The 72,089-nt window shown below is 39.9% G+C and overlaps 1 protein-coding gene across 2 annotated transcripts; it reads right to left on the bottom strand.

Annotated features, from left to right (window-relative positions):
* Positions 1-33,655: 33,655 nt before the first annotated feature.
* GNAT3 (G protein subunit alpha transducin 3) lies at positions 33,656-69,266 on the bottom strand. 2 transcript variants are annotated; one of them, XM_084206182.1, is made up of 9 exons: positions 67,992-69,266; positions 60,741-62,529; positions 53,298-53,340; positions 49,032-49,173; positions 44,801-44,958; positions 40,959-41,087; positions 36,296-36,425; positions 35,947-36,100; positions 33,656-35,283 (listed from the first exon to the last, which is right to left on the bottom strand). In XM_084206182.1, the coding sequence occupies exons 2-9, from the start codon at positions 60,856-60,858 to the stop codon at positions 35,093-35,095; spliced, it is 1,065 nt and encodes a 354-aa protein (XP_084062308.1). In that variant the 5' UTR covers positions 60,859-62,529; positions 67,992-69,266; the 3' UTR covers positions 33,656-35,092. The 2 variants fall into 2 exon arrangements, with proteins under 2 accessions (XP_084062308.1, XP_084062307.1); XM_084206181.1 differs by lacking the exon at positions 60,741-62,529.
* Between the last annotated feature and the right edge of the window lie 2,823 nt (positions 69,267-72,089).

Genomic DNA, 72,089 nt, shown 5'->3' with positions numbered 1-72,089 from the left:
ACACTGAACCACACAGTGCCAGTTCAGCAGAGCTGCCAAGCCCATCCTTCTCCGCCCTGCTGAACCACAAGTGAGCTCAGCTGTCTGTTCATTCGTACACAGAGGCCAGTGAGACTGTCACACTGCCTGCTGTGCCGGGTTAGAAAGAGAAGATCAAAAATGACACTCTTTCTTCTTGTGTCCCACAGATAAGGGGTTTTCCAGTTCCTTTATTCCCAGGAGTTTAGGAGCTGTTTGAGACTGGCTGTTATGAACAAATCCAGTTAGCTGATTATCTGCTGAAACCCCACTCTAATAAATACCAAAGATTTGGGGAAAAAAACCTCAGCTCCAAGCCCTTGTGTTGCTTTCTTTGTATTTGAATTTAGCCATCACTCCTCTGGCTGACAATTATATAACATCAAGTAGCAGAAATGAGTGAATTATTGGACAGGGTGTTAATTTATTCTTGCCTGACTCTGGGCCCTGCATGAGGGCAGCAATTGCTCTGCACATGGCAGATATTTGATATGGTGTGTGTCCTGCTATTGTGGCTCTGTAAAGCTTCTGAGGATTAACAAAGAAAGGGTGTAGAAATATACTGCCTGAAATGTCAAACACAAATGTGAAATAAAAATAAATATATAGGAAAAATGGGCACATTAGTACCTAAGCCTTTTGGGGAACCAGATAATGTAGGTTCAATTTCTGATTCCACTATCAGTTTTTTATGCGTCCTTGGGCAAATAATTTAACTTCCCTCTCACTATTTCTCTTCTGTAAAACTGAAACCAGGCTTTGTCAAAGGAAGGGGAAAGGGATAAGCCTTATTTCAGCACAGAGATCATCTCATGCGGACAATGGGAATAAGAATAAATTTCTTTGAAGGAAATAATTTATATGTTCCTCCTGATCTAGTCATACAATATGCAGCGCTTAAATTTTCTCTCTTTTCTGTTGTAGACCTCATATCTGAATAAAATAGATTGCACTGAAAACTAGCTGTCCACACCTCCCCAAAGACATTCACTCAAATGAAAGCAGAGATTTGACCTCTTGAAGCATAAAAAATAAGCATTCTTCTCAATTTCTTCCCCCATTAAACTGATAGAGATTTTCTTCGAATAATTACCTTTGGCAAAACATTCATTTGTTGTAAATCTTCAGAAACTGTGGCAGAAATTGGATCAGAACAGTGTCTTACACATTTCAACAGCAGCTATAAAAATATGGAGGAGATTAAGGTATATCTCTTACCACCAGCAGACTTTTTCTAGATCTCCCTTGGGCTGACAGCACTTTTAAACATTTGCATGGCCTAGGATGTATATCCTAACCGTGTGCAAGTAAAAAATTACCCTAATTGGTATCAAAAAGTCTTAGCCAATATATTATTTTAGAAATAATTTATTTTGTTTCATGCTGAACTGAAATAATACATTCAGCCTTGAAGAGCTGCTTCTGTTCCACAGTTTACGTCCCGTGAATAAATATTTAAATCACTCTTTCCTGTGAGCAAAGCTCAAAGGGGAAAGCTTGGCCGCTCTTTCCCAAAGCCAGGCGAGATGTGGTGCTGCATCCCAGCTCCTGGGGGCTCCCAAAGAGCTGAGCTTCATCCTGGTCCCACCAGGCTGTGGTCAGGGGAGGGCTTTGTGCTTGGACTGCTCTGTAACCTCCTTGCTGTGTATTTCAGATTCACCAGCGATCTGACCTGCAAAACGAAATGCCTCGAGGCAGAATCAGATTTATGATCAAGAAAACAGGTGGTTTTGCCCTCTTATAATGTGGCTATCTGGAATATCTGTGGGGAAAAAAAAATCATAGGTTTATATAATTAAAATTACCTAATATGGCACATGCATAAAGACATTGAACAGGGTTACTTACCTATTTCTGTCACTTCCTAACTTTCCTGTGTCTAACTTGGCATCTTTGGTTGTCTCCTTTACTGGTTGTGAGTAATCTGGGCAGCACATGCTCTCTGAACGAACAGATTTTAAAAACGTCATTATTCACATTTTTATGAGCAAAACCTCCTCCTCAAAATCAGTATGTACAAAAATCCCAGTCATCTGAGTACTCATGAGGAAGGGGCTGGAATGGTATGAAATGCAGAAGTTGTGCTTTATCTCACCTTTCATAAACTCACTTGATCTACAGCTTTTTGTCTGCGACTCTCAGGTCTGTCTAAACACCTGCTAATTCAGAGACAGTACAGCTCCACTGTTTTCCCAACACTAATAAAAAAGATATTTTTTGCATGTTCATCAGAATAAAAATATACACAATATTTTTTTTTAACAATGATTTGACATCCCCTTTCTTTACAAGAGTTCTTTCTCTTAGAAGTTGTCTGTCAATGTGTCCCTGAATTTTTTAGCATTATGCACTGAGGTGGTACAGGAATAAGGCTGAATTGAAGGACTTTATGGTAGGAAAATACAGAAGGTATTGTCTCCTTTCTGTCCTGGAACCGTTTTTTTAAATTCTTTTCACTTTTAAGGGTCAAGCCCTGAGGAATACTTAAAGTAATATGCATTATGAATTGCACATGGCATGCTGACCTATTTTTCAATACAGTCTTTATTAGTAGACAAATCCCTTTTTTTCATGTGAAGTTTGCATCCAGGCAAAGGACACAGCAGCACTCGGTGATCCAGGCCAATGAGTTATTCTGCCAGGTCCTGCCCTGTTAAATTTGCACACACCACATCATCTTCTTGACCTCATTTACCTCTCAAGAAGCAAGTGCCTGAAGCAAAGGATATTTAGTTTTTAAAGGAGTTGTTTTTGCTTCATATGTTTAAACCCATTGAATAAATGTCTCTCTGTGAAGAGGCTTGTGTCCCTGCAGTGATTTGGTACATAGAAAGCACCAGAAATTATTATTCTCTACTGGAACAGCAAGTGGGCAACCTTTGACAAAAACATGAGGAGACAACAGATATGTTAGTTACAAACATTCCTGTTCTTTACCTTTTGTTTCATTCCTCATAAAGGGAAAAAAAAAAAACCCAACTTTTTTAAAGGAGTTAATGTGCATGAATGGCATAAACACAATGGTTTCCTGAAGGCTGTCAGTCTAAATATAGAGGTGGGTGCTGGCAAAAGTCTGTTCCCCCTGGAATGCAGATGATCCACTAAATTCCTTAGAGAAATGAAATGAACCCCTTTGGTCAGAGAGGGTTTGGTTACATGGACAAGGTGCTCAGCAGTGTTTCTGCTTGAAAAGGGACAGGTACAAATAAAGATATAAGTGTGAAATGCCGGTGAACTGCAAAAGAAATGGCATACTTCCAAATAGTTCAGCTGACACACAGCTTATTTCCCTCTCTCAAAACATTAGTTCAGTCTCTGCAGCAGCTGGAGGGCTAAAGGCTTCTAGCTCCATCAGAAGGATTCAATCAGTTCAGGACAGGTGGGCATGTATTAAAAAATAGGTACAGAAAAGGTGGAGTCTATGGATTTCTGTGAAAACACATGATGCTGATTCTGTGTGATACCAGTGCTGCTCCTCAGCTCAAGGCAGAGACTGACACAGGCTGAGGTGAGATCCTCCCTCTGGAACTGCTCATGAGATGCGTGCAAAGTCATGTAGATTCTTTCTTTCTTTCTTTCTTTCTTTCTTTCTTTCTTTCTTTCTTTCTTTCTTTCTTTCTTTCTTTCTTTCTTTCTTTTCTTTCTTTCTTTCTTTCTTTCTTTCTTTCTTTCTTTCTTTCTTTCTTTCTTTCTTTCTTTCTTTCTTTCTTTCTTTCCTTCCTTCCTTCCTTCCTTCCTTCCTTCCTTCCTTCCTTCCTTCCTTCCTTCCTTCCTTCCTTCCTTCCTTCCTTCCTTCCTTCCTTCCTTCCTTCCTTCCTTCCTTCCTTCCTTCCTTCCTTCCTTCCTTCCTTCCTTCCTTCCTTCCTTCCTTCCTTCCTTCCTTCCTTCCTTCCTTCCTTCCTTCCTTCCTTCCTTCCTTCCTTCCTTCCTTCCTTCCTTCCTTCCTTCCTTCCTTCCTTCCTTCCTTCCTTCCTTCCTTCCTTCCTTCCTTCCTTCCTTCCTTCCTTCCTTCCTTCCTTCCTTCCTTCCTTCCTTCCTTCCTTCCTTCCTTCCTTCCTTCCTTCCTTCCTTCCTTCCTTCCTTCCTTCCTTCCTTCCTTCCTTCCTTCCCTCCTTCCTTCCCTCCTTCCTTCCCTCCTTCCCTCCTTCCCTCCTTCCTTCTTTCCCTCCTTCCCTCCTTCCTTCTCTTTCTTTCTCTTTCTTTTCTCTTATTTCCCCTCTGTGCCTCTCTCTACCCCTTTCTTTTCCCTGATCAGACATTTTGGTCTGTATTCTGAGTGTCTAAGCCTTTCTCCACATTACTGGAAGCCAGCACATTTCATCATTAAGAAAGGAAAAATTAAATTACATAGAAAAATGAAGTTGCACACCCTCCAATGTGAGTCACAGGAACTGGGGCTAAAAAAAAAACCAGTCTAACAGTTTGTCCAGTTTAAGGGACAAATCTGGAACTGAAAGTGTGTGTGACTTTCTCCAGTGATTCCAATTTATACACACGGTTGACATTAGTTGTGGAATCACAATTAAATTGTGTCAAGGTCTTTGAGGGCACAAGAAAATTCCAGAATTTCCTCATATTATTTTTTACTTAACTTTTTTATTCCTTAAGTGTTAATACATCTCTACTATTACTCCACATTAATTATTCTAGTTTATTGCTGTTGCTGTTTCTGGTTCTTGGTGTCTGATGCTTAGACATATTTTTTGTGGTTGAAATCTCATGGGTATGCACTGCTTGCCTGAAATCAATAATAGTGAGAACCACTGACTCAAGGCTTTTCTATTCCTACTCAGTCTGTGCATCATGTGATTTTGCTATGAAGGAGTTTCACTCAACAGTTGAGCTGGGGACACATTTCTGTAACCAAATACACCTTGACCACCTCCACATCCATCAGACAGCTATGGGAATGATCTGGAAGGAAGGTTTCTGTGACTAAGAAGAATTTTTGGGAAACATCAGGTTCTGTCACTGAGAGATGAGTGTGCATGTTCAATGTGCTGCCAAAACCTCAGGGGTGGATTTCACCAAAGGGCACTTTAAAGGAATTCTGGGCTCTCTGATCATTACTAGAAGCAGGTCTCTCCTGCAAACAGCCTGGCTCTGGCCTCAGCCAGCACTCACAGAGCGTTTGCCATCAGAAGCTGTGTGCCTTTGGCAGTGCTCCTGCTCCATGCACACAAACACTTTGCCAAGCCCTGGCAGCCCCTGCTTTGCTGGCTGCCACCACCTGCACACAGAGCAGCAGAGATTGCTCCTCTCTGGGCTGAGCTGCTGAGTCAGGAGCAGGTTTCCCTCTGCTGCCCACAACCCATCCATGGTGCTGGGAACTAATGCTGGGACCTGCTTTCTATGGATGTTGGTGAACAGGAAACTCTTCTGAGAAAAGTGATGGTAAAAGTCACTCAACCTTTGTCCCTCCATCTGAGATGTTTGTCATCCACAGTGATCCCTCAGGGGGACACACAAAAGTCATATTCCTCTCAGCCAGTCTCTGGAATGTCCTTCTTCAGTTTGGTAGCCTTTCTTTGCTCCCTGTGTCTTCTCACACCGAGACATCCTTCTCTTAGAAATTACTGGGTCCAGGTAAAGTGAGAAGGCAGGTATTGAGAGTCCCACTCATCAGCTTTGGGTTTCTTTAGGTCTGCTGTATTCTCAGTATTCTCAAACCCCACCTGCAGTCTAGCACAAAATACTGGCTATACACTCTGGCATTTCTCAATTGCACCCTCCCCTAGTGCAGGCTAATTCACAGATTTGAGGAGGACAAACCACATGCACTCAAATCTAATTCAGTCTTTTTGCTGTTTTCGTAAGACCAGTGTGTGATTCATGGAATACTAACTACATATTTTCTTTTGCAGCCACTCATTCTATGCTCACTTATGGAAGTAATTTCCCCCTAAGTCTTGCTTCCATGGCAGTGAATTTTCTGGTTTCCCTGTCTGACCCTTTGCTTGTGGTCTCCCAACACCCACCCATTCTAAAAGCCAGCTTTACGAGCTCAAACACGAGCTCCATGAGCCAGCATCCACTCTTCCACAATGGAACAATGAGGAAATGGATATATGTTTATTACTGCATTGATGACCTGTCTTCAAGGTTCTTTTGCTTTAAATTCTGCACAATTTAGTCTTTTATTGAAGCTCAGCTTCATTACATTTGTCGCATTTCTTCTAAATATTATTTCTGTTGAAGGAAGGAAGTGATAAGATCATCTGTGTACATTCTGGGAGTGTCATCATTGCTTTGAGATTAAAAGATAACACAGAGGGAACCAACATGTTTCATATCCCTAAGGTATTTCATCATAGTTTCATTTCATGGATCTCACAGTTCCCAACATCCAAGGATGACCAATTCCAATCCCAACTTCCAGGGATGACCCATTATGAACTTCTCAGTGATATAATGAAAACTTACTGCATTTCAAGAGCATTTCCAGAGATGAAAAGTTTCTTGCCGCTTGTGTAATTTTTACTTTTTCTAGAATAGCTTTTTTTCATGGTTTTTTCCCAAATTTTTGACCTAAAGTTGACTATTGTAATAGATGGGTGCCTTTATGAAGACATGACATTTTTAATTATGTAGTAAATTATATTAAAAAGCAAGATTGTTGATAATGCTAATGAGAAAATACTATTTATATATTCTAAAGGCACAAAAGTTTGAATTAAATCTTATTTGAAAGTATTAATTAATGATTCTGCTGTTGCTAATATCTAGCCTACAAAGAGATATAATTTTATGCAGTGCACAGGAAATGATTAAATTAAAGATATAAAATATTGATGTCTCCAGGCCCAGAGCTGGTACTGTAGGTTAGAAATTAAACATGAAATGTTGAGGCTGATAATTGCAACCCAGATAATTTTACAGAGAGTTTTTTGTCCTTCTCTACAGTATCTGTTTCTCATCCTGTTTTATGATGGTTGCCTCAGGAATGTAAACACAAGGTGAAGGTGGCAATGAGTCAGTTTGAGAGTGGGCTCCTGTCTTTTACAAGAAAGACACTTCCCAAGCAGGCAAACATACCAGCAAGATCTCACAGCCCCGAATTTGTGAGTTTTTAAGTGAATGGCAGGTGGTGACCAATTCAGAACTGACATGATACAGCAGTGGGGCTCTGGGAGAGGTGACCAAAAAACACTCATGATGTGTGTGGAGTAGGTTATGGTAGGCACATTGACCTCTCCTGTACAGCACTCTGAGATGAAAGTGTCACAATTCAAGGAAACATGATTTCTTTCCCAGCACTCTGATTGCAGCCCCAGCACAAGGATCAGCTCTGCCCTCAGCACTCTCCCAAACAGCAACTGCTTTGGCTGGCATCCACTGAAATGAGGCTGGGAAGAAAATGATGAGAGGATTATTCTATTCACAGACAGTAACAGTAGACATTTAAATTACTAGGACTCTTCAGCTTCCTTCCAGAGTCCTTTTTTTGGGGTGGTCTTTGTGGATGCACAGGGAGTCAAGATGTGATGTGAGGAACTGTCACAGACATATTTTATGAAAAATCCTTTTGCTAGGATTTTTTCTCCTGAGAAGCTGAGAGGCCTCAGAAATTAAATGTAAACAATGATTATCTGCTGCTGTGGAATGCAACAGGTGGATCTGGGACTGGTCTCATGAGGTTGTTTCTAATTAATGGCCAATCACAGTCCAGCTGTCTCAGACTCTCTGGTCAGTCACAAGATTTTATTATCATTCCATTCTATTCCTTGCTAGCCTTCTCATGAAATCCTTTCTTCTTTTAGCATAGTTTTAGTACATCACTTTCTTTTATTATAAAATCTATCATAAAATCTATCATAAAATAATAGATCAGCCTTCTGAAACATGGAGTCAAGATTCTCATCTCTTCCCTCATCCTGGGACCCCTGTGAACACCACTACCAGGAACCAGGTTAATCAAGACTTATTGTATTTCAAAGGCTTCTATTGCCATTTTCAAATTTAATGGAGTCCAGATTCTTGAAGATCAAGGTATTAGTGTTTTCCAGAATACAGGTTAAAGATTAAGTCTTATCTTGATTTGTAAAAAAACATATGGATAACACAAACTTCGTGTACACACTTGGTCTCTTTCAAAATAAGACATTTTATGAGCTTACCTGCAATGTAGATGTGGTGTGTTTATGAAAACCAGATGTGGCACATGTGTATGTGATGAAACCTTCAGTTATGCATTTACAGGCAACAGTAAAGGGTGAACACTTACTCACTGGCATCATTTTGCAGCTTACTTGAGATTCAGACTTTCATGCTTGTGAGTCTCTACCAACTGAGAATCTTCCACGTTTCTATGATTCCATGACTTAGTAATGCCTGTGAGTAATGCTGAACCTGTTGCACTGTACCTGTAAAAATATGGATGCTTGTACACACAAAATATCTGTTCCTTTACATGCTTTTTCAGTCTCATTTTCAAATTATATCATATTGCAGAGTGCTTAGAAAGGTGGCCAAAATTCTGTTATTACTGTTTGCACTTCATAGTTTTGTTACTGGGGCAACTGGGGACTTTTGCAATTGCAATGCTGTTTTCAGACTTTGAGATATTGGCAGTGCTGCACAGACTTATTTCCATTCTTAAATAATTTTAAGATGAAACTGGAATTAATGGGTATGCTTTGAGAGAGGGCTGAAATACCTTGATGTAAAAAGCTAGACTAACTACAGCAGCAAATTAACAAAATGGCAGTAAAATGAACTCCCAAACATTTCAACATAAATAAGACTAACTGTCAGAAGGGAGAAAATCTGCATTGGTAATTTCCTAATTGGACCAAGATTTCAAATGCAAATTGATGTCTTGAAACTGATGGTTCCTGAAAGACAATGTGGAAATTGAAAGAACATGCAGAGTGCCTCCTAGATCAAGACCTGCACTAATCTTTCACCATCCTCTGTTTTATGCTTCCTTCCCCTTTTATTTCCCCTTTGGTCTGATACCGATTTCTTATACATCATGATGGGTAAAGAAGCAAATCTCAAAGCTCAGCTTCTCTCTGATGTGCTTTGATTGTGTGACAGAACAGGAGCAGCAGCTTCAGAGCACCAAAACTAACTTGCTGGTATCACTGGAGTCCAGGCAGACCTCCTGCTGTCCTTCTTCAGCTGCTGTTAGGGGTCTGACAGAGCAGAACTGTGTGTGATCCTCCTGGATCTTACTGGACTGCCAAAGCCTTTCCCAGGATGCTGACTTGGGAGCCACAGTGCAGCCCTCTGCTGATATTTGCCCTTACTCTAATTGCTGTCTATGGTGGCTTCTCCTTCTCCTTTGGAGGAATGAAACATTCAGTGCAGAGGAATGAACAGAGGTGAGGGCTTGCACATTTTTCTCCTACATCCTTTTCTCATTATTCTCACAAAAATGTGTCTTGACTTTAAATACAGATCAGTTCCTGAGCCCTTGTTCAAGCTGAGCTAAGTCATAGGTACTTGAGGGGATAGGAGAAAATAAGGAGCCATTTCATCTCAAATTATTATGAAAAACAATATGATTAGTATCCTCTTACCCTTGTTGTCTTCAGTACAGCTGCTCCCATCACAGCTGGTCACCCCTGGAGTTCCTACAAAACCCAAACCAGGAAAACAGGCATCTTTATAGCTGCCACCTGGCCTATTTTATCTTTATTAGACTGCTTCAAAAGTGATTCTTTCTCTCCATGAACTAAGCAGTCTCAATGACTGGCTCTATGCCTGGGATGACTGCATTTAATGAGATGAATTCCAGCGTTTCTGACATTTTTTGCCACGTAATGAAGACTCTCCTGATGGAACAGAGACACCAGTACCTGTTTGTCACCCACACTGCTGTGAAGCATTGTGAGCAGGCAGTGGGAGGAAGGGATCACTCTCCATGCTATTTCTGCACCAAAAAGGCATACCTTACCAGGAGAACTGCACTGGGATTTTTATCTTAGTAAGGATGCACAGGGAGGGGGGAAAGTCAGCCAGCGATGCATAAACAGAGAAATTGTATCTCTGTCAACATCAGTCTGACATCTTTCACCTTCTATGCTCATCAGAAAAACACACATGCAGAGAAGTCAAAATTGTAGAGGATTCAAAACACAGCATGAAAATAAACTGAATGGTAATGAGAATTTCTCAGAAACATGATTTCCAGAATTAAGATGCCTCTTGTTACCTGTTCTTCCCTGTACCTGATGCTGTTCTCTGAAATACCAAATTATACTGTTTCTCACTAGGTTTTCTCTCATATTTGCTTGTTACTCATCAACAAAATCCTGTTCCTGAGTGTAAGCAACAAGAAAAATAAGGTTTCCTTGAGGCTTTTGTTTCACAGCTCTCAAGCTGGTCCCAGCTGTGTGTGAATCATTACCTCCTGGCTGGACACAACCCATCCATGGCTTTTTGAGGAAGGTTTTGAATTTGTTTGGGGAGGCAGATGTGAGAGAGCCTGCCACCTACTTGTAGGCAGGGATTTTCCTGGGATTTAGTCAAACTGCCAAGAGGTACTTCTAGGTTGTGTTTTGGCCAATATAAAAAGTGCCCTAGAGACTGCAGAGAACTGCTGCACCATGTAATTGACATAGGGAGGAGTATTTTTCATGGAAGGTCAGAGAAGAATCACTGCCATGGTTTGTTTGCAGGGACAAATCCTTGATCTCAGTGGTCTTGATTCCCAGCAGGCTCTGACCTGGTTGCCACAGCCAAAGGGAATGTTCTTGGCATACTGATGTGGTATTTTCAGGATCCCCCATCAGAAGAGGAAGGAAATGATAAATCTGACTCCATGCTCTTAGAAGGCTAATTTATTATCTTATGATATATATTATATTAAAGAATGCTATAGTAAACTATACTAAAGAATAGAGAAAGGATACTTACAGAAGGCTTAACAAAATACTGATGAAAAACTTGTGACTCCTTCCAGAGCCCCAAGACAGCCTGACTGTGATTGGTCATTAAGTTAAAACAATTCACATGTTGGATAAACAATCTTCAACCACATTCCAAAGCAGCAAAACACAGGAGAAGCAAATGAGATAATGTTTTCCTTTTTCTCTGAGGCTTCTCAGCTTCCCGGGAGAGAAATCCTGGGCAAAGAGATTTCTCCAGAAAATATGACAGTGGCATACTGACATCAGTATGTTTTAATAATACTGCAATTTTCAGAGACTTTTTTTATTCCCAATATTTTTCAATCAGCCCCACATTCCAGTGGGCCCCACATTTCACTAGTGGGCCATTGTGAATCAAGTGAAGTTTTCATTCTGTGGAGAATGCCTCCTGCATTTCAAATAAGGGTTTCAAAAGCAAGAAGGTGAAATAGAAGCTTGGAAAAGATGACATTTTACAAAAACCTTTAGAATCTTTAGTGTCCTGAAAGCTGCAGCCAAAACCCAACTTGACAGAGAAATATATGACTGGCTGATTGATCAATAGCCTGAAGATGCTTTTCCTGAAATTAATTCATCCAGACAGATTCTTCAGGGAATTCTCACTCTATGAAAGCTCCTGGGAGGTAAATTGGATTGATGAACCTTCAAATGCTAGTCTCATTAAAATGAGCTAGTTTAAATTTGTCCTCTGTCTTGTAGTTGCACTAATTGCCTAGAGACAGTGAGTTGAATGCCATGTCTGAGCACTGGTATGGTGCATGTCTGTGATGTTGATAACACAGAACAGATAGCATGGAAAACTCAGCGACTGGCACCCACATGCCAAGGCTAGAAGTACAGGGCTTCCTTTTATAGGAATTGTGACAGTAAATTAGTGACAGCAGGGAAATTGTTCTGCTTCACATGTAGGAATTCCTGGCCTGCTACCAGAGGACAAATTATTATTCAGGAAGAAGCGACTGAGAAAGGAAGTGGTTGTTGTATTTTGTTATTCCTGATCCCCTCGGCATGTAAATGCAAAAGAAGAGAATCCTGCAGCTCCCTCTGCTCTGACTCTTGCTCCAGGCTGGAGTCATTAACATGAGAAGGCAAGAGGAGCCATCAGGGAGCTCAGACACTCAGCCCCAAGGTATGCTCAGTGGTGGAGACAGGCAGGAGGAGCTATCTGAGCCAAAAGGTTCAGAAGAACCAGACCACTAAAAGCGAAATCTAACCAGAACTCTGTCTGCTTCTCTTAATCACGGGAAAATATGAGCTGAAGCAAGATAGATATTTTCACTTCTGTGTCTAAACCAGCCAGAGGTAACCAGTCATGATGAAAGGAACTCCAGTCTCTGAATCTCAGAGGTAGTCCCTCACTTTAAAAAGTTGTTTGGCTCTGACTCTTAAGCTTCCCTGAAGCACCAGCAAGGAATGAGGAAAAAACCTTGTCACGTGCAAGTACAAGCCTCAAGGAATGCCAAGATGAGCTTCCCCAAACCAGAAGAGCAGCATGAGGTGAGGGACTTGGCAGGGCCCTGGTGGCTGAAAATAAAACCTCTAAAAGTGAGTTCTGATCAGCTCCTGTTGTACTTCAATTAGGTTTTTAATGGAAGAGAGTTGTTGGCTGTGTGCTGTTTTAGAACCTAGGAGTGCTAATCCTAGTGCTTTGTTCAGGGAATTCAAGTCACTCACAAAGGACTTAAAATATTGGATTAGAGGATCTTTAGAGAATATTTTTGTAGTGGTACATATAAGTGTAAAAAGGATGTTGTAATTTCATGTAAATTCCCACTTGCATTTCCCTAATGACTGAGCATAACCTGTGGATGAGAACTGAGCTGGAAAGCTTAAACTGAGTGACTCCAAGCAAACTGGGATCCTCTCCCTCCTCTGGGAAACCCTCTGGGGCTCACTCCCAGGAGTGACTGTCCCACTGGATATTTTATTTCAGTGTTCCTTTACAGGCTTTTCCTCAGTGTCTAGCCTTGGCAGCCTGGAAAGGAGAGAAATTGAGGGGTGGGAAGGACTCAGTGAGTGGAACAGGGGAACGAAATTTAAAACATTAAATGTTAAATTTACTTCCTGACAGCCATGGCAGGAAGCAGTGACTTCAGTCCTGGTATAAGCATTTAATTTCCATGTCTTCTCACAGGGTGAATTTTGTTCCTCAGGAGATGTCCTAAGGGAGATCTGGTTAGATACACATTTCAGTGAGGGTGCAGTGAGCAAATCTGAAGTGTTTGGTGTGATATCCAGACAGCAAACTTTGGAGGCAGATGTGCAGTGGGGGACAGTTGGCTTTAAAAATAATTGTATCAACACCTGCTGTCATTTCTGTACTGCTGCATGTGTAAGGCTTGGACCTACACTTGCCCCTTTTTTGAGCAGTGCCCCAAAGAGGAGGCTGATGTGCAGAAAGTGTTCACAGTCCCTACCTGCCAAAAGACACAGTCAAAATCCTTTGTTATAATTTTTGTCTAATTTTTCTCAGAAAAAAAGAAGCCAAATTTAGAAATTGTAATTTTTTGGGGGATTCTACTATTTTTGTACCCCGAATTTCAAAATGGGTAGGAAAGTAGATATTGTTGGCCGTATGAAGTGATGCAAAAGGGAAATGAATAAAGATTGTCAGGAGCCTGAATTTGAGATTTATCACAAATTGAATTCCTTTGCAATTCATGTATACCACACTCCTGATAAGAAAGAGCTATTTCCTCTCTGTTTTTACAAATCAGTAACATTCAAACATCAAGCATCTTTCATTTTTCTTGTTCAGCTAACCACTAAAATGGAATGTGCTACTCAAGGAATTTGAAAGGATTCACAAACCCACCTGTAGATGTGCTAGAATGCAGTACCAAAATCCAAATGAACCATTCCCACGGCAATGGTTTGTATCATCTGTCACAACCCATTCAGGGATGCCTGAATCAGATTCTGGTAACAATTATGGTATTTTATATTACAGTAATTTAAAATCCTAATACTTTCTCACCAAGGTTAAAATCACACACTAAGTGGGCTATTACCAGACTGTTGCTGTGCTGAGGTGCATTTAAAAGATCATATCTGTCTGTAGCAAGGATGTTGACAATTCCTTCTAATAGCATTTGGCAATTTATAACTGCTATGTTCTTTCTGAATACCTTCTGTCATGTTCATGTAATCAGAGATTTCCAAACAAAATGACTCATAAAGAGCCATAATTAATTGGAAGAAAGCCAGCTATCTAAAACAAACACTACCATTAGCATCTCTGGCAAGACCAAAAATAGTCTCTGGAGATGCTACTGTCACAATGAAAAAGCCTTCAAAATGGTATAAAGATGTATGCTACATGCCAAAGGAATTATTCTGCCCAGTCCAAGACCTTGAGACCTCATATTAATGAAATTTAAGATGGACATGAACCTCTGGAGCAAGTCCAGAGTAAGCCATTAAAATGACCAGAAGGCTGGAGCACCTGATTAAGAAGAAAGGCTGAGACAGTTGTGATGGTTCAGCCTGGAGAAGAGGAGGAGACTCCTCCTCCAGGGGGACTTTAGAGAAGCTTCCAGTAACTAAAGGGGGCTACGAGAGAGCTGGAGCATGACAGGGCAAGGGGGAGTGGCTCTAAACTGGAAGAGGGAAGGTTTAGATTGGATATTAGAAAGAAATTCTTTACTTTGAGATTGGCAGAGCACTGGAATTGGTGGCCCAGAGAAATTGTGGATGCCCCATCCCTGAAGTGTTCAACGCCGGGTTGGAAGAGGGTTTGAGCAGCCTGGTCCAGGCAAGGATGTTTCTGCCTGTGGCAGGGCTGTGGAATGAGATTATCTTTGGGGTCCCTTGCAACCCAAACCACTCAATGATTTTATGACTTTATTATTAGAATACCATTTTCTGAAGCTTAGAGGACTACAGCTGTGTACCAGCTGTCTCTGATTTAAGGACCAGGACACAAAGCCCAAAGCTCAAACAGAACCCAAAATGCCACCTTAGCTCAGCTGGAAGCTTCAGCTTTGGAACACAACAAGAAGGAAGGAGTTTTCACTTATCTACCATTTGCCATTTCTCTGCATGTGGGAAGGTGTGGAGTGTGGAAATTCAGTACTCAATATTAGGGTGCAATGCAGAGCCTCTGCTCCAGCCTCACCATATTTTCCTGAATTATGGGAAAGAGCATGCACCTTAGATAAGCACATGAGTGTGTTAATGGTACTAATTCAGGAATTAAAAAAAACCTTTCAGCAATCAAGAGAATGCTTCATAGAAGAAACCCACTAGAAAACAGTACAGATCAATGAGATGAAGGGTGCTATTCAAGACTCCTTCAATTGAATCAAACATGCTTCATCAGTAAATTTTCTAATCAATAATGATACCAAAAATGTACAGAGTTCATCTTTTATTATAATGGGCCAAATTTCTACTTCATCAGCAAAAGCCATAAACAGAAAGTTATGGTTTCCTGGTCCTTTGCCCAACACTGGCTTGACACTGCTCGTAAGTGTATCTGCTGGTCAGAAGCTCGCTGGGAAATTCAGAGCTGTGGGTTAGCTAAGTGCACAGTTTTCTAACCACACTTCCTCTCTGCCCCTCCTTGTGCCCAGCAGTGACCCTGCCTTTAGAGGAGATGAGGAGGAGTGGCAAAACCTAGCTTAACCTATTACACACAGAAGTGAAAAAGTCATCTTCATGTGGCTCACTTGTAATCTCCTAAGGGCAAAAGACTTTCAGTCTTTTTTATGGTGTATTTTGTCAGTTAAGATATATTTACAGTTTTGTAATATAAACAATTAAGACCCTTACTATAGCCCAGTCTTACAAAGAGATGCTTCCATGACATGTTTTTTTCTTTTCTTTTCTAAAAACTTTAACACTATTTGCTATGTTGAATATAATGCAGTGAAAGGAAAATGAGCTTTATTTGTGGTGTGTATGCTACTGATTAGAAATTTGAATTAAATTGATGCTTTCTACTCTGTGTGACTGAATCTGAAATTCCTCCCAAAGTTTGTGCAGCAGAATTGAAGGTATGTTTAAGATACTGATGGAAAACATATTACTTCTCTTCAGTTTTCTGATATTCCAAAACAAATAGAGGAATATCTTTGTGGAAGATATGCATTGTCATTTTGCATGATGCAGAAAGAATTGCATATAACAGATCGGCTAAAGAAGAAAGGTAGCTGATTTATGGGAACACTGTGAAGTGAAACATCCTGTCCCCAGTGAATTAAAAATGCACAGGTCTGTGTTGACCTATAGGTGTGCACATTCCTCCCCAAATGCCAAGAGGAAGTGCTAGCCGAAGTCCAGGGTGATGCTGGAGGAGATTCATTAGAAAAGCTGTTTTTTACCATTGTTGCCATCACATTATTGGGAAGTGCAACCAAGCACCACCCATTTAAAAGAACTGCTGGTCTGAAATGTAAGCATGGCAATCATCAAGGGGTAAGACTGCTGGGGGAATGGATTTGTAGATGAGTTGTGCTGATTAGCAGGCCTGTAAACAAAGGTTCATTAAAAGTCTGTTTTGTCTCTGTGCTACTGTCATGCTCTCCTATAGAACTAAGAAATGGAGTGAAAAATCAAAGGGCATTTTAAAATTTGTAAGCCCTGTGTTTCATCTATTTCTGTACAGCTTTGAAGATACACTGTTTTGATAATGCAGGCAATAAAAGCAACACAGCTTTACCTCTGTGAACTGCTCCAAGGGAAGAGCTATTCACTATATGTTCACTCTCTCTGCATGCAATAATTCATCAGCTGCAGACTCCTTGTTTTCCCAGTCAGCTTTAACCATTTCCTTGCCTGCTCCCTGCATGCAATAACACTAAACCCCTTCTAAAACTGATGCTTGCTCTACAGGCACAAACAGAATGCATGTGAATAATCTGCACACTGTGACCCAATCCTTTCCAATTCAAAATAAAAGCATTTCAGAGTAGGTAGGCAAGATTTCTGCAGCAGCTTCAAGAGTGTTTGAGTAGCTAACCCGGGTGGATGTGAAAGTGCCAGTGTCTCATGTACTAGAGTGCACCAACTGCACCTACCCTGACCTCCAAACTCCTCACTGCAATCCTGCACCATTGTCCCCCTCATTTGGTGGCATGGAAAGCACATGAAGATGTCTGATTTGCTGAGATACATTCCCAGCCTGCACTGTGCTTCCTTCTTGGCAGTAAATTTAAAAGGGGCTGAAATCACTGCTGGTTTCTATGAGAAACTCTTAACTTCCATCTTGCAGAAGTTAGAAGAAGCAAATTCCATTCTCTCCCTGGTTTATCCTGAGTGATAGTACTGTCCTTTTTACCCTGCTCTGCTTTGGGAACCCCAGCCTTAGTGTGGTAGTGCCATGTCAAGTCCACTGCCATTTTGGCACTGGGGCTGCCTCCCAGTGAGCACAGCTCACTTGGGTTTGCACTGAGCAGAACCCTCTGGAGGAGCTACTGCTAGGATGTTGTCAGATGAAAGCTGAGGGATCTGTACATTTTCCTTGTGTTAGCAGGGTGAGATGGGCACATGGAGACTGAGAACTCATTAGCTTGCTTATCTTAAATCTAAGATACATCTCTCTCACTCTCTCTCTTTCTTTCTCTTTCCTGAGACCTAAGAAGACAAACTGTAACTCACCCAAAGACATAACTTATTTTAATTTTTAGAAATTTGGGATGTATCTTTGTAAGGGATCTTTCAGGGGGAACCGCAGGTCAATGTGTCTGTCCAAGGAGAGTACATGACATTGCTGAGAAATGTAATGGAATGAGAAGGCATCTGTGGACTGAGCAATATTTCCCACTAGCACAAACAATGAAACTACTGTGATGTATATTACACTGTTACTATCCATCTTCATTATCTTGTGTTGTTTAGGGATCTTCAGGATGACTGTCTTGCAACTCTTGCTACACTGGTATCTCCTGCCAGAGTGAAAAACCTCATTGTGTCTGAAAAGACATTCCTTTTCCAGTGAGAAATTGTGCTGAAGTGAGTTTTCTTTCCAACACAAGAAATGTTACAGGACATTTGATGACTTAATTTTGCTTTGGTCTAGAGGATTTTGCTTAGTCAATGAAAACATTTAGACTGTGACCTTCCTCTGTAGTATATCTTGGTGTTTTGATTAAGAATAAAAAGTCTCCATACTTTTATAAGGAGATGGGAAGTAAGAAGCAGTTTAAACCCTGCTCTTACCAGCAGGAATTGCAAAGAGTGAGAATCTGATTCTTCTTATCTCCTCTGAACCCTTTTGCCTCTGGATACTGCAAAGTGAAATCATCAGTGTCTGATGTCATCTTTTCCCCTTGCTGAAACTGGTGAAGAATGATAAAGCAGCTACATTCCTGCCCTGAATGAGGGATTCAGCTCTTCAGATGGCTCTCTACATACTGGTACACCTTGCTCCTAATAATGCCTGTGCCACAGCTTGAAATTTTGGCTGTGACTGAAAACTACGCATTAATGAGCCTTTGATAAAAACTGTCACACAGATCCTGCTATTGATATTCAAAGAGCCAAAAACATGTCAGGAACTATTTAATGGCAGTAGTCCTTCAATTATTAGGAGAAAATGTTAAATACACTGGGTAAAACTCATCTGGTAGGAAGTCACAGTCATGAAAGGCTTTTTTCAATAGTAGAATACAATACAGATGTAAGACCTAAGGGAAATGTTGCTAGAACTATGATCTCTGATCTCTGTCTCCTGTGGCATCATTCACATCACTGTAGTTATTCTAGTGAAGTGTGCTTTGTTTCGTTTTTTTCTTTTCATCTACAAAGGAAAAAACCCCTAAGTAAAAACCTCAGTCCTGTAATGAGAAATGAAGTATGCAAGCCCTTGTACTCTGAGATCCAAATATATCAGACTGCAAAGTGAATTCACCTTTAGAAAACCAATTTAAATTCAAATTAAGGTTATATCTTATGAATTTAATATGCAATAGTAGTATTGTTTTCTATTGAAGCCTACTAATCACTCTGTGAAAAGTGAAAACAGGACTTTCCAAATGAAAGTGGTCATAAAAGAGAGAAAGCTATTCCACTTTTCTTTTTAAACAGAAATCTGGTTAGAACTTAGTTAAATATTTATATTAGCCTTACTCAAGTTCCCTTCCCTTCCCTTCCCTTCCCTTCCCTTCCCTTCCCTTCCCTTCCCTTCCCTTCCCTTCCCTTCCCTTCCCTTCCCTTCCCTTCCCTTCCCTTCCCTTCCCTTCCCTTCCCTTCCCTTCCCTTCCCTTCCCTTCCCTTCCCTTCCCTTCCCTTCCCTTCCCTTCCCTTCCCTTCCCTTCCCTTCCCTTCCCTTCCCTTCCCTTCCCTTCCCTTCCCTTCCCTTCCCTTCCCTTCCCTTCCCTTCCCTTCCCTTCCCTTCCCTTCCCTTCCCTTCCCTTCCCTTCCCTTTTTTCTTCTTCCTTTCTTCTTCCTTTTCTTTTTTGTTGTTTAGAAGTAATGATTAATGTGAACAGGAATTCATTCCATTGTATGTACTCTGCAATTCACTATGAGCACTGGATTCTAGGAAATGTTCCACAACAGAAAAAAAAGTCCATAAAACTATGGTTCATCTTATAAAATCATGCAACAAGCAGATACCTGCATATAAAAATATGGCACTTTTTTCTCAGATACAGTAATTAATGTTTGATGCATGCACTAATGAAAAATTTTAATGCATATATATATATATGTGTGTGTATAGATGTATACTTACACACACATTAATGAGAAATGTGATAGTCATTACCCATCAGACAGATATGGCAGGTATCAATTTGCATCAGACTTTGCTCCTAGTGTTTCTTGACTCACCATTAGATCAATTCCTTGCCCAGAAACATTTTGTCTGAGTCACTGAGCAGGGGAATGGCACGAGGGATCAGCACCAACACCCAGCAGCAGAGGTTCCACCAGCACAGCAGAGGAGCCTCAGGCAGGGAACTTTTCAAAACCTGAAATTAGCAGCTGAATCCTCATTCCCTGATTTTGGCCTGTAGGAAGGACAGCAGAGTCAGTGATTCCTGTGGGATATCTGCTCTGAGAAGGGCTGAACTTGGCAAGGCTGGCTCCATGGCTCCATTGACTGGAGCAGGCTTCATGCTGGGAGCAGAACTGCTGCTCTGGGTCACGCCAGCTCCCTCTGAATTAGCAACTTGACTCCAATACTGATTTTAACCTTGAGAGAAAGTCAAACAAGAGATATAAAGGACAACAGCAGGGCTAACATAGCCCATGGCATGCTTTCTTCCTGTCTTTCATATTTGGAGGTGTCCCTAATGAGGAAGATCACAAAGGAGATTGGATCCTCTCCCAGACTTTGACTGAGATTCAATTTTAAAAATAATTTAAAAAAACATACTTAAGGATTCTGTTTTTCAGAAAAACACAGAAATATTTTGACTTGTAAGGTATATTCTTCTATGCAGTTACAGTTGACAGAGTTCATAAAACAGGCAGAAGCCAATTTCAAATCTGGGAACCCTGTGAATAGAAATAACTTGCTGAAGAGTGTGACCTAATTAGCCATGCTAGAGGGGAATTTCGGTAGGTTAATGGTATTCATCATAACAGTCCAGAATACAGCTGACCCCCTTCTCCCTTGTGCCCCTCCCACACAACCTCAGGGACTGAGGACTGTGACTTTTGTGTGACTTTTGATGTCTGAAACACCTGTGTGCCAACGTTTTTTACAGCATTTAAATGCTCCACTGTTCATTTGCAATTAAAGTTTTGCCAGTTTTGAGAGTGCTTCTGAGGACTCAAGCTCTCTTTTTTCCCTTCTATAAAACAGGCAGAGGAGCAGTTTTCACTTTGCTGTCTGTGACCTGTACTTTTGTGTGTGAATGTGTTTGCTTGTGCAGTTTGGAGGTCATGGAAAATACAAATTCTATAATGATGTTCTTTCTCTAGTTCATTCTGTTACATTGGTAGTCAGTATCACACTCTACACAAAAGTTGTTTTGGAAACAATACTTTCAAAGAATTCTGACACAGAATTATGACACTTCTATGTGTTAAAGATAACAATAATCACCGAGCAGAGGATTTATTTTTTTTAAGTGCCCTAAACTGAAGTAAGTCTGGTTCACTTTTTCTGTTTCCATTGTTGCTTTCTCAAGCTTCAAATAGACTTAGACAAAACAAACATACAAAAAATCCTTTTACTCACAAAAGACCTGTCAAAGTTCTTGAGGAAAGCAAAAATAATTTATAGAAAGTCCTTGATGTTTACAGAAACCTTTGAAATTTCAGGATGACTGAAACTCTGACAGCTGAAATGCAAAAACAGAGGTTAAACCTTGAGATCTGCAGAAGTTTGGAAAACATTTGGTTGCTTGGATGTCTCATATTTTTTAAATTTTTACTGTAGAAAAGTACTTTGAAAGATTGCAGATAATTTTATATGAAATATTTTTTAAAATTACAAAGTAGTTTTTATTATTTGCCTGCTTTTGTTGATTTGAAATGATAGTGTCAGCTGCTTTCTGTCTTGCAAATATAGAGTTAAGCCTTTTAGCTATGCTTCTAACACATCAGAGATTATGCCTGCAAATGCATGTTCATCTATGTTTGCACATGTGGGCCATCCCATGAAAACCAGTGGGAAATATGTAAATATTATGCAAAGTTTGTCACCTGTTTCAGCTTTCCTCAGAAATCTATTTCCTTTACGCCCTTTTTATACTAAAGGCTAAGGACAACCTATCAGCAAATTCAGTGCAAATCCAAAACAAATCTCCCAAATCCTCTGGAGTCATCTGGAATTTACACCAGAGTGCTCAGGAAATGGCAGCACTTTGCCAATGCCCATGGCAGGAGGAGGAGCCCACACATGGAGCCCAGTTCACTGCAAAGAGCTCAGGGAAAATCCAGGAGTGAAGGTGGGCAGTCCTGGGATGGGTCTGTGCCTCCAGCACAGCCCTGGGGCTGCTCCTGATGAGAAAAGGCAGCAGGCTGTGCTCACAGCATCCTCTGCCTCGGGAAAATACTGCAGCAGCAAATTTCCCTGCTGAACTGCATGAAAATAAAAGCACCAATAAACTTGAAATATTATGACGCAAGGCTGGCTTCACGTTCTTTCTCCAGTCTGGCTGTAAAGTGACATCAGCAATGAACTCAGACTTTATGGCTGCTGATTTGTCACCGTGCCCAGAATACCCCACCCAGGCTCTGTGCTTTATGTAGCCCAAACTGGATCCCCAGGATGATGGGTGACAGCTCATGATGGGTGACTATCTGACAAGTGATTCAGATAACAGTGTGAGATTGAGGAGAGGAAAAACAGGATCACATCCTAAAAATTTCTGCCCCAAGAAAGAATCCAGCAAATAGCAACAGAGAGAGAAAAAAATTGCAGTGATCTAATATTCCTATTATGTTATGATTATCTGCAGAGCTCGAGCTCTGCAGTCTTTCCCTCTTTCTCTTGCTCTAATCTATGTGGGCATTTCTATTATGCCTGTCAGCACAGAGTCTGAATGTCTTCTAAGCAAGAAGAAATAGTAACTCTTTTCCCTCCCATCAACAAAATATGGACTTTATCTCAGCTAGCATGAAGTCTTCTAAAAATGTCAGTGTGCCAAGAAGGGGAGCACAGAAATTTATCATGGATACAACACCTCATTCTCCAGTCTGCTTTCTGCTCTATTTATGCATTGCTTTGAGTCTCTGTGTGACGAAGGGAACGAGCTGATGTCTGTGGTATTTATAGGGTGTTTATATAAGGAATGGGTCTTTAAGTATAGCAACAAGGTTAAGTGTGATGTAGCAACCCAAGAAGTGCTTTTGACAGCTGAGTGCCCCCACCCAGAAAAGCATTGTCTGCTTCATTTTTATTGCAAATGTCACTTAAATGTAAGATCCTTAGCAATACTGCTTGCAGCACTAGGTCTGGCATACGCAGAAAGACAGACAGTGACCAGAAGTGACAAAATAATCACAAGTCATTGTGCAGCAGATGCTTTAGTCACATTTTATATGATGGAAAACTCATTTTAAAAACCTTCACAAGAAGTAATGCTGCCTTGAGAGTGCTTTGATTTCAGTGTTACCTCAGTCAGCCCCTGCTCTGCTGCTGGCCAGAGTAACAGGGCCCTCTTACCTCCATTCACATTCCAAAATGAATGAAGCCACCAACAGTGTTTTGTTTGCATCTTCACTGAATAGAGAGAGAGACAGAGAGGTAACGTGTAACGGTCCTTATAATTCCAAGAAAATATATTTTATGCTCACACTTCATACAGTAATTCAAACTGTCACACTGTATACTTTAAGAACAAGACAGGAAGGAGCTTGTTCACTTTGTGAGTCTTTCTTTTTTCTCAGAACAGTCCTTTGAAACCTTATTTGCATTGAAAATAGTTATTGAGTGTCATGTCAGGGTTCCTATTCTACTCAGAGGATGTAATTTTGCTTTGAAAATTGGTCTCTCATCTTGAATGAGCAAATAAGCATCCTGGTGGATGCCAATTAGATGAACTTTTGTATCCCGAGTAGAACTGCTGAGAGCAATTTTGATGGACTGAATTTGCATCTGAATATGCTTTCAACTGGATCTAAAACACATTGTAAAATCAGATTGATCTCTCCAGAGTTCCTTCAATTGAAAAGATTCCAGTAATGTAATTTTATTTGGAAAGATTCAGAGAAAGACATTTGGATTTCTGTTTAGTTCCTAAGACTTTTTTTTTTCTTTTAACTACCCAAATAACATATCTTGAAAAGTCAGTATGAAAGTATTTCAGTTTTTCTGAAAGTAAACATTGAGAATGGTTCCAGCTTTTTTGTTTCTGTGCTGTTGGGACTTATCTTTAAGGAAAAATCTGTAACTTTGATTCCTATCAGAAAAAACTCAAACACTGAAATCCTGAAATTCTTTTGAAAAACAACTTCCATTCTCAGACTTAATCTGTAGAGGGAGAAGCATTGATTGCTTAAAATGTTTCCAGCTGCAATAGTCTAAATCTGGAATTTAAAAATATTTTTGATAGATGCTGCCTTTGCTAATGGCAGCACTGGGTATAATCACTGACAGGAATAGCACTGATTACTGGTATCAGGCAAAAGCACTTCCAGCTCTGACTGTCTGTCTATCCTTCAGAGCCACTTCCCATGCCATCATGATTTATGCTGTGATCCCAGAACTGCTGAGATTTGTACCAGGGTTTTTGGGCACTAGAATGTCTACTAACCTGGACTTTCACTGTCTCCCTACGTCTGAGGCTGATGTTAAGAGAATTCTAAGCAGATTCAGGGAAACTATTTTTGGGAGAAGCTGTGCATCAGCATCCTTCCATGAGCAGGCAGGATTGGTGTTCGCTTTTAAAATCTGTTCCTCTGCATCCTAAATACCCCAGGCTACAGTAAAAGTGCATAATTACTTCATCTTGCCTTCAGACAAATGATATGCCAGTCTTTTGCAGTAAAAATACTTTTTTCTCAGCTCCGTGGAGCTACAGATTGGTGCTATTGATGTACTGCTGTCATTCTTGTTCATCTGGACTCACAGAAAAACCTCCAGAATTTTTTTCTGAAGCAACTATCAGGGAAGATGAAAGGAGCTGTACTGCCTCTAAAACCTCTCGTGAATTGTTGATTCTGCTTGGATTTAAAAGATCAGCTTCAGCAGTGGTGGGCATTGCAACATAAGGACAGGTAGTGACCAGTGCTCTGTGGAAAGGGATCACACCAATGGAACAAAGGTTATCCATCACTCCTATGTAGTTCCTCAAGTCCAAAATAAAATCCTGTGTCAGAGCGAGGCATTAATGCCAGAAATTGCTAAAGACACATTAGTGAACATAGTGAGAGTCTCCTGTTCTTAAAAGTAACAATGGTAAACTTGCTGTGCTTCACTGAAACAGGCAGAACGAGCAGGAGATGCCTCTCTCCCTTCAGGAGCCTCCTCTATGTCAAAGTCATTTTTCTGAGGAATTTCCAACATGACCAACCTTATACCAGTGCTAGACCTGAAGGAAGCCCTGATGGAGATATTTGGTGGCTACTTTTGTTTTGTGTGTCAGAATAAACACAGCTGAGTCAGTCCTTTAAAATTAGCAGCCAGAGGCCAGGGTGGAGGAGTCATTCTGTGGAAGCCTTCTCCTGGGCTGCAAAGATCACCTGAAGGACTGCTCTGCAAGCTGGACCCTCCTGAGAGCAGCCAGGAGAGGAGGAAGCAGAAATGTCTTTCCCAGGTTTTTGCTTTTCCTTTTGAAGGGAGATATTTCTTCAGTCACCACCTTTCCTATTCCCCTGAGCTGCTGTGCTGTGAGCTGTCTCTTTGCAGCCAAAGGGAGGCTGAATTTATCAGATGCTCTGTCTGATACTCTGATTCAGCCACTAAGCCTGCACTGTGATGAATGCTGCTGTGGGCAGACAATGTAATGGCAGGGAGCTTTTGAAGAGCCTGCAAGGGAGGGAGGAGGGAGAACAGTGTCATCTTGACATCTCAGAAGCCCATCAGTTTCCAGGAATAAAGATCACCCCTATCTGTTCCCCACCCCTCCAGACAAAGCCCTGGCCTGTGCTGCTTTCTGGAGAGCCCCAGGTCCCTCACAGTGGTTACATAAAAACCTGATGCACACAAAGGCAGGCCTGTGTTTATGGTGGCAGCTAGATAAACTCTCAAACAATTCCTCTCCCAACAGCACAAGTTCATACAAAATCCCACTCTTCAGCGAGCTGGAAGATAAACATGGATCTGTGCTTTTCTTTTAAATAGAAAATTCTGCAGCAAATGATGGCTTTATCACTTTAAATGCCTGCTTCATAATTTTGGGGGATAGAGTTTGAATCCTTATTACAGGTTACTAGAAGCACAAGAAACACTTTGAGACAGCTAAGAAAAGCTTTCAGATGATTATGAGTTTAAAGCTTCAAGTTGTATATGCTGTTGGGTTAGCAGACTCCTAACTGTGCTGTATTTTTTGTAGCTGCAGAAAATGGCATGTTGCACTTGAATTGTTTGGGAGAAAATATATATTGCATACAGATGGAGAGATTGGGAATTCTTATCCCCAGGAGAGCTATGTGAAATTGAATATATCAAAAGCAAGCCTTAAACTTTTCATATGCTCATATAAAGATGCTTGCATATATGCACACATGCACATTTTGGCACCACGCTGTTCTGACTTATGTCCAGTGACAGAGCTTCATCTTGTGGGCCAAAATTGCTTCTATTGCTTCTGCCATTTCTTTTCCAGAGAGACCTGGCTGAACATCTTCACCTCCCTTGTAGTCAGCTAGCCGGCAGAGAGGTCAAAGTGAGGGTTACATAATTTCCAGAGACTATAATCACTGCTAGGTATAGCCAACTATAATAAAATTATTCTAGTCAGCAAAATTATCCAGGTCATCTTGCCCCTATGAAAAATGGAAAAAAAAAGAAATTCTTTCCAGGAGTTCCACAAGACTTTGGGTTTCCCCTTGTGTGAGGGGAAACATTATCCTAGTGCTGCACTTCAGCTTCTTTTTGTTGGTGGTCAGCTGGTGTTGATGACCTGGCCCCCTCCTCAGACAACAAGAAGGGTTATTGGAAAATATTCACACAGATCTTTGGAAAAAAAATGAACTGGAGATGTGAATCAGCCTCACTGAAGGCTGCAAGCCTCTCTGGGAGAAATTCTGTAGGCAAGTTCAGCCCTCAGTACGTGGAATTCTTTTCCTCTCATCGAACAAAATTGCCAAAGTATAAAAAGTTTCCCTGCAGATCACTTTCCTCAGAGGAAGAAAGTGAAGCTGATGAACCTGGGAAAGGAAAACTCAGTGTTAGAAATACAGAATCTGTCCCAGTTATGAGGAACCTCCTGTTTCAGCCTGCCAGATTGAACAGTCATTATTAATCCTATTTCATAGAACTGATTAAATTAATTTTTTTTTGTATTGTACAGTAATATATAACACTGAAACCTTGAGGAGGTAGAAGCTAAACAGGGAGACTAACAAGAAGAATCATTTAACTTACTCTATAAGCTACAAAAATCTGGCTTGTGACAGCTTCAACCTGAGCAGGAAAGGTCCACTTATTAATAAACTATCCAGAGAGAGGGAGAAGGAGAGGGAGAACAGGCTGAACCTCCTACAAGATTCCAAGTGGAAGTTTTTTCTTGGCTAACATTTTTTCACTCATGAGAAGTCTCTCTCAATTCCAGTTGAAAGCAGCTGCTTCCCTAGAATGGACTGCAGCTTTCCCAACTTTCCTCTCTTGGCCTCACATCTGTCAGAATTTGACAAAAAAACTTGCACTGAAAACGTGTATGCAAGTCTTGTTTGTTTTTTGTTGCCTATGAAAATATTCCTGCAATAATCTTTAAAGATACCACACATTCTTTTGCCTCAGAAATGTGTTCTCTGTAATCCCTTTATTTCAATATTGTCTTTATGACCACTCAGGGTTCAGCTTTTATACTTTTTTTGATTGTCTATATAAAATCCAAGATATGTTGCTATTCTCTGTCATTAGGTGGATGTTATTTGATTTTGGCATTCAGTTCATGGAGATGGAAACACTGAAGTACATTCAGACTCTTGGCAATTTTGCTTATTTTCACAAATTCTGTTATATACCATTCCTGTTGCAGAACCCATTTATGAAGAAAGTAACATTTCAGATTCCAGTTCTCTCAAGTGCTAAATACTCCCAGCAAAGTGCTCAAGTCCTTCCACAGAGGACCTACATAGCAAGGTCTTTTTTGGTATCAAATTCTCCTTCAAAGAGGTGTTTGGATTCCCACTTATGTTTAGAAAAGTCAATCTCTGCAGCAAAACCTCCTCTGCAGGATTTCCTATTGACTGCCCTGAGCTCCTTCAGCTGCATGCTGACTCTTTGTATCACATGCTCACTTGCTGAACTCTTTCCTCTCACTTTGTAGGGAACTGTACCACCCTACTCAGGGGAGTGATTTTTGCTTCAAAAGCTGCTTGTCTGTGTCTAAATCCCTTTGCTGTGTGAACTGCAGCATTCCCCAGCACCCAGGTCGGGGTGTCTGTCTGCACTTCTGGATATGAGAGCCCCACCTTATTTTAGGTTCTTAAGAACCACTTCATGGAAAAGCAAAGGCTACCCCTGACTATGCCATACTTTAAAATCAATGAGTCTCTTTGCATTTTGCTTTCTATTTCTTACTCCTTCTCAATCCATCTGTTGGATCTGTACCAGCAGACAGACCCACATGACTTGCACTACAGGATGAAATGACTTTAAATGGCAATGTGGCACTAGTACAGCAATAACATCTCAGCAGCAGACAGTGTGAGATTAATGTCACCATTAGCCAGTGGATGTTTGATATCTTAACCTCAAGGATTCATTGGGCTTGTAAATCTGTAGGAGCTCAGCTGGGTTCTCAGTTGTTACAGATCACAGAAATAATGTAAACAGGCATTTACTGGGGCCTTGTGGAACTGGAAAGTCTGTGCTCGCTTGAACAGCCTTCATAAAAAGTAGAAACTTTGTTATAATATAAACATGAATGTATACATATATAAACATTGTTTTATGCAAGAAAATTCAATAAACTTAAATTCAGTGAGCAGAAGTTAAAAGCAACTACATATTAAATATTGCAAGGAGAAAGCAGCAGCTCCTTCATACTTGTGAGCTCAGGGACGGCAAGCAAATATTTTGGGTATAATGTTCTTGTCAACCTATACAAAAATATAAAGGAGAACAGCAAAATACCTCTACCTGTGCAGCTCCTGAGCTGGGAGAGCCGAGGCACAGCAGCAGACCATATTCTGAGAGTTTTCTGGGTGCCATTGGTCAGTTGGTGCCCAGAGACTCCACTGTGTCCCCAGATCAAACAAAACCCCCACATCTGGCAGGGTTCAGCCCTTAATGGTGGGGCTGCTACTGCTCTCTGCTGGTGCAGAGTCAGACCTAGGAAAACACTGCTGAACCAAACCAACTCTGAGAAAATAAATGCTGCTGCCTAGAGCCATGCAAGGAGGGGGCATTCCCCATCAGATAGGTTCTGACATTTTCAGCTTTTTTTTTTTTTTTCCTTTCTGGTTTTAATAGATGCCAGTATATCTTCACACCTGAAAAGGAAAATATTTGGGATCTATCACAATATTCTATTTCAAAAAACCAAGGTTTTAATTCTGAACTTTGAAGTTTTTCTGCTATAATATGCAAAACAAAACAAAACAAAACAAAATGAACAAACAAATAAAAACCCAACCAAAAAAACCCCCAAAAACCAAAACAAAACCAAAAGAAAAACCCAACAACTGTTTTGAAAGGGAGAAAATTATTTCGTCTGAAAACATACCTGTCCTTCATTTAATCCCCTTTTCTCCAAGTCTGTCTACTTTCACCTTCTTCCCGTAGTTACTATTCTCTGAAGCCCCAAAACTGCTGTACATTTATCTCTACCTCATGCACATTTTCAAAGGGGTATTATATTAGAAATTCAAATTACTTGTAGCATGAAAAGCACTAGCTGAGAAAGAGCACTGATAAACAAATTATAGTTTGTTTATCACAAAGAAGACATCTAAAGTATGTTATAAACATCTAGATATCATTTTACTTTCATGAAATTTCTTCTTGCTGTCTCTATTTACCTAATGGCTTCCTTTTTTTTCTGATGGAAGTACATTAAAGTAATGATGGCTTAAGTTTTAGCTTTCATATTTTCCAGATTCTGTACTGCATTAGTATGTAATTCTGAACTTCATATAAAGTGTTAGCAAGTTCTCTTCACAGTTTAATTAGACAAAACCATCTATTTCCAGACTGAGAACCAAGGACACCGTTGCAGCTTTAGGCTAAAGTATGAACAGCAAACTGAGGAGAGCAGTCTGCCAGGATGGGACTTTATAACCTGAAGCTGTAATTGGAACCCAATATGTAAATGGACCAAAACTTGTAAAAGTGTGAGAACTTGTGAGTCAGGGTCCATTTTGGGTCCATCTTGGGCAGAGCCACATCTGGGCTCTTGTACTGCCCGAGGTGCATCCTTTGAAGGCCTTTCAACAAATTCCTGCTTTATTCCTTTAACTCTGTCTGTCCTCTGTTCCAGGTCAGCCTCTTTAGGCATCATCTCTTTCCTTGTTTGATTTACATGGGTTCAGTAATGACCCTGTTGAATAATGTGTCTGGTTGTTTACTGATGCCTTGAGAGGCTGACCTGGAACAGAGGCTAGACAGAGTTAAAGGAATAAAGCAGGAATTTGTTGAAAGGCCTTCAAAGGATGCACCTCGGGCAGTACAAGAGCCCAGATGTGGCTCTGCCCAAGATGGACCCAAGGTGGACCCCCACTCACGAGTTTTCACAGTTTTCTAAGTTTTGGTCCATTTACACATTGGGGTTAATTGTCCAATTACAGCTTCAGGTTGTGAAGTCCCTTCCTCCCAGATTGCTCTCCTCAATTCCCTGCTGTTTATACTTTTTTGTCCTGAAGCTGCAACAGTGTCCTTGGTTCTCAGGCTGGAAAAGGATTGTTTTGTCTGACTGTGAGGAGAACCTGCTGACACCTTATATGAAGTTCAGAGTTATACACTAAGGCGGTACAGAATCTAAAAAATATAAAAGCTAAAACTTAGGAAATCAAGACAAGAAAATAAACTTAATCTCCACTCATGTATACATAAAAATATAGAAGGAATTCTCAAAGACCCAACATAAAAACTAATTGCTGTTTTATTACAAGTGCAACATACAATCAGCATCAATTTTAAGCAGAACTCCTAAACAAGGTTATATTGGCTTTTCAGAGATAGCACAAGAAGGTGTAAAAAAAAAAAAAATCAAAGTGATTATGAGAAAATATATCACCCATAGTACGTTGGTGATGTTATGCAGAACGACCCACTAACATTTAATTCATGGTGAGCTCTGACTAAAACTCAGTATCATGACATCTCTATGGTGGGTGTAGCTTGCAAGCCAAATAACTGCCTATTTTACAGGAGAAAAAATACACTTAAAGAGACATTAAGGCTTCCTTTTTGCAAATCTCTATTTCTAACTGGAATGAACATGATGTCCCCTTAAGCTGCAGCTCTTTACCACAGCTTCAATCAACATACACAACTTGTAAAAATATCCTCAGATCTGCTATGTTCTTTCCCCTCATAAACTAAATAGAGTATCAGTCTATCTCACTCCTCTCTACACATCTTGCTATCACAAAACCACCCACTGAACAGTCCTGCGAGGTAGCAAATTGTAGTTTAGTATCTTTTGAGTAAGACCTCATGTGGATGCCTCTTGTAGCTGAATAATTTCATTTTACAGCTCCCTGCTCCTGTGTGGACAGGATTTGCTCTCCAGAGTAAACAGAGCTAACAGGTTTGATCAATGCCTGTTGAGCATGTAAGTGCCCTTTGATCTCAGGTCCCAGAGGATCCTCATATGTGCTACTTCAGAATTTGTGATTTGCTTTTAATGGGTTGGGATAAGAAGCTTTCACAATGTTCATCCTCAGAGTCTCGCTGTCCTGTGATTTATATGCCATTCCTATGCTTTTAAAATGTTACAGAACAGGACTGTATTTATGGCAGGTTTTCTGTGATGTTACAGAAAGTGGTTTCAGAACACATAATGCATCATATAGGTACACCTTGTAAGAAGGATATGTTAGCTTTTCTGAGTGTCTTGCTACTTTCATTCACATTAATCAGATTTATATGTCCCAGTGGATGAAAGTATGAACTGCAGAGATGTTAATTCAATGTGTTAGGACAAGTGGCTGACTCAGAGTTGAAAAGGAGCATGACCTTTCCTCATCAGTTTTCTCTTAGCACTAATGTAGAAAATCTTGTAGTCCTCAGTAAGGAAAAATAAACCTTTGGTGATTCTTGAGTGGCCTTTCTGGCCATTTTGTCCCCAGTACAGCTGGTGTGCATAGAGCAGGTTTCAGACTGTTGGAGAACCCTTTTCTTCATCATTCTTAGCTTATGGGATCAACCTAGTTTCTAGCTAAGGCAAAAAATTCAGTTAGGGTTAGGGATTGGAATGGCTTCTATCATTAAGTACCTTTTCTAGTGCAGACACATTCCCGGGAAGATTTTTTGAAACTTTTGGCTCTCTTTTCCCTGGAAGTCATGTGTCATGTTTTCATCTCACCTCAAAAATTTATTTTCCTTGTGAAAAATTCCTGTTTTCAACAAGTTGTGTGCATAGAGAGAAAAGGATAAAAAGCCAACATGTACTAAGCCCACATGGCAGATATCACAGTCTTCACTCTTCTTCCTGTCCTCCACTGCAACCTGCTCACCATAATTCTCCTCCCCCCTCACTTTTTGGCCAAGTTCAGGTTGCTGCAGGGCTATGCAGGGTCAGGCTTCAGTGCTGGGGGCACAGCACAGGTTTGGCACTGTTGACCACGAGTGGGTGTCTGGAGCCAGAAATTCAGCAGCTCCACAAGGTACGTTCAGAAATACTTTACGACCCTAAAGGTTTAGCCAGGACTGAGAAGAAAGTGATCTTGCTTGCTCTCTGGGGTAACTCAGCCCAGGCAGGGGCAGGTAACCTGGATTTCACCCCATGCAGTGAGAGCTGTCACCCTTGGGCCTTTTTCCTGCCTTCCTCTGTGTGTCTGTAGGAAGGAATTAGAGGCATCACGAGGCTGCACTCCTGGGCATGACCTGGCTGCTGTTCCCTCCTGGTTTGGGGCGGTGGGTGGCAGCAGCAGCCCTGGAATGGGATATTTGGGATATAGGCACAGGGTTGGATGCCTGCAGCATCCCTGCACACAGCCCTGGGTGCAGACACCCATCCCAGCCCTGCTCCCTGTGGTGGCACCGGGAGATGGAGCAGCCGGCCGGGCTGCAGGAGCCCCCAGCACCCCGACCTGTGCTGTGCCCCAGCTCGTGCCCTGGGTCCTGGGGACACTGCCTGCAGCCTCTGCTCTGGGAGTTTCAGGAGCTGAAAGCTCGCTCCTGTCACTGGGCACACTTGTGTCTTCCAAACTTCTTCCACATGAGCTGGAAACACAGTCCCAGCAGTTTTACCTGCATGAGCTTCGAGGCTGTGGTGTCAAGGCTGTTTGTCTTCTCAGGCATTTGCTTGAAGAGTATGTTTGAAATATGTTTATTCATGGATTTTTTTTTTCTTAAAGACTTTGGCTTTTATTATGCCATCAAGGCATCAGGAATTAATGTTGATGTCACCATAGTTCAAATTTTTCATTTCAAATTAGATTTATTGCTGGAGATGGATCCAAGATCCTTACCACTGGAAATCCATTACTTTCAACACAAACAAGAAATTAATCAAGTGAAGCACTACAAATGAGGCAGCAGCAGAAATCCAGGCAATGCAGAATGTATTTTGGCTCTTCACTTCCCACTTCTTTTGGAGACCTACACACCCTGATGGCCCTGCTCATGTGGACAGCTTGCAGGATGCTGCTGTTCAGTGGCCAAGTTCCCTGTTCTAATTAGGTTAACCAGATCACAGGGAGTCTGTGGTGAACATTAAGTTGAAATGTATTAAATAAAAAAAAGACAAAGGCAGAAAGAAACCCTTCATCAATGATTCTATTTTAAAAGTAAGTGTTATTTCAAAGCCAAATTTCAAATTTCAGTTGAATATTTTTAGAACTCTCTCATGCTCTAACTTCAGCTGGCAAATAAGTACCACACAACCACTTGCTCACACACACTCCAAAACCTGCAGTGGGATGGGGAAGTGAATGAGGAAAAGGTAAAGTCCATGTGTTGATAGTAGAACAGTTTAATAACTGAAAAAAGTAAAATATTATAATAATAATAATAATAATAATAATAATAATAATAATAATAATAATAATAGCAACAATAGTAATAATAATAATAGTAAGGAGAATAAAAAGAGAGAGAGGAATAAAACCTAGAAAAACCAAAGGATGCTCAATGCAGCTGCTCACTGCCTGCTAGGGATCCCTGAGCAGTGATCAAACCTTCCTGGCCAGTCTCCCCCAGTTTCTTTACTGGGCATGATGTTCCATGTTGTGGAATATCCCTCTGGCCAGTTCAGGGCAGCTGTCCTTGCCATGCCTGCATCTTGTGGCCTCTCTTACTTGCAGAGCATGAGATGCTGCGAAGTCCTTGGTGTAGGATTAGCACCACTGAGCAACAACTAAACCATCAATGTGCTAACATGATTCTTACACTAAATCCAAGACTCAGCACTGTGACAGCCACTAGGAAGAAAATTAACTCAAACCCAGCTGAAATCAGAGAAAAGTCCCATTCTATTTAAAATAGTCAAATATAGTTAGTCACAATAAATCAACAGGAGTTAAGGGAGAGCAGTTCTGCATTAGCAATATCTTTGTGTAGAGAAAGGTGCTCTGTGCCAAAGTCCCAAGGATGTGCTTTTGCCATGAGAACTGGTGGGTTTACATCTGCTCTGCAGTGGTAGAAGTTACTGCTGCCATTCCTGTTGAGTAGCAGGATTGTTAATTGCTTTTTAAGAAAGTCTCGTATTTAATTGTAAACCAAAAATGTTTCAACTTGCCTTTGGGCCTTATGCAGAAACTTCAGCCATATTTTTTTTTTCTCCTTAGGGATTTACAAAGCTTGCCTCCATCTTCCTGTGTTTAATTTTTCTAAAACTGGGAATTTTGTCAATTTTGTCAGTTTTATGCATATGTCCTTCAGCTCTTCTAACAAAACAACATAGTTAAACATTCAGATTTGCACTGCTCTTCATCATACACAATCTAAGTCTGGGGGGTTTGCATTTGCTGAATAAATGGCATGTCACTTTCAGTTGTTTATGTAACATGAATACAAAACAGAAGGTAAATTATGTATTGATACTGTTTAAAGCTATAGTTTTCTTTAGGCCTCGATTATAAATTCTTTTTCATCCTATCACTAGAAGACACAGCACACTGAGGTGTCCCCAGTTTCCTGAGAAGTGCTGATTCCTGGTCTAGTGGAAGATGTCATTGCTATGGCACGGGGGTTGGAGCTAGATGATCTTTAAGGTCTCTTCCAAACCAAAAAATTCTACTATTCTATGATATTGATTTAAATAGGAATGTGACTTTGATTCCAGCAGGTTTTATCAGCAGCTGTTATCTTTTTAGAACAGGGACATTTTTTAAAATCTCCTTATGATATCTGGAAGGTCTGTGTTGGTCTGCAATGCTTAGGCTGTACCCAACACTCCACTGATACTAACTGGTGCCTAACTGATATTGCTTCTTACCTACAGGATTTCTTTTTTATTTCAGTCAGCACATCAGATGAAGAGAGGAAAGAGGACTGAAGCTCTGAGCAAGGGAATGAATGGTTAGAAAAGCCCACAGTCTTTCAGATTTTCTTTGATTATTATGTCTGTGACTGCATCAAAAACAAATTTGACATTCTGAGTGTCTGTGGCACAGGTCAAGTGACAATATATCTCTTTATCTTGTTTCCTTAGGTTCAAGTCTAGAAATTGTTTCTTAATGTAGTTTGCAGCATCTTCAAATGTATTTTGTCCTAGTGGAAAGAAAAGTAAAAGCAAAAAAGACATTTCAGCTGGTACTTCCTCACAACTGCAAAAAGAGAAGAAATAATGTTTTCTGTGGGTTTTTTCCCCTTTTCTTTCTATTTGAATTACCTTCATACTTTAGGTATGAAAATTTTGAATCTAACCTGTTTTTTCTCTGGAAATTTCTGACACAGCCTTATATATTCTCTTGCATCAGCTGGGAACATCTGGTGTTTTTTCAATTTCCAGTAGACACATACAAAAAGAGACAGACTTCCCTTATGGAATGAGTTCTTTAAATAGGAACAAAAATTTTGGATTCAGTTGTGATGTGTGTGTGACTGATAAGATACTGACTTGTACTGAAACACTGGCTGAGTCCATCACAGCACCCTTCAGCCATCTGAGACTTTTAAGTTCTCAGCTTCTTCCACCAATGGGCAGAAACAAGGGAGAGAAATGAACCCAGCCTACATGGTGGGTAGGCAAGATGAGGTGAATTCTGGCTGTGTCTGTCTCATACCATTCTTTCATGAGAAAGAAGATTCTTAGGTAAGAGGTTTAGTATTTGAAGGCTTGTGTATAGGTGATATGAGTCAAAGTCTCAGCCTTTGATTCATGGTGTGCACAAAAAATCTGAATGTGTTTTCTCCTGGATACTCCAAACTTACCACTATACTCAGGAAAGCAGATGTTCAGATGAACTTTTGTTATTTTCTCTTGAAAGAGGTCTTTTTTGTTTAGGAACAGCACAATGGAAGTGGCTGCAAAGCACTTATGGTTGCAGATGCTGTTGAACAGATGAAGGCTTTCATGCATTCTGTTCTGTTGAGGTGCAAAAGGTAAACATGAGACTGAAAAATCTCCTCTCCATACATCATTTTTACTGAGATGTTCTTTACTGGAAAGAACCGATACAGTGTAATAGCCTTTAAATGGTTACCAGAGAATGGGAACGTACCATCAGAGAGTACATTAAAACTTAGAAGCAAAAAGGATTGTTTGTCTGTTCTGACTCACCACTTCTTTATCTTCCACCAGAACCATGTCATAGGCACTGAGTGCAGCACAGAATATGATGCAAGTGACTCCTTCAAAGCAGTGAATCCACTTTTTTCTCTCTGATCGTTGTCCACCCACATCAAACATCCTTTGCAGAAAAAATAGCATATGTACAATGTAAAGCACTCATAAGGATGTAGCCATGCTTTTAATGCACAGAGTTCAAATGGAGATGAATGACAAATACCCAGCTTTTCCAAATGTTGGTCTGTTTCTAAAAGTGTCATATGAAAAGGTCAAGGAATGCTGTGTGTAGTTACTCATGGCTTTGTTGTGGGCATAAAATGAAATAAAAAGGCTTAAATACCTGCATGTAGGATTAATACTCAGTGCTTAAGTGTGGCACTTTGTGTTCACAGAATTCACAGAATCACTGGGTTGGAAGAGACCTTAAAGACCATTGGGTCCAACCCAGCCCCAACACCTCAACTAAACCAAGGCACCCAGTGCCACATCCAGGCTTTTTTAAATGCATCCAGGGATGGTGACTGCACCACCTCCCCTGGCAGACCATTCCAGAACACCATCACCCTTTCTGTGAAACACTTTTTCCTAATATCCAACCTAATTTTCTTAGGCACAGCTTGAGACTGTGTCCTCTGGTTCTGTCAGTTGCTGCTTGGAGAAAGAGACCGACCCCACCTGACTGCAACCACCTTTCAGGGATTTTAGAGAGTGATAAAATCACCTCTGGGTCTCCTTTTCTCCAGGCTGAACACCCCCTGCTCCCTCAGTGCTTCCTCACAGGGTTTGTGTTCCAAGACCTTCACCAGCCTTGTTGCCTCCTCTGGACATGCTCCAGTGCCTCAATGTCCTTCTGAAACTGGGGGGCCCAGAAAAGGAAGTGTTGAGGAAGTGAGGCTCAGGGCAGGACTAAGACTTGCAGGCTAGGATGTATTTAGGGCAGAGCTCTAAGGCATCAATAGAAGACCCTCAAATTCAGCATCATTTATGACTTCATGGCTGTGCTTGCAGTGAACTGACATATTGACCAACAGGACACAGGACTGAAGGCCAGACTCCCATTGTCCCCTGGCCGTGCATGAACAGATGTTGCCATCTGCTCCCTGCCCCGGAGTGACCACTGAGCTCCCTGCATAACCTGCATCCCACCTTTGGAGGGTCTCTTCACCTTCATTAGCTGCTCCTGAGCAGCAGTTCCTGGGGAGCAGGAATCCCTTCCTTTGCACAGCAGGAATTGTAGGGCTGTCCTTCCCTGCAATAATTTCCTTCCACCTTTGCCAGGAGTTGCTACGACCTTTGGGTAGTGTCATGTGAACTCTATATGGACTCTCTTTGGGATCCAAAGGCATCTGGGCACACCTGGCTGGGACTTAGGGCCCTTAGCCCCAGCTTCCAAAACTCCCTCTGACATTTGCAGTTTTTCAGTGGTAAGGGTTAGGGCTTTCTTTTCACTGTTTTTCTGAAACAAAAGGTGCCAAACTTGAAGATTTTTCAAGTGCGTTAGAAAACAGGGAAAACATTAAAAAATCAAATTTATCCTGCCCTTAGGTTTTCTGTTTCCTAGTGTGCATGATGACTTTTCCCTGTGCCCCCTGTTGTTGAATTTAATACTGTAAAACCTAATCCCCTGTTGGATTACCCCTTCCTTCAAGAATATGCATTAGATCTCTGGATCCTGCAGTATCTGAAAAGTAAACAATTCTTATAGCAACGAATATAATGGGATTCAGTAAGAAACAATCATGTCAGTATTAAACAGAGCAAGAATAATTTGTTACTGAAACATTGCTTTTTGCAGTATCTTAAGCCTTTGTTTCCTTCACCATCAGCAGTGTAGCTGATGTTAAAATGGTTATTTTTTGTAATTTTTCTTCCTTAGGAAAAAATAAAACCCTTTCAGTGCTCATAATAAAATGTTTCTGCAGCTGAGGAGTAATCTTTTTTTTTTTTTTCCTGGGGCATTTAATCTTTTTTTTTTTTTAATTGGGTGGGTGTAAATAAAAGTGAATTATTTTGGAAATCAGGAAGTTGTTGCGGAGCAAGATTTAGATAATAGTAATGACATTCTTCCAAGCATATCTTCACTGAGTTCAGAAGGTCTACTGAAGAGCAGGATCAGCACAAATAAAGTATCTTGACTTTTGTCTCTGATTAGTACTCAAAAGTCACCTATAATTACATGCCTTTCTTGATTTGTGGTGTATAACTCTGAAATGAGGGTTATGGCAGGAAAACAAATAATAAAAGCTACAAAATTTAATCTTCAGGAAAGCTTTGTTTCAGTATACATAATCATGTGAATCAGTATTCACTGCCTGTGAACTTTTAGCATATGGCTCTTTGAATATTCAAGAGAAGTCAGTTAAAAAGGACAAGACCAAGGCCAGAGGCAATGCTTAAGGGCAGTTTTTGTTGTCCTAACCTTACTTAGCTTCTCTTTTCTCAGCCCAGAACTTAACACACTCACATGTAAACCCAAAGTCCCTCCATAAATGGTAGAAAATGAGATGATCTTGTTTTACCAAGATAGTCAAAGTTAGTCTAGAAATCTCTATATTTTCCCAGAACTGCTCTTGAAAAACTTAGCTGCAGATACAGAATTATCTATTTACTCCTTCAGTGGTACACATAGAGAGGTCTGAAGATTAAAATAAAGCTTGCCTGATTTCAGTCAAACTGTTCCTGGTACACCAATAGAAAGGACACTAGAAGAGGACCTATGATGATCAGATCTCCTTTGAAAAACATTTAAATATGTTCTGGGCTTTAAGTCAACATTAGTGAAATAAATTGAAAAGAACATGGAAGCTAAATTGCACTAAACCAGCAAAGTAACTGCTAAGCAAGGAGCAAATAAAAATCAATGTTTTCTGTGCAACTGTAATTCAGTTCCTGGGAGCAGTACTGGGATTTAGACTTTTACTGCACAAATACAAAATGTCTTCTGTCTCATTCAGTTCAGTAAAGGGACAAGTGTTTAGTAAATGAGGCATCTGTTCGTGGGGTTTTTGTTTCCATGCATGGCTTGTGACCTGAAGCCCCATCAGTACATCAGCCAAAACTCACTCTGAATGTGCAAGTGTTCCTCTCTTTATAGATGTTTCCATGGCACTTATCAAACTTGGTGCAGAGACATCAGGATCCTCCAGTTGTTTTGCATTGCTATGGCAATGCAAAGTAGCAGTGCCTGGCTGGTTGACATGGATTTATAATTGTTCTCCACCCCTTTAGCAGGCTCAAACCCCTCAGACCCCTTTGTAGTGATTTTACCTAATATTACTCAACGGCCTGAATTTACTCACATAACACTACTGGGATGCACAGCAGAGGGTAAAAACAGTTGGGTTTGTGTTTGTGGTGGCTTTAAGAGCCTTCCTCTTTTTTGCAGACTAAATTCTGTAAACCCAATTCCCAGTTGTGCTGCATTTCAGCTGGACCCAAACACTAATGCTGATATTCTCATATCCAGGCTGAGAGCATCCATGTCTATGAGGATTTCCCTCTGGTGGTTTCTTTCTCCACCCTGAATTGATTTCATACACGAACTATGATTGTAACTGAAGGCATTCAAATTTCCAATGTACAAAGCTGGAAATACATTCATCAGAGAAAAAGAAGATGATGTCCATGACATTGCACTGTAGCATTTTTGGGCACATAATGAATTTTCATGAGTGACCAGAATATTGATAGATGATAAAAATTTATTTGTAAGACATCTACTTCAGGATCTCATTTTGTATGTGCAATCTTTGTTGTGTTAAAGCATCTGTGTGGTAGCATAGATGGTTTGGGGAATGCTTAATTGGCACATGAGGAGAACGAAAGAAGCCAAATGAAAAATGTAAAAGTTATTATGCTTTATGAATCTGTCTGTCTCTACAGGCAGTTTCTTGTCTAGACTGCATTCCTCAATCTGCACCCCAGCTTTTAAATTGAGAATTAAATGGATTTCAGTCCACAGAGAAAAGGATTATAGAACTCTGAAATTATAATAATTCATTCAAGTCCATTTTCATGTGCAATTAGATGTTTTTAATTGGTTCACCAAGCATAACTAGATCTTGAATATCTGAAAGTGTAAAACATTTCAGTCAAATTTCTCAGAGGCATTATTTTCAAAATTTTTTCTGAACATTTTGGTTTTCATCTTAAATGAGCATGAAGATATGTTTGATAATGCTGAAATTCCCCATGGGACAGATTTTTTTTTTTTTGGCCAACTGTAGTGCATTCCTGTGCTAAAAGCAGTTATTTCCATTCTCAAAAGAGTGAAAGGTTGAGAGTATGTGCAAATTGGTAGACATCAAATGTTTTTTGCATGCTCTTAAGGACATTTAAGTAGGCAAATTTCATAAATGGCACAATTATTCAAATGGCAGGATATAGCAAAAGCTTTTTAGATATTTGCATACGTAGAAATGCCCTTTTAGAACCTAGTATTCTGTGACCTGTTTGTAATAGTCCATTATATGTTCAAAGTTGGAGCACTGGTAATAAAATATCTTCCTTTTTCAGCTGTGTAAAAAATGTTAAATAAGACTGGATTCAATGATACCACAATGATATCACCTGTGTTATAATAAGTCAACACCTGTGAAAGAAAATACTTAAGAAAAATAAAACCCAAGAAAACTGTAAAATATGACTTTCATACCTGAAGTTTAAATCCTTGAAAGAAAACTGAGTCTCTATAATCCCAGTTGTCTGCACTCGGGAGTGCAGGACATCTTGCTCAGTAGGGACATAGTCTGGCATTGCCAACCTGTCCAAATCATTGAGGTAACTAGGGAGAGGGAGAAAAAATGGTGGTTGGTGAATCCAAAAAGTGAAATTTCCATTACATCATCACTCCACACTGAGCCCCTTTTAAATATGTTATACAGTATACATATTTAAATACAGTACTGCTGGTTTTATACAACTGAGTTGCACAATTCAGAGTTGTTTTTTTTTTTCTCCTTGTATACAGAGGTGTAATTCAATTGCATATAATAATCCTACATTTGCAACTAAGGAAAATCCTCATTTTCCCTAGGGATGGTTGAAAACCACCTTGCCAGCAAAGGGGGTTTGGCCATTTTCTCTCAGCAAGTGAGAATTGCTACCTCAGGGCAAGAACCACAAGTGTGCTGCAGAAGCAGAAGCACAAGGAATCACCTCAGCCTGTCAGACTGGTTGCAGCAGTATTTTCCTTCCTAAGTGAAAGGGAGGGCATAGTATTTTGGAGGAATATTTTGGAGGGCTGTTTTCTCCATAGACTAGACCTCTCAATTTACAACCAGAAGGTACATGGTGATTTTAAGAAATATATTTTTTAGTCAAAACCAAAAGATTCAATAAAGCTGAGGATCCCCTGGGTTCGCATTCCAAAGAGCCCTCGAAAAATTTTGGATAATCTGCTTTTACATGTGATATACAGAGATAAAGTCTACATGATATGAGAACCCAAACCAGATTTTTGAAGCATATTTTTGTCCAACACTTCTCCTGTCCCTTATAGGGGCAGACAGCTTTCTTTAAATGGCTGGGCAGAGCCTCTGAATTGTACTGGCTGGTCTGGGAATCTGTGCAGAGGGATTATGAGCTGGCAAAAGGAAAAGAAAAAGGTGATGCTTGAGTAACTTCCTGCTTTTTAGCTACTGATGTTCAAATAAAGACCAAAGCCAAAAGCAAGAAGCCACACAATAGCTGAAGCATTTTCAGTGTCCACTTGGCACCTTCCTATTTGTAACCTCATGTCTCTGGCAAACAAACACTGTGTCTCTAATGGATGTCAGGCTCCATACTTGCTTTTTTCCTCTCTACACTAAGTCTACCCAGCAGGAAGTTCTGCTGCTCAGTTTAACCAGAATCTTCCAAAAGAAACCTCACAGATCATCAGCCTTGTGAGCAATATTTAATAGATCTGTAAGTTAAAAAAAAAAAAAAAAAAGGAGAAGAAAATGAAATTAAATAAAAGAAAAATTTTAAATGCTGGAATCTTTCATAAGTTGAATAAACTATATCTGGTCTGCAAGGAGTCTTGAACCTGATCTGAGTAATTCAGTGTTTTCCCATTATCTGAGCTCAGGAAGCAATCTGTTGGGGAAAGAAAAAAAAGCAATATAGCTCTGTTTCTCTGAGTAGGGCCTGAGGCAAACTCATCTCAGCTCACTTTTGTGGAAGGCAGAAACAAAAGGCATTTTGTTATTTATAAAACATGTAAGCACTAAAACAAACACTTGAATATAAAATAAAGTTCTGACAGTTCTTAGCCAGAAAAGCCTAAATTCAATTCAACACAGCCAATTGTAATTGCATAAAAAATTAGACCAAGTCAATTATCCAGTTAAAGGAGCAGGAGGCAATTTCAGGCTCCTCCTGGAGCCGTAGGCAGCTCCAAGGGGAGGCTGCAGACCATCTCCTCACTGGGCAAGGAGGGAATGGAAGCTGGGGGTCAGCAAATGCTGATGTTTCCTTGGCTTGGATTGAGGTGGCAGCACTCCTACCCTGAGAGGAAAGTGACTGAGCTAGCAAGATGCACCATGTACTACAATGGCACGTAAAGTCACAATTTATAATCCCAATTTTGCCCCTTCCATACCCATCATTCCATCTTAAAACAGAAATAGCTCCAGGTGAGGCTGAGAAATTCCAGCCAAATTTGACAAAGAGGGAATTTTTCTCTCATTCAGAAGAAGTCTTTTTTTTCTTTTCAATTAAAACACACAAAGGAAAAGCAGTGATCAAACTTCATCAGCGTGAATGAATCATGAAAAATCTCAGAGAACATAACCTCAAAAAGTCAGAGTTTACACAGCATCAATCAAGATTCCATGTAGGAGCTGGTTCACAGGTGCTGAGAAACAGGGTGTGGGGTTTAAAGGAAATTGAACTGCAGCATTAGATGGTTGATTGTAGCTGACTTTGTACTGATCATTAGAAGCCTAGCAGTAAGGGCAAACATTAAGTTTATTTTGATGATTCAGAGCCAAAGGCTAAAATTTTAGAAACATTAGGTAACAAAAGATGAAGCCAGAGAAGCAGGATTTTCAAGAAATTAGCAGAAATGTTCAAGCAGATGAAAAACCTCTCACTGTAACTGTTTTTAATCTAAGTCTAGAAATATATAATAACTACAGCCACAATCTATATCAACCTCCTTAAATACTGAAATCTATTTCAAGTTAAAACAGGACACAAGCATTAACACTGAAAGGGAATTAATTTAGATTCTTCTGTCTTATTTGCCTGGCAGAGGGTACACAGAAGAGTGTTAGCTGGTAAACAGGGTTTAAATTTTGTTTTAAATTTAAGAGGTAATTTTCCTTTTGCTTATTATGACTAGTTTTTATATGGGCTTTTAGAGGGAATGGCAGTGGACCCTGTCAGAAAGGGCTTTGTAGAAAAAAATTGCTCTGTACCATCCTTATAAAAATACAACGTTGTTATAAAATACTGTCAAATCAGGCATAAATCAACATTGGCAACATTTTCTTTGTTTAGGACTCTTGCAAAAGATCTTCATTCTTGTTTGGAAGATATAAAGAGAAGAAGAATTTTAAATATTTTCTCTGCATGTTCCCTGCACTATATCTACAATTTTTGAACTATGAATGACTTCTGGTTGCCCCCTGAAGTCCAACATTCAGCCCTGCCTTTGTTTTCCTGCCTTACAGAAGGGACACCCAGCACCTTGGAAGGCTTCACCCGGCAGGTGCCTGTAGGAGGAGCTGCAGGAGTGGGGAAACCTCCACCTGCAGGTCTCAGAGGATGGACCTCAGCTGGAACAAACCTCTGCCCCAGGTCTGGAGTGAGACTTGGGCACTCTCCAAAGACTGACCCAGTGACACCTCCCTCCGTGGAGTGCATGAGCTGGGTGAGAAGGCAGCCAAGCAGGACTGCAGCCAAGTGGGACTGCAGCCAAGCCAGGGGCTCCTGAAGTCACTGATCCATCTGAGGTAGGAGATGTGCCCCAGCTGGATGGTGATCCTTCCTGGGGGTGAGGTTGAGCAGCCCTGGTCAGGCCCCTGCTGATCTTTCTGGTACCTCCAGGGCTCAGAAAGGGACCTGGGGCTGTCAGGCTGGAGAGCACCACTGGTGCAGCTGAGGTGGCAATGACCAGAGAGTGCCTGTCTGAGCAGCCCTGGTAGTTTGGAGGGAAGTTTTTATAGTTTCCTCCTGACTTATATTTAGCATCTTGCAACATATACAAAGTAGGTATGGTAAAACCTAAGCTGTTTCAAGTCACCTTTCCCTAATTTTGTCAATCTTAGAAGTACTCAGAGGGAGAATACCCTTTTTTTTTTAACCATTCAAACAAACCCACAGAAACAAATTGCTTCTGAAACCTTGCTTTCCCTTCTTTCCTCCGGCTAAACATTTCTGATCAACGAAAAACCTCGGCAACCCCCTCATTTTTCCAGGTTAACCAGCAATGATTTCCCCAGGCTGTTCTGCAGGGGGGACAGGTACTGCAGCCCGGGAGCCAGCTGTGGAGCAGCTGGCGTCACCTACTATGCGGCCGAGTCGCTGAGCTGGTACTCCGCCGCCCGCGCGAAGCACGCCCGGGTGCCGCCGTCGCGCCACAGCTGCTTGATGAGCTCAACCAGCTCCGAAGACATGCTGCCATCCTCCAGAGCTGTTGCCATGGCACACAGCTTCCTCTCGTCTTCCTAAAGAGAAATTTCAGTAAATGTTGTGCAAGCGCGCTGTGCCCCTTCACTTCCTCGAAGATGAGCTTGGTTTGTAATGAGTCGAAAGGGCGAAATTTCTCATTTTTCGCTGGTTTTTCCAGGTTGCTGTACTCGCCTGTGCATGTAAACATCTTTTTACAGGCTCACTTCCCTTTAGGTAGTGCCAAGGTTAGGCTGAAATTGTCATACACAGAGTTTTCATCTTTTATGGTTTTGTTTTGATATGAGGTCTCAGTTTCATCTTACCATAGGCCTTCACAAATAGTCCAACTGGGATGGAAGGCTTTTATATTAAGAGAGTAAGAGGGTATCAAAAATTAAATTTAAAAGGACATTTAAAACATATCATAACTATATCAATCCAGAAATCTACATCAAAAGCTGGTTTTGAATGTCTTTGTAAGAAAAAATTTCTAGCTTTTGACCCCGGTAAGAAATGTGACAAAGTGAATAGAACTTGTGAATGCATTTCCCATATGTGGGGAAGAAGAAACCTGTACACAATAAAATCCCAATTATTTTAAATATATTATTCTGTAATTTCTTCCTTTTGTAGTCAAGTAAAAATATTTTAAACAATCTATTTCATTAAAAATATTTATTTTCAGTAGTTAACAGTTTCGGAATTTACTGTAAATAGAGAGCATGATTAAAATAGTAATTTGATACATTGCCACAGCAAGGGATAATTATAAAATATAACTCCTTCTTAGTCATGGAAGTAGACAAATCAAGTGACTTGCACTCAATAGTTGCAAAAGTATAAATGGATTCTGACAGTCACTGTTTTGGCAGGGAGTATGTTTTATTCAAAACCAGGAAGCATCTTAACAAAAATTTTTAACAAATTTATTTTAGGAATGTGTTATATCTTTATGTCTCAAGAGGAGCTGCAGTTTATGGAAAATTTATAAAAGTCAGAGACAGATCAAAAAGTAAACACTGTGTATTTTTTATGAAAGAGAAATTGAGTAGGCATGGAGAAAAAAAAGAAAATAAAAAGAGAAACTGAGTAAGCATGGAGGGAAAAAACCAAAACTAGGAAATAACCACCAGAAAATTGCCTTCACTAGAAAGAGGGAGGAGGACAGCAGGATAATTGCCCTTCTACATCAAGCAGCACCAGCTCCATTTACACCCCCATCCCCTCGTACAGTGCTGGGATCAGCAGAAGCGAGCCACTCTCCCGTGTTTGCCCCGCATTTGTCTCCAGGGTGCACACTTGTTCAGCAGAAAGATAAGAGTTGGAATGTTCTCTGCTTCAAGATATGACATATCAGGGAATGATCCACCTACTAGGCTGAACCTACAATAAGAAGCCTTGAGCTCAGAGTCTCTAGGTGTAGAGGGTAAATGTTTATTGATTATGATGCAAAAGGCAACAAGTGTGGATTTTCGTGCTTACATAATTGTCCTGGTAATAACAATAATAAAAAGTAGAGGTGGAATATCCTGGGGTGTCTTTATGATGCTCATATCCCCATTTGTCTTTTTAGCCCAGAAATAAGTTTTTGCACCTTTATGATTGATTCTGAGAGAGAAGGGGGGAGAGAAGAAGGGCAGAGTTTGTTATCAGGAACTGCGCTTGCTCCCCTGCATCCTCGCCTGGACTGTGCTGTCTGCGGACGGACAGACAACAGGACAGAGCTTTCCTTTGCTTGTAGTTAGTTTTTAGCTAGCTGAGGCAAAGACCCCTGGACTGTGTTTTTTCCTTTTCTTTGGACCTGTTTAAACCTGCTCTGGGCTGAACATCCAGAAGAGCACGAGGAGCTCACACCTGTGGCCCACCTGGGTCTGGGCCACAGCATTTCCAACGCAGGAGGGGCTGATAACAGACTGGGTGAGCTGAGCTGCAGCCCACCAGGGGACTTTCTTAATCTGTCATCTCTTTTGGAGCAACAAGAGCTTTTATTGTTTAATAGTGTTCATTTTTTTTTTTGTGCTGGTGAATGCTTTGCCTGTTAAATAAACAGTTTTTTCCACTTTTCTCCAAGGAAAGATTTTCCTGAACCATTTGGAGGGGTGGCTGCTTGAATCTGCTTTCTAGAGGAACCCCTTTTAGAGGTTCTCTCCCAAATTTGCCCTAAACCTGGACAATAATAAAGGAAGATAGCAGCAGATTGAATTCTCACATTATCACCCTGATTTGTATAATTTTTTTGTTTCTCTCTGGCATTTACAAAGACTTCAGATGATTTTCACACTAAGATGGGAATGATGTTTTAAAGAGAAAAAAATTACCTCGCTCCCCAGAACAGATGTTCTTTAAATTAAGTGCTAAGGCCTTTTCCATACCAGTAAGATGTATTTGCAGGCAGACCTGGAACATGGATAAGCACATTGCTTTTGGGACCAAGATATTCCCAGTCCTTGAACTAGATGACTTTGAACAGCTAAATCTGGACCAGAACACACAGCAAGAACAAAGTCCAGCTTAAATCACTGCTTATATCAAAACAATTAGAGCTTATCAATTGCTTATGATTTTATGGGATATGTAAGCTAAGTTTTTGGAGGTTTTTGGAAGAAAAGGCAATGTTTAGTGGCAATTGAAATAAATGTGACCGAAATTTCTATTTTTTCTAAAAATCATATGCAGGTTGCTCTTCTGGCATTCTGGGGGAAAAGAAGACAGGCACTGCAAACATTCTACACAGCCATATTCACCTATGTTCCTAGAGGTCTTTTCTGCAATGACAGCAGGAGTGAGCTGACTGTGTTATGAATGATAAGCTTACAAAAGCTGTGTTTTCTGCATTTGGTTATGTATAATGCTAAGAAATGGACTAGGCTCTTTAGCAACTTCTCCGTGCTGTGAAGTCCCTTGAAAAGGGTATCTGTGGAAAAGAGTGAGCCTGTACAGATATCCCAGAAAATTTGTCAGGGTTGAGAAAAGAGACTGAAATACTGGGGCACAGGGAGGACATATCTCAGTAACAGGTGGCAAAGTCTGCCCCAAATAGTGGAGATCACGGGCTGAGCCAGGCAGGACGTGTGTCCAGCACAGCAAGGTTCAGCTGCAGCCATGGCTTGGGTCATGCAGGGTGGTTGATGGCTCCTTGTGCAGCACAGCACATTAATATTGCCCTGTTTTCTGTGTGCTGCTTTTGGGCCTTGTTACATTTGTTTGAATGACTTGCATTCGTGGAAAATATTTAATTTTTATTTTGTCAAATGCCAGTATGATCTTTAGTAACCCTTGAAGATTTTGTTTATCATTTTTTAGGTCAAAGTACCGCATGTCATTCTAATGAAATGTAGACTTTTGGAACAAGTAAAGCTCTTTCAGATAAGCAGATGTTACTCCCTCCAAGATAAACCTCTAGGGATTAGGCAGAATTTGCCAAAACTGGAATCAACTGATATTCTGACAGGCATTTGAGAAGTTCTCAGCAAGATCTGAATTACAGGCTAAAAGACTAAATCATTGCTTGGAGAAGAAAAGTTTTTCCTTTATTTCTGTCCTTGAAAATTCAGTGTGATATTGACTGAAGATTACAGGTCTTCCTGTGGCTTTGCCTCTATTTGCCTGTGCAGAGGATTTTTGACTGTGTCAGGAATGTTGGACACCACTTCCCTGTGGTGCCAGTGTGCCTCCACACATGAGAGAGGTCTCTGTTCCAGCAGCAATGGCAGACTGAAATGCTCCCAACATGTCTATATAACCTTTCCTTACATGGCTGAACTCCAAGGTTTGGTCATAAAACGAAAATATTTCTTCCATTTCTCAATAGCAATAAATAAGTGACTAAGCAGCTAAGAAAAGGTTCTTCTTCTTTTTTTTTTTTTTGTTTTTTTTAATGTCTTTGCAACTTGAACATTTCTTTTGTAGCAATCAAAAATGGGAGTTTATGCAAAAGTCAGGCATCAGTTTTGAGAAAATAAAAATAAGTGAGGACATTTTGTCACATGTAGCTCAAATGCTACTCAGTTTCTACTGTCATAAAGAAAATACCAGATCCTCTTTGTTCTACTATTCTCTACTATTACATTATAAAAAAAAAAAAAAAAAATCCCAGTACCTGTTTCAAGAGAAAGGGTGTCATACTCACAATTCTACCAGGGTTTTCATAACTGATTCCTAACTTAGTCATTGCTTTCACAATGGCCAGGATAGACTGCACTGCGTTGCTGTAAATGATTGGTCTGAACTCCATGCGCTCCTCCAGGGTGAAACCGTCTTTATGGATGATTCTGGTGGTAGGGAAAAAAACAACAAAAGGCTTATGGGATACATGGAAAAAAAAAGGAATGACAAGTTAGATCAGGTGCTTTTGTAGTCAGCATGAGAAAGAACTGAATCCATCTGGCCCTTGGAAAAGCATTTTTCAATGGTTGATCTGCCTATTCTGCTAGAACAGGAAAACAGCATTTTTTGTCTTTGTGAGTTTAGTTGTCTGCACTCAGTCTGAGTGGATAGATGCTGCTTTTTCTGCTTGGGGGTTAATCTAAAACAAAGTATGAGTCTAGAACAAGAGCCAGGCCAATCCCTGGAGATATAGGGCAAGACACATTTCTGTACTTAGATCCCAAATATTTTGCTTTTGGAAACTGCTATATTAGTCATGGGCTGTTGTTGCTTGTTCAGTCATTCTGATTTTTATCCAGAATCTTACCTAGATAGAAAAATTATTGGAAAACATGCTTCAGCACTGGGAGGCAATTATCAAGAAAAAAAGAAAAAAAAATTAATATTTCTTTGTGCATCAACAACAGTTTCTAGTTATAACAAGGTCTTATTCTTATTATCTCCAGGCTTTGGAGATTTACATTTTACTCCATAGGGTAAAGAGCATTAGTAACCAATTTCAGTAATCTTTCTGACAGAGGAATTAGAATTTCATAATCCTCCTTGACTGGAGAATGGCATGTGGTTAAAGTTCTCCAAATCAGTGTGCAGATTATATCACGGCTTAGAGACATGTTTTTTCCATGAGTTGTGAAAAAGGATGAAATCTTCACCCACTTTGGCCTGGTGTGCTCTCACTCAGCAGGCTTGGAACTGCTTTGGCTGCTGGAACCAAGGCTCCATTCTTCTTCACCTCAGCTGGTCAGAGGTGAAGGGTATTAAATGCAGAATTTCTGGGCTTTGGGGTTTGGTGCTTTGCCCCCTCTTGCCTGAGACACACTCTGGAGAGAGCTACCTAAGTGGCCAAATCAGCCCTGTCAGAAAACAATTCACTCACACACACACACACACAAAAAACCCAGATGACAACTGATGTGTCTTAACATCTCTCTGATCTGTGGATGTCAGAAAACTCAAAAATTGCATTCCTGTGTCTGTAAGAATAACATCTGCAGGAAAAAAAATCTCTCTAAAATGTTTTCCCAATCCCTTCTTGATCAGGCAACTCTATGAACTCTCTTTTGAAGCCTTGCCTTATTTTTTTTTTTTTTTTTGAATGCTGTTTTCATCATGAATTCAAATGAATTCTGCAAGATTCAAAGGAGTCTTATTGAACTTGGGGGAAAGAAAAAAGAGGAGCTCATGGAGCAGAGACCCTCCACATTTTATGGATGCAATCTTCTGAGGCTTTTATTCACAAAAGCAGGGCTTCTCATCAGATAGGTGGCTTTGATTCAGTCTCAACAGGCATGATGAGTTACCAAATATTTTGCTTCCTGCTTTTCATTCACTGAAATATTTGTAGAAGCTTCATACTGCTAAACAAGAGCACAGCACAGAGATATGCAGCCTGGGTTTAAAAAAGTTAGATTGCACATTGGAAATTATGCAGTTAGAAGCACAGAGCTCCAGAGATGTTTTTTTTCTTTTTAGTAGCTCTCATAATCATCCTCATCTTTTGATGCTGCAAGGGCCTTGCAGCATACCTGTATTTTGAGTATCAGAAGATATTTTGTAAAGCTTAGTGGATGGATATAACTTTGAATAAGACTGAAAAAAGGCGCTTTATTAATTAGAAAATGATGTTATTAGTTATAAAATTACTACTATTTTGCTGGAATTTTCAGCTGGTATTTTCAGCAAAATTATTTATTTTTTAAACATTTTATGAGTGTTCTTTAGAGAACGTTTTGCTTCATTGAAAAAAAATAACTAATATTGGGGGTTTTAACTGAAAAAAAAATCCCTTGAAAAGTCCTTGGTTGTGACAGAAAGATGACGTTTTATATGAAAAAATACAATTTTTGTGAAGGTTTTCCTGTAAAATAATTAATATTTGTGAACAATTTGACAGGTCATAAATGCATAAGTCTTTATGTTTCACTCTCAGCTTTGCAGAGTTTTCCCCTTCCTCCATGCTGTTAAAGCATAGCAGCCTTCTTAGAGTCCTCAGTTCAGGGGAGCATCTTTAATCTGCTCCTGCTTGGGGAAGCTTTGAGCACAACACACCTCAATGGTTTGCTGAATAGGGAGGGTCTCCTGCATGGAACTCAAACGAGTAATAAATTTAATATTTAATAATATATAAAATTAAATTTAATAAATTTAATATTTAAAAGGAAAAAAAAGGCTAGCAAATTATTTGGTGGATGGTTCTGAATCTGCTTTATTATGAAATGAGTTGCTTAAATAGTAGAAATTTGTTCTTATGACATAATATTTTTTACTTAACTCTTAAAATGCATTGGTGAAGATAATAAATAAGTAGGGGAACTTCAGTCCAGAATAGTATTACTGATTTCATAAACAGGTTGCTTGATTTTTACACAGGAAGAGATTGGTACTTACAAAGTGGGATCAAATCTAAATCACTTCAATCCCTGTGTAATTTTTTCTGTATTTGGACAGGCTTAGGAATCAGACCAGGGCCTCTCTATGAAAATAAGGCTAGACACATCAGTAGTATTTTATCAGGTTGTGCAGTAAAGGAGGATTTGCCATCAGTGCAAGTATGGTCCCTTGAATTTTGGTGGACTATTAATTTAAACCAGATACATAATTAGCATTTTGGCTGCCCTTAAAAGAGAAACATGTGTGAATTAATTGTATCTTGTTTTACTGTATATGAAAATATTATCAAACTAAATTGTAAATCAGCACACACATGTAGAGAGATTCAACCTTCCTCTGAAGCCAAGGAAAGGGAAGTTCCTGACTTCAATCTGAGAGGGACCTTGTGCACTTTGAACAAAAAACTCTAAGTATTCTTGCAGTAGATTTATGATGCACTCACAACATCTCTGTAACCAAATGGTCAGTCCAAATTCAAACAGGGATTTCTGCACATGAGCTTGTACAGCCTGGTTTTTTTCCAGATTGATTATTGTATGAAAACTTTTTGTGTTGATAATTTTCTTACTAAGAGCAGTTCTTACATCAGTCCCTACCCATGATATTGTGGGTAGCAGCTGCTCACTGTGCAGGCTGGTGGCAAAATGTGCTCTCTCCTGGCCTGTGGGAGACCTTTTTACCTCAGCAGGGTCTCTGGAGACCAAGAATGATCTATAGAGGGTATTTTGAGGGGGAAAAGAATGAAACAAAAACCAAAAAAAAACCCCATCCAAATAAACTAACAAACAAACAAAAAAAACAAACAAAAACCCCCAAAAACCAAAAAAACCCCACCAAAAAAACAAAACAAAACAAAACAAAACAAAAAACCCATAAAAACCCCACCAAAAACAAAGAAAAAATAACCTCACCTCCCCCCCCCCCCCCCCAAAAAAAAAAAAACCAAGAAATGCCTCTCTGTTCTATGGTACAATGCAAATATTTTGATATTTACTCTTGAAACAAAGTGAAATCAAATGAAATTAATAGGAGAGATGATTCCCACCAAGTGTAATTAAACTGTGGAACTACTTGCTATAGAGTGCTGTGGATGTTGCTCGTTCAACACAAGATTCAGGGGTAGACATGAATTAACTGGGGGCTGCTGGAGGAGCAGTGGTGCTGTCTCCAGCTCAGGATGGTTTCCAAGCCACAGACCATCAGAGACTGCCAGGGGATCCAGCCCAAGTGTGTTGGCTTGGCTGGTCTGATGGTTTGCAAACATCCTTCGCTGGCATCTGCTGGAGGCAGGGTCTGCCAGGGGGTTCAGCCATCACTGCTGGTCTCTCACAGTCATATTCCCACTGCAGGAACTCCACCAAGCCAAGGAAGCAGATTCCCTGTCTCCATGCATGGGCCCAGTGCATGGTTTGGCCATTCAGATTTGCCTACCAATCCACCTGTGTGTCTCAGAGGCTTGGTGATTTTCTTTGTAGTGTGTTTGAATGGAAATCTGATTTGAATGATGTTTCTTTGCATTTTATTCAAATAAGCATAAATATTGTAATAAGACTTTAGCTAGACAGCTTATACTACAAATACCAAATTCAACAGCTGATATGCATATTCAGATACTCACTTCATTTGCTTTACAATAGTGCTCTTTCCTGACTCTCCAGCACCTGCAGAAGGGGAACATGAAGAAGATATGATTGATAGATGAATAGGAAGCAAGTATTAAAAATAACTCTGTGAAACACAGAATTTTCTGTCTATGAAGAGAGGTACAGTTGTCTTAGTTTCTCATTGTACTAAGCATAAACCCTCCCTGATGTCCATTTGGATTTAAAAAGAACAGAGTCTGGGTTAAAGTATTAATACTGAAAAGCAAAGGGACACTTGAAAAGAAGTGAATATTCAGTCAATTAAAGAAAATGACAGAATTTTTGGTTAACAAGTAAATATGGATAATATTTTGATTTAGTCTCTGGCAGATGAGCAGGAAAATATGAACAAAGTACAGCCTCTTTTAGTGTCCCATCATTGCCTGATTTGTAGCTGCTCTTTTAATCTGTATTATGACTTTTTGTAAGCCAAGTGAGCCAGGTCCATGCCCTTTAGCCAGCTTTCTTGAGCAACTGGAAAACCAGACTGTGAAGATTTAAATGTGGTCTAGCTCATGATGCAGAGGCAGCACTTGAGCAAAACTCTTGACACTGTTTTTGTGTCAGTTCCTCTGCCCTGTAGTCTTCTGCCATGGAGTACTGTGGCTGGAGTGGGAAACCAGCAGAGCAGTGCACCAGTTCCACCTTGGGAATGATTCTGCAGGGAAGCCCCACAGCTGCTGAGGAGGTGCAGGAATTTGCCAACACACCCAAGAACTAGGGCATAGGTTTGGCCAGACTATGTACTGCTAATTTGCCCTCTTATCTCATGGAAAGTGAGTAATCACAATGCAAAGTGTCTCCACTGCAAATCAACGCGAGTGACTGACTATCATCTTTGGTCAGTGAGAGTGATAAGGGTTGGCAAGAGCTGCCAAAAAAGAGATGGACTTTAAAAGCACCTGAAGAGAGGCTTTAACTTTGTGAATCCATGGGATAGGATTCGTAGAATCAGAGAGCAGCGTATGCTGGTCCTCACAAGACCCCTCAAGAATCACACCCTGTGCATGAGAGCACTGTCCAAACACTTTTTGAACTCTGCAGGCTTGGTGCTGTCACCACTGCCCTGGGGAGCCTGTTCCAGTACCCAGCCACCCTCTGGGGGAAGATATCCAACCTAAACCTGACAGACCTTCCTGCTCTTTCTTTGAGTCCTGCCACTGATCTTGACGTGATCAGTACTTGACTGTCTGTTTTGCCTCAGGAGGATGTTGAAGACTGCAGTGAGATCTCCCCTCAGTCTCCTCTTCTCCAGGCTGAACAGATCTCAACTGCTTCTCACAGTGATTCCTCTCCTGTCCCTTCACCATCCATCCTCATGGCCCTCCTTTGGATGCTCTCTAATAATTTCATGGCTTTTTATACTGTGCTGTCCAAAACTGCACACAGGGCTCAAGGTGAAAAATATTCTTCACATTTTAAAGAAACTGAAGTATTCATCACCAGAATTTGTCCTCTCTTTCCTGGCTGCTGATGCTGTGCCTGAATTCCCCAGCACAGAGCTGGGGCTGGCATGAGCCAGCAGTGCCCTGGCCCTCCTGCTGCCAGGGCACTGCTGGCTCATGCCCAACTTGCCACTGACCCCCAGCTCCCTTTTCCCATCCCTCCTTTCCAGGCTGTCTGTACATCCAGGGTTGTCCCTTTTCCCATCGCTCCTTTCCAGGCTGTCTGTACATCCAGGGTTGTCCTGTCCCAGGTGCAGAGCCCAGCCCTTTCCCTGGTTGAACTCCATGTGCTCGGTGATTGCCCATCCCTCTCGTTTGCTGAGGTCTCCTGCAGGGCCTCTCTGCCCTCAAGGGAATTGACAGCTCCTCCAAATTTGGTTTTGCTGAGAAACTTCCTCAGCATTCCTTTAAGCACTACCCCCAAGCCATTACTGAAGGTGCTGAAGAGAACCAGGCTGAGGATGGAGCCCAGAGGGACCCCAGCAGTGGCAGGTCCCCAGCCTGATGTCCCCCATTCACTGTCACCTTTGTGCCTGGCCGGGAGCCCATTGCTCATCCACTGTGTGACTCGGTTATCCAGCTGTGAGCTGGACATCTTATCTCTCGTGAGAGACAGTATCAAAAGCTCTCCTGAAGTCCCAAAATATTCATCACAGCTTTTCTCTGGGTAGATTACCTTTTCCTTCATGGTATGGTGTCAAATACTTCTGACAAAACCAAATCCGAGTTTTGTCAGTTTTTAACCAAGGACATCTCAGTAAATAGAACCAACTGATTGCTGAATTTTCAAACACATTCTGTAAAGGTAACAGCTTTCAAGTGACAGGGATTAATTTACTCAAATGAATCACAAGAGACAGCAAACCACACTCAGAGCATTTTCTGAAACTCATGATATGAATAGTAGAAAGTGCAAGAGAAAAACAAGCCCATGCAAAATGGGCTGATGCTGCCATCTGCCACAGTTTGGAAAAAATGCAAATTTGTTATAGATCATTTATTATCCTTTCAGTGACCTTCTGAAGAATTTGGTAAAGTCCTGTTACTGCAAGGTAGTGTTTGCTACACTGTAGGGAAGAGAGGAGGCTGTACTGAGAATTTGTACATTCACCTCATGGAAAGGTGCTAGGAAAAATATATAGAAATTAACTTCTCTTCCAGATCCGAAAGACGCTGTTAAAATAGAGTGAGAAATGTAATTTATATGTTTTGGATGAAATTTTCTACCTCTGCTTATCTTTATTTTATGATCCAATAATGCTTTTATCCAAACAACATGTGACTTTCAGACTTTGGCTCCACCATAGAGCATCATCTTAGTTGTAGCAGCATTTTCACCCCAGGAAGTGGGTCAGGAATAAGTTTGTTTTGCACCTGCTTTTTTAATTCCTTTCCTTCACCATGTAGCCTCCTTCTCTGGACAGTCCCTGGTATGGAAAAGCAGAGTTAGGGCTGCATTTCCACCTGCTGCAGGGGATTTCTACTTGCAGAAATAGGGGCAAAAGTGCATCACAAGAGACCTAGAGCAATTACACAGGGAGCTGAAGGCATCTTCTTCAAGCCCAGATACTCTAAATCATAGATAAGAACTTAGGACAAACAGTCCTAAGCTCAGAAAGAACTTAATTAGGGTTTTAAAAAACTCTGTCAGCTCTGAAGATTTATAGCTCCACCTGACAGATATCACCATATTTTAGTCATCACCGTATTTTATATTTTGCATGTTTAAGATCTAGCTTAAATTTACTCCTCATTTCTGTCCCTATTCCTTTGACATGGATAACTGCACAGAGAACAGTGGCACAAAACTCTCAGTCAATGCCTGAAACTGCTGGGGTCCCACTGGGCTCCATCTTTAGCCTGGTTCTCTTCAGTATTTTCTTAAATGACTTGGGTGCAGGATTTGAAGGAATACTAAGGAAGTTTCTCAGCTTCCTGGGGGCTGAAAGATGTCCCCACTGCTGGTAACGTTGACACTTCTTCCCTGAGATCACCCCCTCCATGTAGACAGAGCAGAAATAGAGAGAAATGGAGGTGTCTTGAAACCCAGTGAGAATCTGACAAATTCAAGGGGAAACAGAACCCAGGCCCTCAGCTGTGATTTGACATTTTTGTTTTTCTATGCAGAATTTGAATAGCTGTGGAGAGTACAAGTTTTCAAGATTAGCATCTGCTGACACATTGAGGAAGGTTCTTCCATATTAAGGTGCTTTTGTGTCTCAGATAAAGAATTATTATCTCTTTGCAGTTTTTATTCCTGTAAAAAAACTCCTGCTGCATACTTTGTTTAAAACCTGTCACAAAACCCACTGACAATGACATAAATCAGCAAAAAGCAGTAAAAGAAAATATTCAAATCAAAAAAAAAAAAGAAAATATTCAAATTAAATCAGAAAATGTTTCACACCCCTGCCTGAACTTTGCCTGTGCCATTCAGAAGTCTGGATATTATGAACTAGAATGGAAATCATATCTTCCTGGTCCTCTTATGAGACTCAACAAACTTAGTGTATGAGAGAAAGAAACTCAAGAAAAATAAATCTAAGATCTAACATTTTGAGAGAAAATAATGTCCTTAAATACTGCCCTACTCTCCAAAAAAGAAAATCAGTATATTCCCATCAGTGGGACTGTTGGGCTGTCTTTGTGCCCAAACCCTGTATTTTCAGGCTAGGTGTTAATAACAGGAAATTAAGGTTCAGTACTACAGTAACTGTTTCATTTAACTGGTGTTTAGTATCTATACTATAAATTTCTACATTCAGACTACTTACCAGAGACCTCTCATAATCAGTGGAGAGAAATATTTGCTACAAAAGCTAAATTTAATTTCTGTTCCCCTGAAGCAGATGTTTAAATTAAACTGTGTGAGTTGTGCCCAAAAGGCGAGGTGAGGATCACCAGCTCTGTTGAGGGTGGTTTTTGTCCTGACACTGAAAACTGTAGACAATGAGACATGGAGTAATGCCTTGAAAATAAATAAGGTAAAATTTTAATGATTGTTTAAACTGAAGCTGAGTTCTTATTTCTGTGGAACATCACTGTGAGCATCAGCTATTTTGGCCATGTTTGGAACATGTGGAACATCACTGTAAGCATCAGCTATTTTGGCCATGTTTGGAATGTGCACTGCACTTTGCACACCTATAGATTGAAAGCTGGCATCCTGCAAAGAAAATACAAACTACAGGTGATGTGGCAGGCCAGATACAGCCTTGACACGCAGGATATAAAACTTTCACCTTGGAGTTTGTTCCAGACTCATAAAACAACCTGATCTTGAAGTTTAAATATGTAGAGACCAGATGCAGGGACATGCTGGGGGAAGGGATGGCTTTGGCAGTGTGGGAGCGCCTGGCACAGAGGATTTAATGCTCTTGGCTCCTGGCCAGCTTGTGAGGAACCTGACATAATTTCCCTCCTCCCCAGTTTATATGTGCGTGCCATATCAACTGGAAATCATCTCAACCCAGTTTGTCTGGGTCATAAAACCTGACATAAACAAACATAGTGCCTTTTTTTCTGAATATAGATTCTATTTCTTGTAAAGGGATCTGCTGGAGGCTGTAGAGACACCACATGAGATTTTAAATAATATTTTTTAAAAAAACTCAGAATACACTGTCTTTTTACATTGTAGGTGTAAGGAAAAAAGTGATTACACTGAAAAACTTATGGTATTAATCTCATTGTTTTTTCTGAGTGTTTTCTACCAACCTCCTTATTGCAAAAAGAAACTATGACATCTGGTCTGAAGTATGAAGGCAACATGAAGCCTGACTGAACAGAAAGCTAGGACTAGGTAGGACTAGGCTGGCTTGAATAGAGCTGCCCTTGATTTATGAACTCTAAAATTTGTATAATTTCTGATAGCACTTCAGAGGTGTGGGAAGATAACAGGTACAAATCTGAACTTGGTAGATTTAATCCTTTCCTGTCTGGCCATTTCACACAGCCCCTGTGGAAGGATGTGGTGCTCATTCTGCACATTGCTTCAGCATCTCTGGCTCCAGATGTTCAAGAGACCCTCTCACTCTGGTGGCACAATAGGCTCCAGATAAACAGTTTATTCACCATTCATTTTTTTAAGAAGAAGAAAATTTAAGTTATTAAACATTTTATATTTTTTTGCCTCTTCAACATATTTTTTATGAAGACTTTCTTATCTGTTGTTCAGGAGAAAAAAAGCCTTCCAAAACATTACCCACGGAAAAATTTGAATTTTATCATGTGTGATGTGAGTAAAGGAAGATATAAAGAATCTGTAAAGAAGTATTTCAGATCCAAATGATCATTTTGTCTCATGCTTGTGTAGCTAATGAAACTGAACTATGTTCAGGTTGGAAATGAATGTAATAGAAGTTTTTTCATGCAGCTTGCATTGAATTTCAAAGTATTTTACTAAAAGTATCTCAAGGCTGCTATTAGTACTGTCAGAAGAAGACTGATTATATACATTAGGAAACATTTAAAACTTAAGTCCTTAATACTAAATACATACATATGTTCAGTTTGGGGGGGTAATTTACTTGGTGTCCTGCTGTAAAACAGCCTTCAGTAATGCTGTAAGGGCATAAAAGCTTGAAGATAAAACTGCTTAACTTATAAATTCCTCTTTATCTGGAAAATTCCTCTTTATCCTATACATTCCTCTTAAAGGATTTCTTACTTTTTCCTCATGGATAAGGTTGGATAAGGTCAAAGACAGGATGCAGAATTAGATAGATCCTGGTTCTAACTCAGTGTCCAAATTTATTTTTGTAACAATGCATATAAATTATTTTAAATTTATGGATTTTTAAATGAAAATATTTTTCTGGAATTTTTTGACTGTCTTAAGCTTTCCTCATTAAGAGCAATATTTTATATAACTCTGGTACAGAAACTCTTAGTATTCCTAACTGGACTGAAAAGCTTTGTAAGGCACAATCCAAATATTGATGTTACATATAGAGTATCAAACTTCTGCTTTCCTATTATTATTTGAGAAGTATGTTCTTCTCTTAATTATTTTTGAATAATAGTTCTTTCATTCCAACAGGCATAAATAGACCTTTTCATAAGATACAAAACAGAGTTGACTTACTTTATCTAATCTAGTTTTGTCTGAATAAATGTCAGTTTAAAACTATTTGCAAGAATGCAATTACAAGAATAGCAAAAAAAGGAACACTCCAATGATCAAAGACTGCTTTTCTATTCATTGGGAGAAACCTCTGCTAACTTTTACAGGAGGCTGCTAGAAGGAAAATATTCAGACAGTGGTGGTGTTAATGTGCTCTCAGATATTTCTTGTAAGCTGCACAGCCCCATGGGAAAAAAAAACCACCCAAGAATAAAGCTGTATCAAGAAAAAGAATGTCTTTTTTTTTGCCATTACCCCCACTGTTTGCTAATAAATTGATCATAGTGGGGATTAAAAGTAGTAGTTTGTGAGAATATTTTTCTGTATTCATCTGAGTATTTTTCATTCCACTCTACATTATATATAAAAAAAAAAACATTCTAAATCACTTTCTGCTTTTTTAAAAAATGGAATGAAATACTTTGGAAGATAAACAATATCAATATCTTGTGACATATGTGGATTTTTCTGTAACCACTTACCTAACTTAATCCTCCTGCAAATGAATGCATATAGATCCACGAAAAATAGATATGTATGCTATGTTCTCTGTAAGTTTATATCATAAACATTTATTCTAACAGCAAGTTCTCATTTCTCAAACATGTTCAAAGTCAAGGATTTATAACATTTCAAATTGAACACATGCAGTGACACAGCCATTTCCAGCCTATTCCTCATGACTTCATGATTGGCCACAACCAGAAAATATTTTAAACAAATATTACAGAATTGTCTTCTACAAATAAAATAGTAAGAAGTGAGAAATTTACAGTACTAAAATGTAATTCCAGAGAAAAACAACTCCTCAATGGAAAAGCATTTTGAGCAGTTTTTATTCTATTTACCCAACAGTAGTAGTTTGACTGTCCTGGCTTCCCTGGCTGCATCTTCCTGGAGTTTCTTTTCCAGTTCTCTGGATCTCCTGGCTGAGTCCTTGCTCTCCGAACTGGCTCCACTGCCCATCTTGAGATGCTAAAAATTCTCTTTATGCAGCTGGTTTACTGACCATACCAGTTGCCTTGATTTGGAGGGACAAGCATCAGGGCTCAAAGAAAATTTTGAAATCCCACTGGACCTCTCAGGTCAGCCTTCAAATCAAATGGTCCTTTTGCACCTGCCACATGACCTGCACATGCTGTAGTCAAGCATTTGCATAGGAACACACAAAGGAAGTGTTCTGATGTCACAGAATTAAAGTTACCCATTCAAGATCAAGCCAAAGTGTGCATAGAACTCTCTTCTTGTTCAGGGAGTTTTTCACAAACTCCAAAAAATGTGCAAAATGTCTTGAAACAGGATTGGAAATAACTATAGAGTAAAATTTCCCGCTTGTGAAGCAGTATGCGTGCCCTGAAGCAAAAACCCCAGCATTTCCAATTTTGGTTTTCATCTTTCTCAGTGGTCATAGCTCTAAATATATATATCCTATATTTTCAAATTACAGAATTTAAATTTACATAGTAAAGACATTTTTGATTTATTATTTTGATTTATTATTTTGATTTATTAATTAACATGTGGAACGTTTGCTGCATTTTCATATGATGGCAAGTACATTTTTTTTTCTTGGAATGGTAAAGAAAACCTTTGTAATAATTTTGTGCAGACGTTCCTCAAGGAATGTCAGAGTCTTTGCCATTGTTAATGCTAATAAAATAAATTAATAATTGCTAATAAAAATATTTTATTGGCAGTTATCAGTTTTGGCTGAAAGCACTACACCTTTTCTTATGTAAGAAAGGACATGGGCCAGATTCTCCTCACAGATATAATACTTTCATCTTAGTTTCTTCATAGTGCAGTAGTATTATAATGTTTTATGTGATGTGATGGAAATATTACTTGGCATGTGGGGTCAGCAGCATATAGAGAAAGTATGTCTACTGTAATAGTGTGGCAGTGAAAACGTTTAGAATTTCTGTCAGAACTAAAAGATAAAAAATACTTTTTTTTTGCCCTTTCGCTTCAGATTAAGGATTGAAGTTAAATAAATCTCACCAGTTTGAAATACTATAATTCATTCTAGTATTATTCACTTTATAGAGTATTTTGGTTATATAAAAAGCATAAATCTGAAATGATATTACAATTCTCCAATTATTCACTAATACCAGTTAATAATTTTCTAACTTCATAGTATGTAAATATAAAAGGTTCAGCATGAAAATAATGTTTAAGGGCAAAATAGGCATGCAGGTTGTTTTGATTTATGTTAGAAGTACTTTTAGGTCAGATGATAGATGAGGAAGAGAGCCAGAGGCAAACTCATCCCTTCCTGGAGAAAAGAAACTTCCCCACAGCAGAGGTGTGTGGTCCCGAGGCAACAGGAAGGCAACTGCTACTGGATGGGGAAGAGGAGAGTGAGCAGAATGAATATCACCAAATATCACCAGTGACTCTGAATTCTGAGCCATGGGTGCTGGGGAGAGCTGACAAAGGCAGGTGCTGTGCAGCGCTCATCCCGTGCAGCACTGACCGACTTCTCAGGCTTAGTGTTCAGACCACACGCTGCAGTAAGGACACAAAGCTGTGCTCTGTCAGTACATTATTCTTCTGGTATATTTTGTCAGGATATTCTTCTTCTCCAGCAGCTCACAAAGCCATGCAGTTTTCAGTCTCCTCGCACTGAGTTGCCTGAAATGAACAATCAGTGCTTGTTGATGGCTGAATTTTTGCATATATGCAATGCAAGAAAATTCTGTTTTGTTAAGCCTATATTACTATTTTGTTTATTGTTTAAAATGGGCCACCATTAGGTCTTTACATAGCCATAGCAGTAACTGATTTGTTTAAAAAATGAAAATAAGTAACTTTGGAAGTATGACATCAGTGCCAGGTGTCTGTTTATCAGACCTGTAGGCAAGTACAGTGTTCCTATGGATTTCAGGGGGGTTGAAAGTAAGCATTTCTGAAAAACTAACAGAACTAAACATGAAATGGTATCACAAATCATGGAGATGAAAATCATCTCCAAATTACAGGCCCAATTCTCTAATGACTTGTTCTACACATTTACTAGTATAGCTCTATTAATTTTGCATTTAATTTTTATGCACTCAAACTGGAAGAGAATAAGGGTAAACTCTTCACTTTACTGGATGGCTGTAAATGAATCCTCATTTACATAATTATTTTTCCTAGATGGAAAATAATGGAAAATCAATACGGGAATTGGCTTTAAAAAAGTAGCTGCGTAAATCAAGCAGACTGTAAAGAGAATGTGCATAAATTAAGATAAAAAATAATTATTTCATAAACATGCAGTGTCTATATTATCCAGTTTATTTACCCAGTTCTTCATTCAAACTCTTAATAGTTTACTGATAAAAGACCCCACAATAAGCTGTTTCTATTTCTTTAGTGAATAAACAGGATTCTGTTTTGCTTTAGACATACTCCTCCTCTTCCTCCTCATCATAAAAAAGTTTCGATTGAGGAAATTTCTCCTGATGATTAAGCCAAAACTAATAGACGGAGTTCAGTTGATTCTTAAATCTTTTTGATATCTTTTCTTGACCTCTTCTAGGTGCAATAGTCAAATTACGATCTCACCTTGCTTCTCTTTTATTGTTTCAACAACCTTTATTTGAATGGAAGGCTTTGAAGGTAAGTCTGAAAAACGCTCCTTTGAAATGAAGTTATGCTTTGTAAAGAATATTAGTTTTGGGGCTGGAGTTGTTTCTGGTGATTCACTCTAGGTGGTGCTGATAATATAGAGTGTTCACTAAAGCATTCTGCAGCTGTACGAGCTCTCAGACTGTCTGAGAGGCTGCTTCAAGTGATCTCTTCAAAATTCATGGATGGGCCATTTCAGATTCCAGTTTCATATTAAAGTTGCACTGGTGTGGGATTTTTTCTGGCAAATAATATAGATTGTCCTGGTAATAGGATTCTCCAGTTCTTAGGTTTTCATTTTAATTTTCAGGTGTTTTTGAAAGTACTAAACACGTCTCAGTCAAAAAAAAGAGGAATAGCTTAGGAAAGCCATACCTTTAATTTTGTCTACTTTCTCTCTAGGTCTTTGCATTTATAATTTGTTCAGACTGGAATTTAGTCACCTTTTCCACTTTTTCACTAAAATGAATGTTTTACTTTTTCCCTGATTAATTTGGCGGAATGAGATGGATAAAAAAGGAGGAAGTTTTAGAAAGAATAGATTTCTCCAAATTTAGAAACTTTTTATACAAATCCTTTAGTATACTTCTAAATATAGGAAGCTTGAAAAATCTTCAGTACAATGCCTTTTACAATCAGAGGAAACCATTCATCTCTTTTGTCTGGCTAACAAATCCTACAATGTGGAAAACGCCCACTGAGATATTGACAAACCCACCCAGACTTTGGTCGTTACTGATGCGCAGATGCCTGCTCAATCACACATATTTCAGCTTTTGAGGGTTGTTAAGAGCTTTATCTCTGGCCCTGGGCTGCAGTGATGGGGTCAGGGTGTTTGTGGAGCCGAGGCAGTGTCCCCACACAGGGCTGTGCTGCTGTGTCACCTGTCCTGCTGGGTTGTCACCTGCGCAGGGCACTGGCACTGCCTGACTGCTGCAGGGCAAGGGCCAGGGGGATGTTGGTCCTCCTGGGAGCTTTGCACAAGAATGTCTGATGGACCCTGAAGAAGCTTCATAATCCAGCAATGAAAAGCCCTGGGAAACTTTAAGTTTGAACTTATTTCTACTTTGTGCCGAGGGTTGGACTAGAGACCACAGGAGGTCCCTCCCGGCAAAAATAGTTCTGTTGTTTTGTTAGAGAAATATCAGCTAGTTTTACCTTAGCTTTAATTTATAAATCTTGTCCAGAAGCCCCTAAGGCCTTGTTTCTTTTCTTTTTACCCTCAATATTAGCAAAAAGATAAAGCTTGAATTATTTTCTTTTTATTTGCTCTGTCTCTTCCTAAGCTTTCTGTTTCCCTTTTCTAAACAGAAGATAAATATGAAAATCTAAGTGAAACCTATGATTTTTGTGTCATTTCAGTCCCACACCCCCTCACTTTTTCATCTCTCTAGGAACCATTACCAAACATCAGGAGGAAAAGGAAATCTTGGTCCTCAGCTCTATAATAGTATAGTGATGATACTGCAATATTTGCAAAGCCATTTAGTTCTGTAAGAAAGGTAGAAGCAATGATGTAGTCGTTCATTTTTACTGCTTACAGAGGTGAAAAAAAGGAAGGACAGAAAAAATATTACAGATCAAAGAAAATACTTTAAAAACAATAAAGAATTCCTGCATTTTCAATCCTCTCAAACATTTTTTCCCTCAAATATAGACATAAACAGCAGTAATTTTCCATTTTTGTGAAAATCTTAGTCCCACTATGGCATAGGTGAGCTGCTCTGGCTTCAGTACACTCATTATCCTTCCTTCTGTAATTGCAGCTCCTGCTGATTCAACGGAATGTGACACGGTGTGAGAAAAGACTATTGAGCACCAGGGGGGACTCATTGGCTCAGTATTGGTCAGGTAAGATCCACTGAGCTCTAAAAAGTTTGCCTTTACTTCAGCTGTAACCTTGTCTGTGGTATCAGGAAACCTATGCCAATTTTTGACAGTAGATGTGTGGCTGAGCTGCTGTGTTCAGATTAAGAACTGTTCATTCCAACAGTCTGAAACTTGATATATATTTGGCTGACCAGTGCAAAAAAAAAAAAAAAAAAAAAAAAAGCAGCATCCAGTGCAAAGCTATAAAAGCCCAAACCCTTTGGTGTCTCTTGAACCAACACTCCTATTCCAGTCTGTGCTTAGAGGATGCCTGAGGTGTGTTTGACAGAGCTGCACTGAACTTGGCAATATCCCCTGACTTCTCACATAAGAACAGCAAATATTTCAGGCTCTGATCTTTCTACAAAGATTAACAAATGATCTCTCTGCTATGGTAAGTTTAATTTTTCTTGTGGCTTATTGCTGATTCACACAAGAAAATGCAAAAGAACAGTCAGTTAGTGCATTATAAAATGGTTTGAGGTCTTTGAACTCATGTATTTCCCACTGGATTGCCCAAGACTCTCTCCTGCTGACTCCTGTAAGAGGTGCACCTGGTATTTTTTGCAGGGGGAGAAAAAAGAAAAAAGGAATCTTAATGGGAAAATGGGTGATGCCTGCTATCTCTGAAGAAAGGATTAAGTTTCTGGTACAAGGTGAACAGTCAACACAGTACATAAAAAAAAAAAAAGAGAGCTTAAAACAATGGGGAAATATTTTGTCAACATCTTACTCTGAACAATTCCAATTCCCACTAGAGCTATATATTGACTCATCAAGTCCCATTGTTCCTTGATAGCCAGAAATTAATGAGGAGTAAAAGCAGACACAATTCTGATTTGACTTGTAGAACCCTTTAAATAACAAATTTTTTAACCTTTTCTCTCAGTGTAAAACAAACATGCAACACAAATTATGGGAAAAATAAAGGCATTTTTTCCCAGCAGATTATCATCTCTTCTCTTTGTTCTTGGCAGACTTTTTCCAGCCAAGATAACTTGTGATTGTGGTGCCCTCATCAGAATGCATGCAGCTCTGCACAGACACAGCTGTGTAATGGCTGGATAAAATCTGATTTCTGAATGCTGAAAAGGATGTAAGTGTGTAGATTCAGAGCTTGGAGTGACTTCCAGGATGTCATCTGAATTGAACTATTCTGTATGGAGGGTGTCCACAAAGTTTCCATAAGAACTATTGCCATACTGCAACAATACCTATAGAAACTAATGTAGAAGAGCTTGTTCTGCTGCTGAACTAATGAACTTCATCTGAAGAGATCTGGTTTTTTTCTGCATGGGTTGTTATATTACATGCTTATGGAAGCTGGCTGACATCTGCTGCATTATATTTGTTCTTTCATTCACACTCCAGGACATAACTAAATGAGATCCTTATTTTGATAGATTTTTAGAGAGGATTTTTAAAACAAATTTTTTAAGTTTTTACATTTTTAAAATATTCATTTCATTGTAAAGCTATGTTAAACTTAAATATTTAAAAGGATGGAGCATGAAACCTAAATGTGGTATGGCAGAAGAGAGAGATTTCCTAGGAATCCATAATATAGACATAATTCTGAGAAAACTCTTCTATCTTGCTCAGTGTAACTTCTGAAAGTAAAGTTATTTCTTCAGAGAAGCAAAGTTGTCTCTCATTATCTTTGTGGTTTGTGACCATTTTAGCCTCTGATTTAATCCTATACATTGTCTTTCTCCATAATCAGATCTCCCTAAGTTTTAAAGGGCTTTAGTTTAAGACCTAAAGTACTTTCTGTCTTGATGTTATCCTGCAAAACTGTGAGATGGTGACATGACAAACCTCATCCCAAACCACGCAGCATATGGAGGTAGTACTGGGAATTTTAAGAATTAATGATGTTTTTAGTATTCTTCCATTCTAATTATGAAGCAGTGTTCTAATTAATACAACTCTAGCTGACACTTTGTCTAGAAAAATATGCATTGTCCTGGGAAGAATTCCAGGGAAAAGGGAAATTAGCCCATTCTTTTCAGCTCCCACTCCCCTTACAGAAATTTTAAACAGCTGAGCTCTTTAAAAGCCTTCCTGAGCTAGGCTGACCTCCACCCCAAAATGTTCCATTCTTAGATAGGGAAGGAAAAACAAAAACAAAATGTTTTTATTACTCTCCTGAATGGATTGAGCACAGATCAGGCTCCCTGGGAATTTGGGAAGGGAGATCCTAAGTGAGTATGTTAAGAACTCTACCCACATTCAATAAGTTGATGGGGAAAATATAAACCTCTGAAACCTCAGCTCTCATAAGAACTGAGTTCAGGACTTAGGTACAAAGGAAAGGGAAAAGCCTAGAAGACTAGACAGACATTTCATGAATTCCAGCAGTGTCTAAGTGTGGTTCCTTAAGAAATCACTGACAGGAGTGGGTCTATGCCTCAGCAAAGGGTAAAAGAAATGTAATTAGGTGATTATAAAGTGACATGTTGAGGTGGGGAATACCACCATACCTTTAGAGAGCATATTAGTCTATGCCTTCATGGATGAAATTTTTTTGCTTCTCAAAATCAGACAATCTTTTCCAGAATTAAATATCCCTCCTGTTTTATTCTCAAAGTTACAAATTTAAGCAGACTCACTTTCCAGCCTTTTGAGATCTTGTTTTCTTGGCAGCATCAGATGTTTTGTGAAAATGTCTCTTTAATTTCTTCCTCTTCTTTAGCATCTTTCATGTCGCAAAGTTAGCTTAATCTGAGTCTTCCTTTAACTGAAGTGCAGAGCAGAATCTGCCAGTTCTTTGTACAATGTCTGTTTTCATATTTGCTTGTTTGAGTAATTTTCTCATTAGAGATTCTGCAAGGTAAGGCTGCAGGTGTTTAAGACACTCGTAGGATAACTCGAGTTACCCCTTGTTGTACAGTTCAATGTCTGAAATGCTTTGTTTGTTCTGGCAATGGATGTTGTGTTTTTGTATTTATTACTAAATCTGTTGTGGTAGCACTTCCATGGGATGCAGGGTAACATTTCTCACAAGTCACTGCAGCGCCTGTCTCTTATTTTAACGTGCTGTGCAGCTGGCAAGCTGTGTTACTGATATCTCACACAACTCTGTCAGGCTGTTTATCTGCGTGCCCTCTGCTGCTCCAGAGTCACCCTGATGAAAAGTCACCTCTGGGTTGAGTTGCTGATCAGATGCCAGGCACTGCCCTGTGTGATTCCAGCTCACATACCTGCCACAGTCCTGCTGGCTTAGCAGGACTCGTGCTTCAGTGTGCTGCTCTGCTTGGGTCTTATATTTCATTTGTACCTGCTCGGATTTTAAATCTCTCTGAAGCACAGATGCCACACGGCTGAACTCCTGTGTTTGTGATCAAACTTCTCATATGTATGAATTCAATCCCATACTCTGTTCAGATTCCCAGTTTGCAGTTAAACCATTCCTCACAGACATGTATGGGTCAGCAGTGCATGCTGCTTTTCCATGACCTGCTCTCATGGATTATCTGGTGGCATGTGACAGAAAGAAACGTCTTCTTACTCAGTATTTCTCCCCTGCCCTCAGGTATATGTCGAATTTATAGGCATCAGCTATATTAGTAAATGCAAGAGTGCCTGGCAATTTTCCTGGAACCAGATTCTCTGTGCTTGTATGTCTTAGGACAGCCCCAATAAGGAATTTGATGTGTTCATGACATTCCCTGAGCAGTTCATACACTTGGCAGACAAGGTTGGCACAGCTAAAGGCAGATTGCTTGCGACCTGTTTGGTTGGAAGAGTGGTAGTTTATTAATAGAACTTGAGCTGGACTGTGATAATTGTTCTCAGCTCCTATAGGTGTGAGTCACACGTTCTGGAGCTGACATGGAACTTCTGCTGCTATGTTCCTGTGCTTCAGGCTGCAGCATCCTCTCTGTTTTACAGGACCATCCATCCCAATCCATGTGCGTGGAAGGCAGTGCTCATGTGAGTCAGGAACACAAAACCTATTCAGCAAAATGTTCCTTCAATGTTCTGTGGGCATCTGGCAGCTCCCTTCCACTCCTGCTGAAACTCTAAGTACTATCAAGCAAAAGGTAGAGTAGCCTATTTTCCTATTTTATTATTCTTCTCTGTCATGTGGAGAATCCTCAGGGTGAACAGCTGGAAAGTTCTGCGTTCAGAAGAGAACAGGCAATGATGTGCTCCCTGCAAATCTGTTGAAACTCTTGGCCTGCCTGTAGTCTGTATCCAGAACCAGCATTTTTTGCTCGAGGCTCTGATCAGCATCCTCCCTGTATCATTATCTTGGGAAATATTCTCCTAACAGCAAGGGCAAATTGTGAAATTGTCTTGCCAAAGAAGGGCAAGGGAGCTGGGGAAGGGTCTGGGGCACAAGTCTGCTGAGGAGAAGCTGGTGGAGCTGGGGTGATTATTCTGGAGAAAAGGAGGCTCAAGGGGGACATTATCACTCTCTACAATTGCCTGAAAGGAAGTTGTAAACAGGAGTCCAGTCTCTTCTCCCAGGTAAAAAGTGTCAGAACAAGAGAAAATGGCCTCAAGCTGCACTGTGGGAGGTCTATATGTGTGTCATAAATTGTGAATCACCTCAACTCAGAAAAGGTGCATATAAATTTGAATTCTATATGTGTTTGCTCATTCACTTCAATGATGGAAAATGTGTTATAAATGTTTATAAATCCATTATTTTGAACAAAAATATTGTGCATGCAGTATCCTGTCAAACAAACCTCAGCATTCTCTACCACGTGTCCTTATTGACAAACAATAATAAACCAATTATTGATTTGGTTTTTGGTGAACATTAACAGAACTCACACCCCTTACATGGCAAGTACACACATATATGAGATTGACATAAATTATTCAATAACAGAATGTAAATTTTCTCTCTCTCTCCTTCTCTTTCTTTCTTTAATTCATCTTTCTTTTCTCTCTTACCTTTCACCCTGCACCTTTATGCAAAACATACTGTTATGTGCTTATACACTAGGCCAGGGACTAACATACCAATTTCCATGTCAAGTGTGGAATTTACTGATAAAAGTGAGAGGTTTTGCAGGTTTTGTGTATATGTAATAATTTATTGTTCATTTTTATACTATGTACAACCTTTATTTATATTTAATTAAAATAATGAATGGTTAATAAAACTTTTTTTCTGTCACTGCTGTTACAATCTTGAAATGCATATTTTGGCATGAATTGCAACTGTCTGCAGATGCCTACAGTGCACAAGCCTACATGTGGACAAGTCACCTTCAGTCATATTTTTAGACAATAAAATAATAGACACTTCCACAGTTCAGTTTCCTCCCATACTTGAAGTATGCAGTCCAGAGGTCTCGTCTTTTGCTGCCAAAAACCTTCAACAAGAATACTAAAATCTTTTTTTCTCACTTATATTGTCCCAGAAGTTCTTCTGAGCATGTTTCTCACCAGAAGAAAACCCTTTTCCTCAGAACCCTCCTGTTTTTTTTCACTGTTCTAAATTCAGCAGCTCTCCAGGGAGAATTCTAATCGTGTCCTTCCCCCATGCAAGGAGCTGGTGCAGAAGCTATGGATGAACTGATTTCCTCAAAGTTTTTGGACAACTGACAATGACAGCAATGTCCAGAAGGACTCCAAAAGACAAAGGTCAGCTTCCCATATTAGGAAAACACTGTGTGAAGACCCTGAAGTGAGGAGCTTTTCCAGATTTCAGTGCATGAGCACGTCTGACTCGTTTCTGGCAGCTGCCTGCAGAGGTTACTGCAGGCTGCCTGCAGTGGTTGGTGGAACCACTCCAGAGACCTCCTGATAAACTCCAAGACCTGCTGGGCAAAAGGTCCATGTGAAATTCATGAGTACTCCAAAAAACAGTTTGGAAAATTGAGAAAAAGTTGTACAATGGTCAAAGCCAGTGATAATTTCCAACACATTGTAATAGAAATTAAAAGATGCAGTAATTTTATTGATAAAATCAGTTATTTTGGTAAAATAGTCCAGTGGTTGATCTGTGAACACAAACTGAAGTGGTGATCAAGGGCAATGGGAGACAGGGAACGTCCCTGTGTGGACAGCTACATTCATCCATTCATCTTTGGGTGTACAAGAGATTCTTTGTGTGTAGGTTGGTTGGGTGTTTTCCCCTATTCTTCATGCAAGATAACACATTTAATTTTCCATTACCAGATTAATTGTGTATTTAATCATTCATCTAGATGTCACTTTTACAAGGACGGTTTTATGTCAGATGTTATATCTAATTTGTAACCAGAAATGGAATCCAACTCTGGGATAAATTCTTCCTGTTTCTTGCAGTCAAAAAAATAAACATTTGTTCAGAACTCACATCTTTTACAATGCAAAAGAAGCAGAACAAACCCAAACCCAAAAAACCATTTCAACAGAAATAAAGCAGAACAGTTTTCTCTAGCAAAAAAGAAATATAAATGAACTGCACAAGCAAAAAAAAAAAAAATGGTTTCTGTGTATCTGACTGCACTGAATTATGATCCACTAGAGAAAAACCTCTGTTTTACTACAGGCTGAGTTCTGAATTGCTTTGAGTCTGTGTGGGTGTACATGGAAATCATGTGGGAAAAAAAGAGACAAGGCTTTAGGAGGAGAAAAATGCTGAAAGCCTCATTTCTTCATATATACTAAGGGCAAGAAGAAAGTGAATATACAGATGCCTTCTGAATATGATGACTGCCTTAGAGTCACAGATCTGTCATACCTGAAAGGAATTATAGCTG

The sequence above is a fragment of the Fringilla coelebs genome, assembly GCF_963513975.1.
Source record: "Fringilla coelebs genome assembly, chromosome: 5".
NCBI lineage: Eukaryota > Metazoa > Chordata > Aves > Passeriformes > Fringillidae > Fringilla > Fringilla coelebs.
Note: the sequence above shows the minus strand (reverse complement) of the source record. Positions and strands in the feature narration are given on the sequence as shown.

Bases quoted from the DNA above. Each gene is read 5' to 3' on its own strand.
- GNAT3 (XM_084206182.1), bottom strand. From the start codon at position 60,858: ATGGGCAGTGGAGCCAGTTCGGAGAGCAAGGACTCAGCCAGGAGATCC. The intron at 41,088-44,800 runs GTAGGTGACGCC...CCCTCTCCCTAG, and splicing joins CTCAGCGACTCGGCCGCATA to TTACCTCAATGATTTGGACA. The intron at 35,284-35,946 runs GTAAGTTTGGAG...TCTTTCCACTAG, and splicing joins CTGCTTTCCTGAGTATAGTG to GACAAAATACATTTGAAGAT.